The sequence below is a fragment of the Mustela nigripes genome, chromosome 1 (assembly GCF_022355385.1).
Source record: "Mustela nigripes isolate SB6536 chromosome 1, MUSNIG.SB6536, whole genome shotgun sequence".
NCBI lineage: Eukaryota > Metazoa > Chordata > Mammalia > Carnivora > Mustelidae > Mustela > Mustela nigripes.
The window spans coordinates 15,371,396-15,443,484 of NC_081557.1; positions in this window are offsets into that span (position 1 = coordinate 15,371,396).

Sequence of the window (72,089 nt, forward strand, 5' to 3'; positions counted from 1 at the left end):
AGGTTTACACACTTCACAGCACTCACCAAAGCACTTACTCTCCCCAATGTCCATAATCCCACCCCCTTCCCCCAAACCCCCTCCCCCCAGCAATCCTTAGTTTGTTTTGTGAGATTAAGAGTCTCTGATGGTTTGTCTCCCTCCTGATCCCATCTTGTTTCATTTATTCTTTTCCTACCCCCAACCCTCCATGTCGCATCTCCACTTCCTCATATCCTCATATCAGGGAGATCATATGATAGTTGTCTCTCTCCTTGTTTTGTGAGATTAAGAGTCACTTATGGTTTGTCTCCCTCCCAATCCCATCTTCTTTCATTTATTCTTCTCCTACCCACTTAAGCCCCCATGTTGCATTATTCCTTGCCACCTATGGGTACTTGAAATAGTCACCTAAATTTTCTGAGATGCAACTGTAATTCATATTTCAAGGGGTTTTTAAGTTGAGTAGGTAAATATTTGGATGTTCTTAGCATATTATGTGGCAAATAGTAAGTAAGTATTTAATAATATGAGTTTCACTCAGCACTGTTTATATATTTTCAGTAAATTTTACTTCCCATTTTGATTGAACAGTCTTCAAACATCCCATATTCCCTTTCTCTATTTTCATGATTTTATTTCTCATTTAGACACTTCAGAGAATAGATTTTCAAGTGTGTTTTTCCTTTCATCCTTTTCCAGTATGTTACTTCTTTTCTCTTTCCTGTTTTTATTCTTTTAATTATTATCGTATTTCCTTAGTTTTAGCCTTTTTTATTTCTTCTGGGTTAGGACATCCTGAGAGCATATCAGGTTGTTCCTTATAAGATATAATGCATACCATGTAGGAGCCAAAATTTTGTCTTGTTAGAGCTATTTAATAATGACCACAATGTAATTATTTGATCCCATGGTTTTCAAACATCCCGTGCAGATATCACAGATAAAAAACAAAATACAAAAAACAAAACATATGTGTGTGTGTGTGTGTGTGTGTGTGTGTGTGTGTATCTCCTTCTCCATGCTTTCCTTCATGCAGTTTTCCCATTTATTCACTCAGAGATGTGTGTTTATGCTCATATTCTGTCCTGTTCTTAGGTTGCATGTTGTAAAAAAACAAAATGACCAGAGGGACAGATTTTTGGAAGATTCCAAAAACAAAAAGAAATTATGCTTAATATTCCATATCCTTCATCTGGTAATGAGTGGCAAACAAGTCCTTAAATATTTTGGAAATCAGAACTGCCAGGATCAGAAGGAACTTTGAGAAGCAGTTTTGTTTTGTTTTTAAATCGGTGTTCTCTCATTGTCTCTGCTTGTCATTGAAAGCATCAGTTTTGTTTGCTTCCTACAAAATGACAGACAGAAAGGAGAGAAACAATGAAATTAATGGAGAACTACAACATACCTTGGTAGTCAAGTAGATCTGTCACAAAGTCATAATTTTATTGTTCCCTCTGCATTATGAAGTCTCTCCAATAGACAATGAGTTGCAATCATAACCTGGTGTGCAAAGAATAATAATGGAATAACTGCAAAAAAAAAAAAAAACTCTGTTCTCACTGTTAAGTTCAGTGACTTTGTCTGGATGAAAGGGTCAGGGGCTTGGGAAATAAATTTGAGTGCTTGCGGATGAGACATAAGGCTGCTCAAATAATAATCTAATGCACAGCTGGGTCTTTTATTTCCATTGAGATTTCAACTCAAATGTTCCTTCCTCAGCGAGGTTTTCTCTGAGTACCCTAGGTGAAGTAACCCCTCCAGCTTCAGCACTCACTGTGGTATTTCTTCTCATCACAGCACTAAGCACTAAAATAAATATATATATATATTTTTTAATTTTTCCTGTGTCCCCACATAAGAATATAAATGACATGAGCATGCCATTTAGACCCTTGCTCACTGTGTATCCTCAGAACCTGGAACGCTACTCATAGCCATTAGCTGGTAATCAATGCCTATTCATGGAATAAATAGATGAATTAAAATGAGATAAAAATAACACTCAAGGGAATATTTTATGAGTTTAAGTTTAAAAGTGAGGAAACCAAACCATGATGAAGGAAGTACATTTCTCAAGATTACATAGTAAAGACCGTGTGTTTCTTTGTTCCCAAACCACTGTACTTAAGTTTGAAATAAATTTTCCACCGCTGAAATAGACAACACTTTTTATTTCCTTTGCATTGAGCAGGGGGGAAAGTTAGGCTGTGAGACTATATTTGGGGAAGCTAAAATAGTAAAAAAAAAAAAAAAAAAAAATGAGGGTGAGACTGATTAATGGTGAAAATGACTACAAAAACAAAACCTCTCTTTCTTCTTCTTAGTCGATACATACCCTATGTTTTCATTAAAGACAAAAGAACATGGGGCACCTGGGTTGCTCAGTCAGTTAAGTGGCGCACTCTTGGTTTTGGATAAGGTTATGATTGCATGATTGCAAGGCTGTGAGTTAAGCCACAAGTCGGTTCTGTGCTAAGTGGGGAGTCTGCTTGAGATTATCTCCCTCTACCCCTCCCCCCACTCATGCTATCATGCATGTTCTCTCTCTCTCTCAAATAAATAAATCCTAAACACAACACACACACACACACAATACAAAAGAAAAATGGAAAAAAATCAGCTTTTACACTGAGGGCTTCCTGACTTTTGTAAGGGCGCATTGTTATCTACCTCTTTGCAAGCTGGTACGTTGCCTTCCAAGTCTTTGCCATGTGAACTTTATCTTAGAAACTCTTAAAGCGCAAGGCATACTGGCTTTTATTTGTCTGTTTTGCATTTCCTGCTGTAGCTCCTAGTACTATTTTATATACAAAGTACATTTTTTAGTTCTCTTAGGTGAAAAACCTATATTTGTAAAAATTGAGTGTGAGAGTAGCATCATGATTTCTCTGATATTTGCTGTCCACTGTATGGGGAGTTTTCACTATGTTGTTTATTATCTTCTCAGTAATTCACTGATTATTAGAATATGCTATCCCTCGTGATAATAGTGTGTCAATTTCACATTTCCAGTTTTTGCAGCCATGGCTACTAGATAACTTTGGAAAAGAAAGATGAAATTCTATTCAAAAAATAAAGTATAATATTTAAAAATTGTTTAGAAACCCTCCTTTTTATTAAGGCCAGAGAATAAAATGTTAAAGAACGTGCCAACATTAACAACAAAGTTAATTCATCTTTAACTGTAAAAATTCAGTAATAGTTCAGACTCCAGGTTTGACTTTGGTGGAGCATGTCCTTTTAACTGACCTTGAATTTTTAGCATGTACCCCACACTTTCCTAAAATAGGAGAATGATTTCAATGTTTTGATGTTTTTTGTTTTGTTTTGCTTTTTCTTCTTCTTCTTTTTTTTTCCTTTTCCCAATATTTTGATGTTTTAAGCCACGTTTTTATTCTGGGATACAGTGACAAATTGATCATGTGGAAGATGGCATTATGCATGTTATTTAATGTTTTCTTAATTAGTATGAAAGAAGATCTTCTCTTTGGTTTACTGATCCTGATTTCCTGCAACTCTCCTGACAATAGAGATAAAAAAGTACATTTACTTATAAAGCAGCCCAGGATGTCTCTTTCTAGTGAGAACAGTTATTACCTTTTATCTTAACCCAATCCAAGTACCTCAGTTTCATTACCAACTTATAGCAAGCTATTCATAATGCTTTTTTTTTTCTTTTGAAGCCATTAGTACCCACCAATGATTTATGTGGGTATTGTTTTAAATGATATTTATATTCAGTCATCACCATAGCAACAAGCTTAATCCATTACATTATGTAGAAAGCTTTTTTTTTTAAGTTTGTGGTTTAAAAAAATCCATATTTATATCTATATCTACATCTACATCTATCTAAGTTTATGCCAGTAAGAACAATTAAAAATAGCTAAAGGCTATAGCAAGAGCAATAATTATAATAAGGACTTCATAAAAGAAATGAAAAGGAATTTTAATCAATGCATCCCAAAGGAAGAATGCTTTTATAGATAGAATCTATGGTTATTTTGAATTGGAGGTAGTTCCTTACAGTCTCTGGTCTCTGTACTACGTGACTGTCTACCTTTCTAGAACCTCTTACTTCATTTTTTGGCTGATTAGATCCCAATATTCCTTTGGCAGTGGGCTGGGAGGAGTCTCATGAATAAAACTCAGCTAATTGTGTTCTACCACACTAGTCTCGACGGCTGGTTCTGGAATATGAACATGAGCCAAGTTGGGGCCATGAGGGCCATGAGGGCCAGACCTGCCAGTTGCTGAAACTATGTCTTAGAGTATGTATGGGCTGGGCTCTTAGAATGTAGGCATGGATATCTAATGAGCTGACCAGAGAATGGTGCCAACACAAAGCAAAGCAAGAGATAGAAGCCGATTCTGTCAACATATTCTTGGGTAGGCATTTAACTTTAATCAGTGATGTGAGTAAAAAAATAAAAATAAAAATAAACAAAAACCTTTTCAGCTAAAGTGAGTTTGGATTTTTTGGTCATTTGTAACTAAAAATTCCTATTAGTCTTAATTGATTCAAATTTAAAACATATGGTAATTATTAATATTTATTATGTTTATATATAACATTACATATTTGATATATAAATATTTATATTCATAATTATTAATTTAGTTGAATCATTCTGGTTCTTTTCATAGATATGAAGAGAAGTTAAATTTTTTTTTTAATTTTATTTATTTACTTGAGCAAGAGAGTGAGTGAGAGAGAAAGAGAGAGACAGAGTGCACACAGGAGAGGGCACAGGAGGAGGAGGGGCAGAGAGAGGGAGAAGCAAGCTCCTCACTGAACAGGGACCCAGGACTATGGAGTACATGGGGCTCATCCCTGGACCCTGGGATCATGCCCTGAGCCAAAGGTAAATGCTTTTTTTTTTTTTTAATTTTTATTTTTTATTTCTTTTCAGCATAACAGTATTCATTGTTTTTGCACCACACCCAATGCTCCAAGCAATATGTGCCCTCCCTAATACCCACCACCTGGTTCCCCCAACCTCCCACCCCCCAACCCCTTCAAAACCCTCAGGTTGATTTTCAGAGTCCATAGTCTCTCATGGTTCACCTCTCCTTTCAATTTCCCTCAACTCCCTTCTCCTCTCCATCTCCCCACATCCTCCATGTCATTTGTTATGCTCCACAAATAAGTGAAACCATATGATAATTGACTCTCTCTGCTTGACTTATTTCACTCAGTATAATCTCTTCCAGTCCCATCCATGTTGCTACAAAAGTTGGGTATTCATCCTTTCTGATGGAGGCATAATACTCCATCGTGTATATGGACCACATCTTCCTTATCCATTCATCCATTGAAGGGCATCTTGGTTCTTTCCACAGTTTGGCGACCGTGGCCATTGCTGCTATAAACATTGGGGTACAGATGGTCCTTCTTTTCACTACATCTGTATCTTTGGGATAAATACCCAGGAGTACAATTGCAGGGTCATAGGGAAGCTCTATTTTTAATTTCTTGAGGAATCTCTACACCGTTCTCCAAAGTGGCTGCCCCAACTTGCATTCCCACCAACAGTGTAAGAGGGTTCCCCTTTCTCCACATCCCCTTCAATACATGTTATTTCCTGTCTTGCTAATTTTGGCCATTCTAAGTGGTGTAAGGTGGTATCTCAATGTGGTTTTAATTTGAATCTCCCTGATGGCTAGTGATGATGAACATTTTTTCATGTGTCTGATAGCCATTTATATGTCTTCATTGGAGAAGTGTCTGTTCATATCTTCTGCCCCATTTTTTGATATGATTATCTGTTTTGTGTGTATTGAGTTTGAAGAGTTCTTTATAGATCCTGGATATCAGCCTTTTGTCTGTACTGTCATTTGCAAATATCTTCTCCCATTCCATGGGTTGCTTCTTTGTTTTGTTGACTGAAAGCCACCAGGGATGATGTTCAGAATGCTCTCAATGAGTTCCAATCTAATCTAAATTTTCCAAAGACAAATGCTTAACCAACTAAGCCACCCAAGTGCCCCCTAGTTTAAAATTTAAAAACAGCACTCAGTTCATCTGAGGCAGTGAGGAATCTGTAGCTTAAACAAAAACAAACAACAACAACAACAACAAAAACAAACAAAAAAACACATGGGGTGCCTGGGTGGCTCAGTAGATTAAGCTTTTGCCTTCCCCACAGGTCATGATCCCAGGGTCCTGGGATTGAGCCCTGCATTGGGATCTCTGCTCAGAGGGGAGCCTGCTTCTCCAACTTCCTCTGACACTCCAGTCCACATCCCTTGTGCTCTCCTGCGCGCTCTCTCTTTCAAATAAAGAAAATCATAAATAAATAAATAAACAAATATGGCATAGTTGGCCATATTTTTCAAGTTTTTCTTCCTCCAGACTGGTGGTAATGTTATTTCAGTTACACTCACCCAATTTTTTGTGATTGTATTTTCTTCCCTCAAAAAGGATTATTTGGTATTGTCTCCAATATCTGTGTGTTTAAATGTTTCAATAACATGAGGTCAACATTTCAAATAACCTAAATATACTAATGAATTAATTGAGGCAAGGAAACTAATAGCAATTTAATTAAAAGCAATAGTGAATTTGAAAGTTTCTAAAAGAAAGTAGGAAAAGTAAAATGGAAACTAGAACAAAACGAGAAAGAAAAGAAGAGCCATAGCAAGAATCACTGTGGCATGGGATGATAGAAATATCAATGTAGGAAAGATATATACATTTGATTCTGTTCTATAGGCTTGTCTTCAGGGTGCCAAAACATTATTATTTGGGTCAACACAATAATTTATGTTGTGATATATAAGTTTCCAGACCTAGTTAATATATAATGCCTTATATTTAGTACAAGATCAGGAAAACACTTATCTCTCTCACTGAATAAGTCTATAAAATTCCCTAAAACATAGCCACAGAATAGGGAAAGAATGTGAAGCAAGAATCCTAGGGATAGGGGTAGAATTTTGCTGAAGTATGTATTAAAATTTATTTCTGGATTTAAATCAATCTATATATAATTAATATTACTTTTGTGCCAGGCACTGTGCTAGTACATTAATATACATAGTGTGTACTTGAATGGAATTTTAGAATAAATCCATAGTTAGAAGGAACGAGGTTAAAAGGACATTAAGATAATTGGGGGAAAAAAAGATGCTTATGTGCAGTACTCCTCAGAATGGAAATTTTTGTTGTAGCAATAAACAAGTACCCAAATCTCAATGGATTAAGGCAATGAAAGAGTTCATTTTCTTGTTCATGTCATATGTCTAATTCGAGTCAGTGGGAAGGGCTAAGTAAGGAGCATCTGCATATCTTTGTCACGAAGGGAACTAGGCTGTAGAAGCTATATCTGGACACAAGCTCTCTTAATCACTGGAACAATTAGAAGGGTTATGGTAATGTGCGTATTAGGTTTACAGGCTTTAACCCAGAGTGCTGTATATTACTTCCACTCATGTGGCGTTAAACAAAGTCATGAGACCCCACTTACCTGCCAAGAGCACCTGGAAGGAGGAACGTTGGAAACATTTGTTGAACAGCACTGTTGATTACCACAGTTCACTGTTCTAACCATCAAATATTTCATTCACTCTCCTCTCCACAAAATAAACTCTCCCACTCACCAAGGGAGATAAAGCGGAATTTTATCTAATATCAAAATTACTTAGTCCAAGATCACTAGATGGTGCATATAGTCACTATGATAGGGAATGTGGTGTGCAGTATTTGTACTTGTACATGTCAAGTGTGGAAATTGGTGGACTAAAAAAGCAAGTTAATGGAAAATAGAAACCCACATAATCCAAATGTATTATAGAAGAGATAAAACCTACCATTTGTTAAAAAAAAAAAAAAAAGAGTGAAGGATGACATAGCACCCATTGATGTGTCATAACTTTTTAAATCTGGGACAAATGTTTGTTTTCAGGGTAGCTTAGGCTAAGGTAGAGAATAATCCTGCATTTGGCTTATGTTCCTCTTTAGAAGAGGTTCACCCATCCCTCCTTTGTGGCCTTTGGTTCTGAACGCAGAGAATTTTGTCTTTTTCCTGCTTCTGTAAACAGGCTTCGAAGAAGATAAGCTCTTTGAGAAATAGGCATTTTCTTTGGCTCACTCATGGCATGAATGTTTGGTGACCAAGCTATCATTGTAATGATCACACCATCTTTTAATCCAGAATGGCATTACTGTTAACAATATAAATCTCTCAGAGGAATTCTGTTATCTCCATGTACCTACAGACACACCAACAGGTCTTTTACAGGTAGATATTTTAGACTTGCATGCATATGTGTTCAATACAGAAATTTTTTACCTGTACTTCTTTTTTCTTTCAATATAGTTCATTAGATTCTGGTGGAAGAACCACATGTAGTCACTTTTTCTTTCTTGACTTATTTTGTCTATCTGAGGGATTTTAATCTATTCAGAGGTTCTAACATTGGTATAAAGCCCATATCCTAGATTGAACCCTTCTTACCAGGTTGGGTTCTTACCAGCTTTTGTCATGTGGAATTATTTTTTTGAAGATTTTACTTATCTATTTATATGAGTTGGGGGGGACAGGCAGGTGAAGAGGGAGATGCAGGCTCCCTGGGAGCCTGGTGTGGGGCTTAATCCCAGGATCTCTGGGATCATGACCTGAGCTGAATGCAGACGCTTAACCAACTGAGCCACACAGGTACCCCTTCTCATTTGGAATTCTGAAGTTAGTTACATTTTCAGACTCTACAAAGTCTGTCTATTTATGAATCTTCTCCCATTTCTTCTTGTAAAGAGACCCTTTCTTTTTTGAGTTCATCTTATTCATTTAATAGCTTATCAGCTACAAGCAGCAGCAACCACCATATGCTGTTAAGTTCTTTTTCCTATTCTCTTATCCTAGGGCTAATGTTTATAAGTACTTCTTTCAACTTAGTCCAAATCACAGTTTTACTACTTCACCTTTAGATAACATGGATTATCATCCTTTCAGTCTCCAATAACTGTGTTTTTCACTGCTTCCTTTCTGCCCCTTAAGCTAATACCAGCTGTTCTGGGTATCTTTGTTATAGCAGCTCCTCAAATCCACTACCAGTTTCCATACCTGTCAGTATAGGCTAGCTTATGCTGAAATGAAAAGCAATTCAGACTCTTGGGTCAAATATCAACAATTTATTTCTCAAAAAAGTTCTAGAGTTCTAGAAATAATTCAGAAATATTTGAACAGTCCCTCCTGAATTCCACATATGCTAATAAATCTGAAAATCTAGATCAAATTCACATTTTTAACAAAGTATACTTTATACATTTGAATTATGAAGAATTAGAACACTTAGGAAAAAATAACTAATTTTGCAATTATAATGATGGATTTGGAAAGGTCTCTCTAAGCCTGGAGAGCACAAAACACAGAAAAAAAAAAGATATAGAACTTAACAAGAAAATGAGTCAAATACCATAGCCAACGTTGATAGATGCATGAAGAAGATATTCAAACTGATCTCTAGACATAAAAATATACTGTCATATAATTAGTATTAAAATGTGATATTTATTACTTCTCGGAATAATGATTAAAATTTTCAATGATTGAGAATATCCTTCGTTAAAAAAGTTGTAGATACACAGGCATTGTCTTACATACAAAAGATACCAATGTCCTGCAGCGTAATCTGTTTAAATAACTCCGGTTCTACAAATTTACCATATGGAGGCAATTAGACAGGTGTGCAGAGATGTATACAAAGAATTTCACTGTAGCAATAAGATTATTTATAGTGCAAGGTTGGAATTAAAAAAAAATGAGAAGCTAAATAAACCCAAATGGATATCAATAAGTGGTAGTAGATCCATTAAATAGCATGCAGCCATTGAATCTTATTAAATAGAACATATGTTTTGGCTTAGATATACGGACATATGAAGATGTTCATGATGTATTAGTGAAAAAGCAAGTTGGAGAATGGCATATTAACAATTCTTATTCCTTGGTGGTAAAATTAATCATTTTCATCAACATATAAATCTCCACACTTTTTAATTTTTTCCTGATTTTTTTAAAACAGACATGACAAAAGTCAATAGTGTTCCCATTTTGGAGGGGGAAAAAAAGTTTTGTTCATTAATATACTGCTATAGTGCCAAAGAGAAAACATGATATAAAATAAAGGGCTTTAATTTTATTGATAATGGAAGTAAAATGAACAAATTGGAACAAAAATATGAATACTGCTAGAAGTTTTGGCAAATATACCCTTGTCCCCACCACAAAAGCTGTTGTCAAAATATTAAAAGATTCTTTTCTACTTAACTTGTATTTTTAGTTTTTGAGTCAAAAGGCTTTTCTTCTGGAAAATTTGAGTAGCTATGGGAAAAATGAATTTTCTAAATAGCTAAATAAATATGTTTATTGTTAAATCATAGCATATACTGTTTGTGCCTCTGTATATTGGGCCCTCTTTCCATTTAACTAACCCTGTGCAATTTTCATTGAAAACAAATTATTGTTCATGCATTCAAAGGGCAATGAGCAATTAGAACATAATTGATCCAACTGAGCATCTGATTTCAGCTTTGTGCTGAGAAAATGGTCTTGAAATAATGTCTTTTCCATTAGAAATTTCACCTAATTCAGAAGAACATTTTCTTGAATGTGAGAGTGTATTGACCTGAGGAGAGTTAACTACTATCACCAACACTGTAATCGTAAAAGCTTCTCAGATATTTTAAATATGTACACTCCACTTAAACAATGAAATATTGGTTAATTAATGATAAATTATGTTTATATTTTTAGTACATTCCAAATGGTATGCATTTTGTTATTTTTGTATCTCACTATGACTTGCTGTAATTTATAATTGAATATTTTGGTAAGACAAATTTTCTTCATTTCATTAGATATTCACTGAGATATTTACTGAGTTTCTGATAAACTCGGGAAATGCAAAATTGAATAAAGCAAGTATCTTCCATCAATGTAAAAGAGCAAATAAAAGTGTAATAAGAAATTGTAGTAATTAGTTGGAGATTAGTGGAAAAATGGCAGTAGATACCAGAATGGAAGATCAATATGGGTAGGCCTCAAAAGAATGGAACACTTGAGCAATGTAAGGCTACTTAGAAACTACCAGTTGTTAAGTGTCTTCTAGGTGGCACATGCTTTCCATAAATTGCCTTTAATCTTTACAATACTTAGTTGTCATTATCATAATTTTGTTGATAAGGAAACTGAGACTCAAAGAAATGAATAAATTTACTAAAGCTCACAGCAGATGTGTTAAAAAGAGTTTAACTCAGAAATCTGTTTCTTTTTTTTTTTTTTTAAAGATTTTATTTATTCATTTGACAGACAGAGATCACAAGCAGGCAGAGAGGCAGGCAGAGAGAGAGAGGAAGGGAAGCAGGCTCCCCACCAAGCAGAGAGTCCAACGTGGGGTGCGATCCCAGGACCCTGGGATCATGACCTGAGCCAAAGGCAGAGGCTTCAACCCACTGAGTCACCCAGGCTCCCCCATAAATCTGTTTCTAAAGCCATTGTTTCTCAACCCCTATCCCACTCTACCACACTGCCCCATTTATTACATGAAAGAGGGCATTTCAGAAAGGGGCAACAGTGTGTGCAAAGGCATGGAAGTATGGAACCACAAGAAAATTGTCTGGAGCATAATATATGAGCAGGAGAGCTTTTGCAAGGGAAAAACAAACAAACAAAAAACAACAAAAATGAAGAAGCTGGGCTTAGAAAAATCACAAAGGGATGAAAACATGGAGGGGACAGTGGATACAAGGGCATTTGGGATTTTCAAATCGTTAATGAGGAACCGTTGAATGAGTTAAACAGGAATAATTTTGATTGATCTCATTATTAGAAGGCTGATAGTTCAAAGATACAATCTTTGAGGAACTCATCTAATAAGCTACCACAAGGAAGAATAACATGGAATAAAAGGGAAAAATCAGAGGTATTAAAAGGATATGTGAGGAAAAGAGGAAGTTAAAGAAATAATGAAAAAGTGGGGAAACAAAGTCCTTCTGAAATTCCTCTTAGGCTGAGGTTGAGTAACCACTAAAGTGTCATTTAGGTAGCTTTACATTCAGAAAGTCCCTCCATTATTTCCACTTAAACACACATTGTCCAGTTGTATGGCATCAAATCTAATGAAATGAAATGATTAATCTATCCATGATTAAATAATACAGTGTGCTAAGTATTGATAGGAAATTAAAGAGCAAATACTAATGTCATTAGCCCCATGTTTTCTCTAAACCTCTCTATGTTTTACTGTAGTCAAAAATAGTCTTCCCTAGCATATGTCTTGACAGGTTGTATCATATTCAAAACTGTTAAACATTTATTGACTGGGCGACACATGCTAGGAATGGGGATTCATAGTTGCCTAAGAAATATACCGTGCTTTGAAAGATTTCACATTCTCATAGTACAGCAGACTTATATGGGGTAATAATAATATAAAGCAGGGAGCTAAGTAATAAATGTTTGTATAAGAGAAAGTGATAAAAGCATAGGGGCCCACAGACTCTCCCTCTCTACCATTGTAGGGAAGCAAAATCTCTTTTGGTTGGTAATTGGCTGGAATTACCTGTCTTCTTGGTTAGTGCTTACCTAAGCACCAGGTTGGCAAGAGCTAGTCTTCTGCATACATCGGGTATCCATTACAAGACTGTGATGGTTTGCTGCTTCTGTGATATAAATAAGGAGGCTGAATCAAGGTAATGATACCTGGTCAGGTCTACACTGGTTTCAGTAAGTTGGGTAATCACATCAGTGTGTATCAATGTATATTAGTGTGTGATCGTAGAATTAATCAAGATATTTAGTAGGAGTAGGGGCATTATTAAAATTTTGGTGAGGAATAACAGGTTTGAAGGATTGACAAGTAAAGAGGCAAGACTGTGAACTACAGTGGAATGTATGCTAAGAAATACATAGAGCTTTCAGGAGTTGGTGAGAGATTCAGTATGGAATTTGGGGAAGGAAAAGAGGATGGAAGATTCCATTTTGCAACTATGAAGATTCTAATACCTAAAATGTGGTATATAAAAGAATAAAAGTAGAGGAACTGGGAAAGGAGAAAAATAATTTGGTTTTAGAAGAGTGGATTAATGTACTATCAGAATATATAAATTGATATATCTTTTAGACAAAAGTCACAAATTTCTGGTTATTGAGTGAGAGATTAAGGCTAAAAATAAGTACTTTGTAGTTAAGAATATGGTGTAATTAAAACTGTATGTAAGTGTTGGGATAAATACTCAAGAAAGTATAGATTAAGAAGAGAATAAGAGGCCAATAACTGAATAATGGAAAACAGTACTTTCTACCAAGTTAAGGTAACAATACAGTGGAGAAGAAAAACGTGGTCAGAAGGTAGGGGCAATAGAAACCAAAGTAACAGAAGGACAAAGAGCCATCAATAGCAATACATGTCAGATTTTAAAGGTTCAAATAAAAAGGAAAAGGATCAACACCTTTCCAATCAGATGGTCAGTGGAGACCATAGGAAGGGCTGTTGCCGTGTAGATGTAGATTAGACTCCAGAAAGCATGGTCAAATCTGTGAATTAAAGATCTGGAAAAGGATATTTTTTAAAAAGTATATACACACACACACACATTATAAAATCTTGTTTAGGAAAGGATGAAGTGTTGGGAATACAACTTTTGAAAGAACGACTTCATTGGAAATATTTGGTGAGTGAAAAAGCCTTTAACAGTTTTAGAGGCTGAAAGTATAGAGTCCTCTAAGAGAAAGAGACGGAAAATACCGAAGAGAAATAAAGTAACATTTCTGGGGGTGGCCAAGAGCACAGGAAGAAGAAAAGGGCTTTTTTTAAAGGATTTTATTTATTTATTTGAGAGAGAGCATGAGAGAGGAAAGAGTCAGAGGAGCTCCCTGTGGAGCTGGGAGCCAGATGAGGGACTCAATCGCAAGACTCGGGATCATGACCTGAGCCAAAGGCAGCTGCTTAACCAACTGAGCCACCCAGGCACCCTGGAAGAAGAAAAGAATTTAAATAAGGGATTGAAGGACTTCTGGAAATACAGAGCCAAAGGGATAAGGATTTTTGAAGTTGTAGGTACATTTGTAGGTTGAGGGGAGAAGTTAATGATGTTAATGCATCATAGTGTCTTTTTTCATTCTGAGTTTCAAAGACAAGTTATTAGTACTATACTCAGGGCATCAATCTACATAGAATTGCCATTTTATGCATCTCTATTTTGGAAAGGGTGTTGAGGATGGTTGAGTTTAATTTTTCAGAATTTAAATTTCAGAGTTTAAATTTTCAATGTGACCATAGTGGTTGACGTTGGCATTTAGTGACTATAGAGCTGGTAGGAAAGTAATGAAATGACAGAAATTAAAATCAAATCTGGGTAGATGTAGAAGTAAAATCAAAGCAGTGTTGATGAGGACGGGCAAAGGGGAGTCTAGATCGATGAGGAAGAGTTTAAAGAGAAGAGGAGAGAGAGAAAAGTGGAAAGAAGAATGGAGAGGAAGTGAGACAGACATCTGAAAGGATAAATAAGGAGTCAAAAAACCAAAGTATTAGAGTTTCTTTCAACTTAAATGTGAGAAGATCATAAGTTTGTTTTTTGAGAATTAGTAAGTTGAAGTGGCGTTGATAACCGTGGTTGAGAATACAAGGAATACTGTACTTAGAATGACTCTCATTGGACACTAAACCTTAGAAGGTGGTGACAGAATTGGGGATACAAGAAAAATAGTATTAGTGTCAGTATAAGCCAATGACTGTGAGGATACAATGGTAAATAACAGAAAACAATGACATTGGGATGTGGAAGGCAAGTCTGATGTGAACTTAAGGGAGAAGGATTTACATACATAGGAGGAGGAATGATTGTTAGGAGATGGGAATGGGGAGCCATGTTACTACTGAGTTTCCATGACTTTTATTTGCAGAAAGGTATTAAGGAATGAGGAGAGGTATCAGTCATTAGAAAGAAATACAAGGTGTTTTCTGATAAGGTAGGTTGGAGCAAAGCACCCTATGAAAAAATTAAGAATGACTTACACATACATAATGGACTGAGGAGGGCACGTGCTGTGATGAGCACTGGGTGTTATACTTAACTCATGAATCATTGAACACTGCATCAAGGACTAACTATGTACTATAAGTGGGCTAACTGAACTTTATTTATTTTTTAAAGATTTTATTTATTTATTTGAGAGACAGAGATCACAAGTAGGCAGAGAGGCAGACAGAGAGAGGAGGAAGCAGGCTCCCCGCTGAGCAGAGAGGCCGATGCGGGGCTCAATCCCAGGACCCCAGGATCATGACCCGAGCCGAAGGCAGAGGCTTTAACCCACTGAGCCACCCAGGCGCCCCCTAACTGAACTTAAAAAAAAAAAAAAAAAGACATATACAATGGGACCAGGGTCATAGTGGGGCAGAGAAAGAGGGGGAAGCACAGAGAGCATACAGAAGAGGTTATAAAAGAAAGAAAATAGGGGTGCCTGGGTGGCTCATTTGGTTAAGCATCCAACTCTCAGTTTCGTCTCCGGTCGTGGTCTTAGAGTTGTGAGACTGAGCCCTGCATCAGGCTCCGTGCTCTGCATGGTCTGCTTGAGGTTCTCTCTCTTCCTCTGCCCCTCTGCCCAGTCACATTCTGTCTCTCAAATAAATAAATAGATTTTTTTTTTAAGAAAACAGCTGTATATATACCACATCTTCTTGATCCATTAATATTTATTTTATATTTTGCTGTTTTAATGTAGTGGAAGTAAGTAAAGGTCCTGACCGGTATCTTAACTTGAAATATGCATGTAATTTCTAGTTAATATTTAGTAGGCCAAGCTAAATTCAACAGAAAAACTACTATTAATAATGTAAATGTCATCACTAATTTAGTTTCTACTATGAAGCGTGTTTTGCTGATAACAGGAAACATTTAAGAAAGGACTTTTCCTTGGAGAAAGACTGATTTTAGGGCTCAGGTAGGAATGGGATAAGATGAGCTTAAACAGTTATGCTTTATCTGGAAAGAAAAGAAGTATTGCTGAAGTTGTCAGGGGATGTTTCAAGGATCCTGGAAGTAGCATGAAAGGGTTATTTCTGGATAAACCTTGAACTCTTTGAGCACCAAATTAACTAAGGACTATAATGAATTACAAACCATTCACAAAACATAACTTTATATTATTAGTTTGTAGCAATGATAACTAGGTAAGGAAAGACCAAAATGCAGGAGGAGGTAGGGCTCTTGCTTACAGTAGAATGCCAAATTTAGAAATTTGGAGAGAATAGTGTATTCAGATGATTGATTTTCCAACCATCATTTAAAGATTAGTTAAGAATCATCAATGGTTGCTAAATTTATGAGAACACATTTTACATGGTTTTGTGATGTTTTCCTATACACTCTTTATGAGAAGCTAGGAAAAAAATAGTAATAATAGAAAAATAGTAATAATAAATATATATAAAATAGTAATAAAAGTAGTAATAATAGAAAATAATAATAGATAAATAATAAATAATATTTATAATGTTAATAAATAAATAAATTAATAATAGAAAATAATAGAAAAATTGGGGACTTAAGGTGACTAAAGTTAACATAAAAACCAAAAGTCAAATCCCTTGAGTAAAACCCAAATTGAGGGATATTCTACAACAAATCTTCCTTGCACTCCTCAAAACTGTCCAAGTTATGAAAAATAATGAAAGACTGAGAAACTGACACAGCTCAATGCAGATTAAAGTGGAATTTCAACTAAATATAATTTGCTATCCTGGACTTGCTGCTAGAAAAGAAAAGAGTGGAAAACCTGGTGAAACCCAAATGAAGCCTGTAGTTTATTGAATAGCAAAGTAGCAATGTTAATATCTTAGCTCTGGGAAAAGAGCATGTAGGAGTTCTCTGTACTCTTTGAAACCTTTCTGTAGATCTAGAATGATTCCAAAATAAAATTTTATTAAAAGTAGAGAGGAGGAAGGCAGATAGACATTTTTGCCTTCAGATGTGGTACCCTGAGAAAGACCGAATTTCACCTCTAGTATTCCAGTTGGCAATGCATAACCTCAATTTAACCACTCAGAAACATCAGAGAAACTCAAAATGTCAAGCATTCTAGTACAACAATACTACATTTGAAACTGTGTTCTAAAAGATAAAACAATATGCTGAAGGAAATATTCCAGATGAGAGATTAAAAGACATGACAATTAATTGAATATGGGATCTTAGACTGGATGGATTCTATGTTAGAAGAATAAAAGTACTATAAAGGACTTCGGGGGTTAATTTTTTTAAAATTGGAATATGGATGATAGAAAGTTATATTACTAATTAGCATGACAATTGTGTTGTATTTATGTAAGAGAATATGCTATTCCAAGGAAATATATACTGAAGTATTTAGGGGTAAAGAGATATGGTATATACATTTCAATCTCAAAAGCTTCAGAAAGATAAATATAATGTGAACATAGAAAGGAAAAAAAGGAAATTAGGACAACATATTGATAACTGGTGTATCTGAATAAAGAGCACATGGGTATTCATTTTATACTTTGTGCCACTTTTCTGTATATTGGAAACTCTAGCTTTTGCCTTAAGAGAAATTAGTTTCTTCTGATAAAGACACTGTGACTTAATGCCTGAAGTAGAATAATTACAGTAATAGAATTTTAAAACTGGAAGTAGCTTCCTAAGATGTTGACCTTAGGGAACACATTTGTCAGGTTTGTATTGCCAGAGCTTTGAATATGGTGCTTGGTAAATAGAAGATGCTCAGAGATGCGGGAAGGATGAAGGAATGAATGACAGCTCTTAAGGACAGTGTCTAGAACTGGCAATATCAGCTGCTTTAGATAGGAGAACTGTTTTCCTTTTCCCGAATAACTAGTTCCTATAAATACAATTTGATACTACTGTATCTAAATTCACAGAATAAACCATAAATGCAACATTTGAACAGCGGCTGAGTAGCAGGCTCAAACTTTCCAATCCCTGGTCATTGCCGAAGGATCATTGATGTTCGTGACTGATTAAGACACCTAGAAAAGAGAAAAATGGCATTCAGGTCTAAGTAAAATGGAAGGGATAGGGATTTCAGGATGTATATCCTCACCCAGGTTCTTCTGCCACAGTGTTATAGGAATTTGGATAAAAGCATGTAAGCTTTCTCTTTCCCCATCAATGGGCTAACCAGGCCTATCTGCTCACAGGTCATACAAGGGCACAGATAGTGGACATTCTTTTATTTCAAGTTGGTAAAATAGCGTAGTGACTGAAAAACTGGGAATACAAGCAAACATTAGATTGGGATAATTTGTAACAATGTAGGTTTATTTTTTATTTTTTTTTAAGATTTTATTTATTTATTTGACAGACAGATCACAAGCAGGCAGAGAGGCAGGCAGAGAGAGAGGGGGAAGCAGGCTCCCCACTGAGCAGAGAGCCCGATGTGGGGCTCGATCCCAAAACCCTGGGATCATGACTTGAGCTGAAGGCAGAGGCTTTAACCCACTGAGCCACCCAGGTGCCCCACAATGTAGGTTTAAATAGAAAAACTAGCCACATGTCTTTGATGACCCCTTAAAATTTGTCCGCACATGACCTTCTGTTGTGAATACACAGAAAAAGGTACATTTCTTGTCTATCTATAGATAGTTTCCGGAGGTGTCCTTAGTTCAGCTTAATGTCTTCAAATCTACTTAACCACCACATAAATGGGTTTGCATGTGCATAATTTCTTACTAAGATTTACAGTGGGCACTTAATAAAGGATTAAGAAGCAATGAATCCTCAGCTGCAATACTGCTTTTCCCACTGCCTTTCCTAGAGGAGGAGCACGGATAAACATGGATTTCTCTGAGTAATCAAAATGAAAAATACAATTTGATTCTCCTATTTCTGTTAAGAAAATTCCTCTACAAGCAATTGGCGTGTTTTCCATTTCAGTAACTGTTCTGTGTAATGGAATTTTAAAAAGCTGAAACAGAAATTTAGGCCTTTTTTTTATAGCTCCTGTGTTCAAGGTATCTGCTTATCAAAGTGGTTTTCAAAGTGATGAGTTAAATACTAGCAAGGAAGTGACTGGCGGAAACAAAGGTTTTAGTGTTGAGACAGAATGTGAAATTGTGAACATTGCTGTTGCCTATGTATGAGCATAGCATCGGGGTGGATGATACACACACACATACACATACACTGTATATATAAATATAAATATATATTTATATATAACATAATAAATACAGTAAAATTAATATATAAAATTACTATATAAATATGAATAAATTTAAATAAATGTAATAAATATATATTTGTATATATATATGTATGTATATATTTTTTGAGAGCATAAGCAGGAGAGGCAGAGAGAGATAGAGGGAGAGAGAGAATCTCAAGCAGACTTTGCACTGAGCTCAGAGCCTGTCTCAGGGCTCATCTCCAGACCCTGAGATCATGACCTGAGTCAAAATCAATACCAAGGTTCGATTGCTTATCTGACTGAGCCATCCAGGTACCCTAAAGCTATATTTTTAAAAAACCTCGGATAAATTCTTTTATAATTTGATGCATTGATGAATGGATTGGTTAATTGAGATTTCAGGTTGTCAACTAATATTTGTATTACATTCTGGAACTTTGGCAGAAACATCTCTCCAGGAGTAAAACGTCTGTTTCATATGGAAGGAAAAAAGAGAAAGTTAGGGAAATGATTCTTTTTCTATAACACAGGTTATCCTTTCATTGATGGTCAAAATTTAAGTGAATGGCACTGGGAAATAAACAACTAATTGACCATATCACCATTAAAATTATAGTTACCTTGGAAGAGTTTGGAAAACTCAGAGTTGATTTAAAAAGAATTACAAAGTTGGGTAAGGGTAGGGAAAAAAATACAATAAATGAAGTACAAGAATAAAATGAGAAAAATAGAGGAAAAGTTTAATAGAATTCAAATAAATATTGGCTCTAAAATACAGATGATGGGAACTGGTGACAGCTTCCAATAAGGACAGAGAGAAACTGAAACTGTCAGATCTGCATTTGAATGTAACTGGGACTACAATATGAAAGAAAGCAACAACAACAATACAAAGTGGGTGTAAACAAATTGTAGATTTTATTTGTTTGTTAGTTTTTTAATTACTCCCAGGTAAGCCAGCACTTCCATGATGGCTCAGCAGAATTCATTCTCTTTCTGTTCTACAATCTTTTGTGTGCACTTTTCATAGTCAAGGTTATTTAATGGTGCACAACAGCTGTGGACTCTAGCTATCTAGACTGTAGACAGCTAGAGTCCAGGAGTCCAGGCCAAAAAAAAAAAAAAAAAGTATTTCTGGAAGTTCTATTTTATTGTTTTTGCTTCCATTCACCAGACTCCCCTTTTTTCAGGGGAAATATATATGTATGTATATGCATGCATATGTATAGTTCCAGATAGATGACTTTCTTAGAAATATTGACCTTATTTTGATTAAGAAGAAAGAAAAATTGATATTGGGTAGAAGGTCATGGCATGAACAGCACTAAAACCTAAATAGAGTGAGTCAAGTCCTTGAGAAAACTCTCAGATGATTTGAGATAATAAGAAAGAATATAATAACCAAGGTGTAAGGAATGAGAAGAATGGGAAAGAAGAAAAACTGGAGCTCCCTCAATTTTACCTACTTCTGGACATCCTCTAATTTTTCATCATTCTCTGATGGTTTGTGTGATCTTCCTGAAGGACATACAAATGACATCCTCTAAAAGACCCCATTTAGCTCTAAGCAAAGTTACTAGTCTTTTGCTTATTTTTACATAGTAATGTGATTCAAGAGGTATAAGAAGGCTATGATCCAAAGAAATTCTATACTGATCATGACTTACTCTAGCATTTCACCATCAGCTACCATCTAAACCCAGCTATCAGATATTCATTCTTTGAGTTTAAAAAATCTTAAAATATAGATGCAGCTATGACCAGGCACTTGGTGAAAAGGGAGGACTATAAAGATTCATAAAAGGGGTTCCTTGAACTCAAGAAATCTATAGGCCAGTGGTGGATATGAATAAATTTACAGAAAAATAAAATACAAGGTTCTAAGTGTGATGCTTTTCAAAGCTTCAAGTGCTTAGAGGAAGACCGTCAGAGATAGTAGCTCAAAACCTTAGAAAAATTTCTCTGGGAGAAGTAGTACCTTAAGCAGTCATAAACATTTATGATCACGTCGTGGAGCAGATTTTTTTGCATTTCTAGCCAACTGAATGGCAAATGCCAACTTGGAATTTTTGCCATAGTGAAAAGGTAAGGAAGGGCTTGAGTGTAATGTATACAATCTAGGAAGACCAGGTTACATAAAAAATTGGAGGAGCCTTAAGATGTGGGCAAAGGTTATCATTACTTTGCTTTTTTGGTTTGTTTCTGAAATACCCACAGCCAGGGTAAAGTGTGTGTATATATAAATATACATGTAAATGTAAGTGTGTATATATGTATGTATGTGTGTGTATATATATGTATGTGTGTATGAAGCTAAAGTTGAATCTGTAGAGACCCATTGATTCCTACACTAGCCTATGCAAGAAAGTCCAAATTTTGATGGTCTTGGCAGTACACACGGAATGGGGATTTTGCAAAAGTTGAGCACCATCCCCTTTTTATACACTTAGCAACTGTATTTTCCAGAAACAGCATATACTGCTGTGCAAAGCACTGATTCTCACATTCAGCAAGCCATGTAACCCAGATCCCGAAATGTTCAAGTGTGGTAACCTCCCCTTTTCTCTGCCCATACAGCAGGACTTAGGTCTTCAATATTTATTTTACACAGCTTACCACATAAGTAAAGGGAGGAGGGAAAAACAAACAGATAAACACACACACGATTAGAGACATGGGTAATTGAAGGACTGGGTTTTGACAGCTCATCAACTTCCAACTCTTAATCTGATACCAAGAACATCAGAGCGTGCAACTAAGTCAAAAGGCATTCTGCAGTCCATGCATGTGGACTAACTTGGCAAGATTGCCATGTGGAGGGAATATAGAGAGAAGTAGAAAACACATATTTTGGTACTTTTAAAAATAAGTATATAATGAGTATTCATTTTTAATCCTAGCTTTTAAAACTTGTATTCTTTCAAAAGAACTAAAAGTGGCTTGTGTAATTAAACTAATATAAAATTATATATAAAAAAGAGTAAAAATAATCAGAGTAGTGAGCATATGCTATTCTATATACTCAAGTTTTGGTAATGATGTCTTTTTCTTTGTTTTGCCCAAAATGAAAATAGCTTTTATTTTTGTTATTGTTATTAAAGAAATGGTACTCATTAAAATTTTCCACAATATAAGAAAGCTCTAAATAGAAGGAAGTGAGATTTACCAACAGTAATAATACTAAAGATGCTTGGTTATATTTTATGACATGGCCTGCCTTTTCTAAACACACGCACACACACACAGAAATACACACACACACACACACACAACATCCTATTTAGTAGCCTGCTTTTCACTCAGTATTGTATTGTAATTGTGTGTCAATAAATATAAATGTGTATTTTAATTACTAGACTCTGTATCATCATATGGATGTTACAAACACCTATGTTATCCAATGCCCCATCATATTAATTTAAAATTTTTTCAATTAGTAAATATTATAACCAAACTCAGAACATTTTATAGGATAACCATGTAGTCAAATGTTTAACTGTCAGAATAAGAAAGCTCTGGGCTTTTATCAAAATCATTACCATGGCTGGGGTGCCTAGGTGGCTCAGTCAGTTAAGCCTCTGACTCTTGGTTTAAAATTAGGTCATGATCCCAGGGTCCTGAGATCCAGCTACATGTAGGACTCTGCCCTGAGCACAGAGTTTGCTTAAGAATCTCTCCCTCTTCTTCTCCTGATCACGTGCTCTCTGTCTCTGAAATGAAATAAATAAAATGTTCAAAAGCATTAGCATGGCTGGAAGAGTGAGTCCTAGACTGGCCTTAAAGGAATAATTTCCAGAATGATATCATGAAACGGGGCCACCAGGAGAATGACTATCTTTCTCATAATCTGGAAGGCTGGACATCAGGAAGCAGTCCTTTGAATTCATGGAACTTTGATTTATAATCCAAGCATCATGGAACTCTTGACCCAAGGAAAGAACACTTGAGCTCTCATCTCCAGAATCAGGAAGGTGCTGCTGCCCTCTTACCTGTCAGTCCCAGGAAAATACTCCTGAGCTGTGATTCAAGTGTCAGGATGCTCAGGCACAGAGTTATGGAACCAGAGTTTGGCCACACTGTTAAGATTTGAACTAGCAGAGTGAATGTCTTAGGACTTGACTTTCATGAAATTAGTGATTAGATCCCTGGGCTGTTGCAACAAAAAACCAGTGCTCTCACACAGCCAAGAGTAAGAGGAAGGAATCCTGTCTTCCAAATACCATGGGATTGTATCTGCATAAATGACCCTAACACATCTGGAACCCTAGCTTCAGGGGAGTCCACATGACAAGTATTTCAGCTTTCCTGACTGCATAGTAAAGGAAGGTTTAGAAAAGAGTGGAATGGAAGCTGTGGGTCAGTCTATGGTATCCACTAAAATTCCCTGGTTAAAAAGACCTGCTCAGGGGCGCCTGGGTGGCTCAGTGGGTTAAGCCGCTGCCTTCGGCTCAGGTCATGATCTCAGGGTCCTGGGATCGAGTCCCGCATCGGGCTCTCTGCTCAGCAGGGAGCCTGCTTCCTCCTCTCTCTGCCTGCCTCTCTGCCTACTTGTGATCTCTCTCTGTCAAATAAATAAATAAAAAATCTTTAAAAAAAAAAAAAAAAAAAGACCTGCTCAGGAGATAGCCTGATTTCAAGGTCACCACTACTGTGACATGGACCAAATTATTTAAGTTCTGTCATCCTGAGATTCCTCAGTTGTAAAACTGAGATAACAATAGATAAAAATCATTTGTAATATTTTATGATGATTAAGCTAGATAACATATATAACATATAATGAAATGAAAAAAATTGCCTGCCATTATTATAATTTTATGGACATCTTTTGCAAGCTTGTTTGTTTATTTCTTTAGGATTAATTTCTCTAAGTAGAATTTATGACTAAAGGACACACATATTTACATATTACAATAGGATGTCAAATGTAAACAATGGCCAGATTTACACCCCTACCTCAAATTGTGAGGGTGGCTATTCCTCAACAACATCTCCTAGACAGGCTATTGTGTTTTTGTTTAAATTTGCAATATTTAATTAATGAGGATAATCAAATTTTAGTGAATACAGTGACTGGTTCATTTCTCTCTGCTAGAAATTATTTATTCCTTATATTAATTTTCTTTAGAGCTGTTTATATTACTTACTTATACAATAAATTTCTTCTTGATATGTAAGTACTCATTATAAAACAAGTATTTTAACATTTTTGTCATGCACGTTACAAATATTTTCTCTTTCCCCAGCTTTACTGATGTATAATTGACAAATACATGCACTTAAAGTATACACTGTGATTTGATATATATAAACATTGTCAAATAATTATAACAATTAAGTGAATACATTTATCACCTCACTTAGTTACCTTTTATGTGTGTATGTGTGTGTGTGTGTGTGTGTGAATATATGGTTAGAATGCTTAAGATCCATCTACTCTATTAGCAAATTTCAAGTATACCATACAGTTATCACCTGTAGTTATGCTCTATAGTAGTGGAATTGCTGTATCATATGGTATTTCTATTTTTAATTTTTTTAAGGAAACTTTATACTCCTTCCCACAGCAGCTGTACCAATTTACATTCCCATCAATAGTGCGCAAGGTTTCTCTTTTCTTTACACTCTGGACAATACTTATCATTTGTCTTTTTTTAATAACATTCTAACAAGTGAAAGGTGATATTTCCTTGTGCTTTTCCATTTCCTGGATAATCAGTTATGTCCAACACCTTTTTATATAATGGGGCTATTTGTATACTTTTAATAAAAAATCATATAAATTTTTATTGTACTAACTGAACACATTGTGAAATATAATCCAAAATAGAAAATAAAATCTTGAAATTCAATTATATAACTCATATACGGAAATCATATTCTTAATTTTTCCCCTCAAATCATGATAGATCCTGATCACTCCCAGAGGCTGCTCTGTTTTGCTAAAGATTGCTGCTCTAGATGTCTTTTCTATCCCCTGTAAGATTGCCTTAGAGAAGGAGACAGAGTAAATTAAACAAACTTTTATTTTTCTTTCCCTCAAGTTACAAGAGATTTTAGGTTTATAAACTTGGCAACAGCCATGTGTCCAATATCTCTGTTGACAGAGCAAAGAAAGGGGCTAATTCTGATGATAAAAAGATGGTACCTGCCTGTGCACCAAAGAGACTGCCCAAATGACCCAGGCTATTGTGGAAGAAATGTTAAGACAGATTGAGCACATTGGTCATGCAGATTTGAAGCTCAGAATCATCAGTGGAATGATGCTAATTTCGAGTCTTTTTGGTCATGATACCTCTGTATTACACTCAGCACTATTTAAATTTTAAGGTTGGCAAAACTCCATGCTTTGTGTTGCTACATTTCTCTTAGTACATATCCTCTGTAGCCTCACTGATGAATAATCACAGTTAGCACTGAAAGAAGAATCATAAGCAGTGATCCATTCTGCCAAAAAGGTATCTTCCAGACACTTAAAATCTTGGGTTTTTTTAGCTTTATTCATTGTAACACCTCACTTTTGAGACCACCCTTCTATTTAAGTTTCCAAAACTTAAATAATTGGGGACTTTGAAAATGGTCATAAATACATAAAATTTTCAAGTATTCTACCTGTATAACCTAAATTCTCCTGGTAATTTTGATTTAAATTATTTTTTTACTGTAAACATCAAGTTCATTTTTTTTGGTTTGCTTTTTGATTTGTTTCTGGTTTTATTTAAATTACAGCTAGTTAGCATACATACAGTGTAATATTAGTTTCAGAGATACAATATACTGATTCAACAGTTCCATGCAGTACCTGGAACTCATACAATAGGTGCGCTCCTTAATCTCCATCACTTGTTTCACCTACTGCTCCCCCCAACCATCAGTTTGTTATCAAGTTCATTTTTAAATAATGTCCTAAAGTTCCTGAACTACAAACAAGTATAGTTTATTTAATTATAAGAAAGGCTGATTGAATATTTTATGCAGGGGAGACCAAGAACAATGTGTGTTTGCTGCTTCCATCCCTTTTTCACATAATTTTTATCCTAGTTCTTTTTCTCTAGAGATTTCTTCCAGATTCCCTTCTTTTTTGCTTTTCTTATTTTTCCCTTCTTTCCTGATTGATATTTAAATACATACTTTGATATTCAGACAGAGGTGAGTTTAGGGATGGTGGTAAAATTAAAATTAGAGAAAGATAATGTGTCTAAAGGTCTTAGAGAATATCTAGCCTATATATGTAATTATATATATATATATATATAAACTATATATGTAGCTATGTATATATAAATATACATAACTATGTAGATAGTAGAAGTAGTATATATGGCATATTATGCCATATATACTTTAGAATAATCTGTTTTATACTGTATCTTATCTATTATCTATTTATCTATATCTAGTATGCTATATGTTGTATTTTATATTATATTTTACAGCTCTCAATCTTATGGAACCAAAACCGGTTTTACTCAAAACACTCATGAGAGACACTGAATTTGTGAAAATGGTCTTTTTTGACATTGCTGGCGTTTTTACCTAATTACCAGAATATTGATATTAAAGCCCTTGAAAATGCATAGCTCTTTCACATAATAGTATTTACTTCTGACAATAAAAGTGGTCAGTTTGATAATATCGTCCCTATTTTAGAGAAAATAAGAAATGTGAAATGTGGAAAGCAAAGTCCAGGGATGAGATCACAGACTAAACACTGAAAGTGAGACCACCTCTGCCCAGTCCATTCTTCCCACCCTCTCCCATTTTGTCTAGAACATGAACCTGCACTAGAAATTTTTTCTCTCTAAGGCTTCCTAGGTTTTGCTGTCTATCTCAAGATTGAGCATTTGGGCTGCTAATTTGTCAGCTAATAAAGACAGTAATTGTGATTCTTAACTGAATGAAGGGTAAATCTCCTTTTCTAAGTTTTCAACAGCTACAGCCTCAACTGTGAATTATAGGGAAAGTTGCTATGCCACTTGTCTCCAGAGCTATTTCGGAAGAGACCGTCACATAGGAATCAGCTTTATCACTTCATCACTTGGAAGGCAGAAGAGTGTGTCATTGGTGAACCCAGTGCTTGGGTTGTGGACTGCCATTGGTTTTAAGATAAAAAATCTCATTTTTTTCTTCTATTCACGTGTTAGAAGGGAATTAGATGTCAAGGCTAGTCGTTAAATCATGCTGAGCATTACTAATTTAGTAAGGCTGTTATTTGCTGCACACTAAGACAGGTAATTAGGAGTACTTCCATGAGTAATTTTGAAATGTGACAACTCACCAGATAATCATCACCAGTGTATCTTTGGTCTCTGAAAATGGCAAAGAATCCCCTTGAAATGCTCAATGTTACCCACTTCCATAGGCTGAGGACAAGGCTTAATTATCTGTGACTTAAAATTATACCATGCTGAATCAAATTGAGTATTTGATGTATGTCTTGAATTCCAAACTTCTCAGTATTTCTGGTGATGGACCTTAAAACCACTTGACTATACCCAAGCTTTAAATGTGTAAGGCTATTTTGCTTTCCCAATGAGCTTACTACATATGCTCCCTATGCCTTGTGATTTTCTGCCCTTAAAAACCCAAGTGGATAGATCAAGGCTGGAGTTTGGAGAATGCCCCAAAGACTTTCTGTGATTATTTCTAACTGCTTTGCCGATTCCTTCACCACTATTCCCAAATATTCCATGATATTTCAACTCCCCTTTCCCTTTTTTTTTCCTTTTAGAAAATACCAACTTCTTGAGATCATCAAGACTGTTCACAAGTCTTACTTTCTCTGTAAAGCTGTATCTGCTCCTTCTCCACCCAGGACACCTTCCCTTCCTGGCTATTGGCTGGTTCTTACTCTAAGCTCGCAGTGCAGTGACATTTTCCTTAGAGTTACCATGATTCGTCGTGGTTTATTGTGTTTCCATTCCTCTTTCCCCTAGAATATTAGGTCCCTGTGGTTTGGAGATACCCTAATAATCTTTGTTCCCTGTGTCTAGCATGGTGTCAAAATACAGTCAATGTTCAATTAATGTCGACTTGAAGTAACAGAGGCACTTCACCCTTTTGATGACCCTGCTGCTTAAGAAGGAATATTCTTTCATATGATTTCAATCATTTAAAATGTATTTGAACTTGTTTTATGGCCTAATTTGTAGTCTATCCTGTAGAATGTTCTGTGTCGCTTGAGAAATATTTGTATTTTGCTGTTCTTGGTTGGCATATTCTATAGATGTGAGTTAGGACTAATGTGTTTATAATTTTGTTCAGATATTCTGTTTCCTTGGTGATCTTCTGTCTAGTTGTTCCATCCTTTATTGAAAATGAGGTGTTGAAGATCAACAGTTGCTGTACAATGATCTATCTCCCCAATCAGTTCTGTTAGTTTTTTGCTTCGTGTATTATGTCCATTTCCCCAATCAGTTCTGTTAGTTTTTTTGCTTCGTGTATTATGTCCTTTAATACAATGAAATAAAAGTAGAAACCAATAACAGAAAAGACTGTGAAATATACCATTATATGAAAATGAAAAACAAATTCTTAAATAATACATGTCTCAGAAAAAATCACAAGTGACATTAGCAAATAATGTGAGAAGAATTAAAACAGAAACACAGCACACCAAAACTTATGGAATGTGGCAAGAGTAGATGTGTTTTTTTTAATTCCATTATTGATTTGTGGATATCTCTGACATGAAAAAGTGTGTGTATATATGCATATGTGTGTGTAAAATCAAATGACATGATAGTATGCACATGGAGATTCCACTGTATTTCTTTGTTATTGTCATAAAATTTATATACTAGAGGGGGAGACTAGGGAAGCAAAATAAGCAAAAAAAAAATTTGGTTTTGTTTTGTTTTTTAAGACAAGAAATCAAGATTTAGGTACTCTAAGTGAATAGCCCAAGTTCACGTAGCTAGGAAGTAGTTTGCTTTGAATCCATGTGGTCAGCATCTTTCCTAGAAAAGGCAGGCAGGGTAAGGGTACAGCAGAGATCAAAGGAGTGGGGAATTAGTGGCAGTTTTTCTAGGACTCAAAAGATTTTAGAATGAATGTGTGGGGAAAATCTGTTCTTCAGGCAAAGTTAATCTTAGAAGATAATCTATTTCAAGTTATGGCATTTTTGCCATTTTGCAGTGGTATTTTTGTAGAACATAAAAATGTCTATTTCAGTGCCATGCGAGCATAACTTTATATAGAATGTGCAAGTATGGGATGAGGGAAGGATATGCTTGCTGCTTTAGCACCGCAGTGGAGGTATGCTCTGAATATGATGCCTGTCCTCAGAGATGAAAGGTGAAAACAGAAGTCTTTGTGCAGGGAGGAGAAAAGAGAGGGAGTTGTGTCTTCAGCTGCACCTGCCCACACAGGTAGTTGGACCCACCACCTGTCGTAGCGCTGGCATCTGCCACCCACTGCTGGTACTTCCTGTGGACGTCTGGAAAGAGCCTTGATTACTCTATTGTCTGGGCTCATCTCACCCAGAACAGTCAGGAGAGATTTAACCCCGACGAAATGCTGATTACAGGAGAGATAGAAGCAACTGACCCAAAAAAAGATTTCTACTCTCCATCCAGCCTGAGAGTACGGATCATGGCCGTGTGTATGCTTCAGACTTGGCTTTGAAATCTTGGCTGTCTGCCTTCCTTTGTGAGTGTGGGAATATTACAGAAGGCAAATTACAGCCTCAGTGACTTCTGCGGTAGAATGGGAGAGTAATGCTTACCTCTGGAGGATTAAGGGAGTACCTGTAATACACTGGTAACTTTTGACATTCAACAAATCATTTTTGTGTTTAGTATTAAATCTATGATTTGGACCTTCCCTGTTCACTCAGCAGAAAGATCAGCTGTTATACCAAATGGCCAAATATTTAAAATAAGGAATTTTTTTTTTCTTCCTTGTCAGGTTATGTAAGTTGAAATAGCCACGTATTTCCTAGAGTGCCAGACTTCAGGATTATTTACTGAAGAGTAGTAACCACTGGGGTTTCTGTTCTGTTTTGTTTTGTTTTCCTCATTCTTTTTTTTTTTCTTTTTAAGATTTTGTTTCTTTTATTTGACAGAGAGAGCATGAGCAGGGGGAATGGCAGGCAGAGGGAGAGCAGAGAGCCCGATGTGGGGCTGGATCCCAGGACCCTGAGATCATGACCTGAGCCAAAGGCAGATGCTTAACAACTGAGCCACCCAGGCGCCCTTTTTAAAGTTTTCTTCATATATTCTTAACTATATATTAATTAATTATTGAAAACATTATTTTAATAAAATAGCTGCAACAATCATGTTGCCCTTGCACCACTTGGTTAGGAACTGATGATCAAGGACAGCTAAATAATATAATTTGGGGCCCCTTCCCTACCTCAAAACAAAAAGTGCAATTTTTAAGTCTATTTCTCATTTTGAGAAGCCATATAACATTTCATCTGGTAAGAATTGCACTATTTTCAAAAGTCGGAAAGCTGCAACTCGGTTAAAAAATTTTTTTAAACCATTTTTACAGATAGTGGAAAACCACTAAAGAGAAGTGACTTTCAACAGATTTCCCAAAGTTTTAATGGAAAAAGGAGAGACATGTTTTCTCATATCCCTTTCCTTGTCCTTGTCAATGAATAGCCTAAACAGATATTGACTAAATAAATAAATAAAATGAAAAGAAAAGAAATAAGAGAAAAAGAAGAGAAAAAAGACAGAAAGGCAAAAGAAATCACTTGTTGTATTTGTTTCCTGGAGCTATCAAAACAAAGTACCACAGCTGAGTGATTTAAAAACAACAGAAATGTATTGTCTTATCATTCTGGAGGCCAGAAGTCTGAAATCAAGATTTTGGCAGCATCATGTTCTCTCCAAAGCCTCTAGGGGAGGAGGCTTCCTTGCCTCTGTCAGCTTTTGATAGTCCCAGATGTTCGTTGGCTTGGAGATGCCTCACTCCATTCTCTGCCTCCCTCTGCACATGGCACTCTTCCTGTGCCTCTGTCTTCATGTTATCTTCCCTCTTCTTATAAGGACATCAGTCATACTGGATTAAGAACCCATCCTACTCCAGGATGTTCTGTTCTTAGCTTAACTAATTATATCTATGATGACCTTATGTCAAACTAGAGTCATGTTCTGAATTCCCAGGGTTAGGACTCAAACATACCTTGTTGAGGGACACAGTCCAATCCATACCTCTAGTTGTTTCTAAGAAAAAGTTAAGTTAGGGGTGCCTGGGTGGCTCAGTGGGTTAAAAACCTCTGCCTTCTGCTCGGGTCATGGTCTCAGGGTCCTGGGATCGAGCCCCTCATCAGGCTCTCTGCTCAGTGGGGAGCCTGTTTCCTTCTCTCTCTCTGCCTGCCTCTCTGCCTACTTGTGATCTCTCTCTTAAATAAATAAATAAAATCTTTAAAAAAAAAAAAAGAATTGTATATCAAGTAAGATCTCTCTTAATAGAGACAGATATAAAACAAGATTATAAAAAAAATGTTAAGTTAGGTTCTGTGGAGAAAATAAAATAACCTAAAGTTAAGTTAGGTTCTGTGGAGAAAATATGAAGCTTTAAATGGTGAGCACAGTTAGTGTTAGCCACAACATAGGCTTAGGGCTGGTTTTCCTGGAAGACAAAATAGCCCGCAGGAGAATTGAACTGAGTCAAACCCCAAGAATCTCCTCACCCAAAGTCCTTTTACCAGTTGCCTTTGAAGACACCATTAGACATATGCTTTTGAGTACATTTTTGTGTTCGTTACAATTCAAGTATCCCTCCACAGAATAATGCTTTGAACTGTGTTTGATTTTTTTATGTCTTTGGAATAAATGAGTTTGTCAGCTTTTTCCTGGAGACTGACTTTGAGTTTCAGATCTAGAGTATATTACAGTAGTAGATAACTACCAATTTAAATAGAAGTCAAGACCACCCAAACAGAAACTTGCAATCTGTTAAACTGGGGGTAGGGGAAGAGCAACTCTTCACAAGTTGTCTCTAGATCACAAAAGTACAGGGCAAACAGTATGATGAGAACTCAGTAATTCTGCATTTCCTGTTGCATTTTGAAAACATGACAATAAGAGCATCCAAAAGAATATATACTTCCTAACTATGTTCAGCTAAGCTTGGGGAAAGGGGAAAAACAACATGTTCTTCCTTCCTCTACCAAATGCCTCAAATTATTATGCTAAATGACTGCTATTGAATTTCCATTTTCACATTAGTTTCCTCCCTAAATTGTACTGTCAGTCTGGTTTTACTCTTCATTGGTTTAGTGTTTTTGTCCTGGTATCTCCTGAAAGTTACACATCTGAAAGAGCAAAGACAATGAGGGGCACCTGGGTGGTTCAGTCAGTTAAACATATGTCTTCAGTTCAGGTCATGATCTCAGTGTCCTGGGATTGAGCCCCAGGTCTGGCTTCCTGCTCAGTGGGAGGGCCGGCTTCTTTCTCTCTTTCTGCCCCTAACCTCCACTCATGCTCTCTCTCACTCACTTTCTCTCTCTCAAGTAAGTAAATAAATCAGACCCTTTAAAAAAAAGAGAAATAAAAAGAACAAAGAAAAATAAAAATGTACTTTGCAGGTGGATTAAGATTGATTGGCTGAACCATAGATATAAACTCTTAAGCAGTCTAGTTCTTATAAGAATATTTCCCTAAAATTCTAAGTTATTTTAAAGCCTCAAATAAATTTAAAAGAAAATGCTTAAATAATACACAGTGGTATAAAATCTGATTTAAAAAAATCCTACAGATAAGTTTTGTCAGTATGGATAAATTTTTATTTTACAAAATGTAAATGAGTTCATTTATTTATGACCATGGTATAGAATGTCCACTTCTCAATCATCTTATTCTTTTCCTTGAAACACATAAAAATAAATCAGACCAGCACTAGAAACTAGTTTTCTGCAGTTCTTATAAAAGGCAATAAATACACAGGGCCCTCTGACTATTGGCCCAATAAGATATTTTAAATCTAGATTTTTAAGTTTTTGATAAGGTAAAACTAAGAAGACAATTGTTGTCAGGTATGCCCTGTGTGCCCTAGTCATATGTACAGTTTTGTTTGTTTTTTAATTAAATTTAATTTTTTTTCAGTGTTCCAAAATTCATTGTTTATGCACCACACCTAGTGCTCCATGCAATACGTGCCCTCCACTAGGCTCACCCAACCCCCAACTCCCCTCCCTTCTGAAACCCTCAGTTTATTTCTCAGAGTCCACAGTCTCTCATGGTTTGTCTCCCTCTCCAATTTCCCCCAGCTCACTTCTCCTCTCCAACTCCCAGTGTCCTCCATGTTATTCCTTATGCTCCACAAGTAAGTGAAACCATATGATAACTGACTTTCTCTGCTTGATTTATTTCACTTAGCATAATCTCCAGTTCCATCCATGTTGATACAAAATTTGGGTATTCATCCCTTCTGATGGAGGCATAATACTCCATTGTATATATGGACCATATCTTCTTTATCCATTCGTCAATTGAAGGGCATCTTGGTTCTTTCCACAGTTTGGCAACTGTGGCCATTGCTGCTATGAACCTTGGGGTACAGGTGGCCCTTCTTTCTACTACATCTGTATCTTTGGAGTATGCAATTGTAGGGTCAAAGGGTGGCTCTATTTTTTTAATTTCTTAAGGAATCTCCACACTGTTTTCCAAAGTGGCTGCACCAACTTGCATTCCCACCGAGAGTATAAGAGGGTTCCCCTTTCTCCACATCCTTTCCAACACCTTTGTTTACTGTCTTGTCGATTTTGGCCATTTTAACTGATGTAAGGTGTTATATCAATGTGGTTTTGAACTGAATCTCCCTGATGGCTAATGATGATGAACATTTTTTCATGTGTCTGTTAGCCATCTGTATGTCTTCTTTGGAGAAGTGTCTGTTCAGGTCTTCTGTCCATTTTTTGATGTGACTATTTGTTTTGTGTGTGTTGAGTTTGAGTTCTTTATAGATCTTGGATATCAGCCCTTTGTCTGTAGTATCATTTGCGAATATCATCTCTCATTCATGGGTTGCCTCTTTGTTTTGCTGACTGTTTCTTTTGCTGTGCAGAAGCTTTTGATCTTGATGCAAGTCCCAAAAGTTCATTTTCAGTTCTGGGTTTTGACAATGGAATAGTAGACACCAATCTTCTAAGGGAACACACAATTGATCAGATAAGAGTACTCTGCAACAACTAGTGAGCAGATTCTCCAGGAGCTAAGGGCCTGGAAACCATGTGTGTCATAGTGGAATTAGTTGAGTTGATGCCAAAACGTGATACCCTCATCTGGGGTCAGAAAGAACTCTGTAACATGTTCATGGCCATGTCCCTCTCTCCCTGTTAACCTCCTTTCTCATATACATCAGGCAGTGGGTCTGTTTGGAGTACATTCTTTTTGAAGTCAGGATCCTGAGCTTTTGAGTCAGTTGGTAATGGCAATTAATTCTTCATTTCCATGAGGATTATATTCACTACCCAATAAGAATGATGTAGAAAGTGGAGTTTTACTTTCACATTTGTCCCTGAAAAAAAGTCACGACAGGACATAAAAGGATGTGGAATTTGTAATATTGGCAGCTCAGGCAGCACTGTCTGTTGCATGAGGTTTTTATCACCACTGGGAGTGAAAGAGTACAAAGTCTTCCTTGTTGCACAAAATGAATGCTTCTCTGTGGTTTAAAGAAACCATGAAACCCCTTCTCATAACAGGAAATATTTAAAAAGAAAAAAAAAAAAAAGGTCCTCGTTGGATGAAACCAACGGTGACAAATGAAGAAACAACAGTAGAAACAAGACGAGGCAGTGGGGGAACTCAGTAAGTTACCTTTTCTTTTAGAATTAGGTAAGGCTGTTTACCCCCATAAACATGCCTCTGTGAGCTTCAAAAACTCCAGCAATGTAATAAACTTCAGTGTAGCCCCATTCACTGGCCATTGCAATTCATGACTATGTTGTTTCCCATTGGTTCTGCACTAATCCTTTATGTTTATGCTTTGGAGGCAGGGATAGTTAAGAGGGTAATAGACGTGTTGTAAATGTTTCAGATTTTTCATTGTTCTCTGAACTTCTTTGTTCCTAGCATTTTGTTTTCCCCAAACATCATGGTTTCAGAAGATCCCAGGGCACTGTACATGCTCTTCTTCCTGTGCAGAATGCCCTACTATTTAGCACACACATATCAATCAACATGGCACACTTGAACCATCCTCAAAACTAGTTTCTCTTCCAATTCTTCCTCGTCTGACCAGTTTAGTTGTTCCATCTTGTGGACCATGGCAGGAAGTCCTCCTGAGATCTAGTATAGTCTTAACCACATTACATTACAGTTTTTAAATTCTTTAAAAATGCAAACATGATTTCATTTATCTTTGTACCGCTGGTACATAGCACAGTAACCAGCAAAGAGTAGACGGGGACCAGCAAAGATTGTTTGCTCAAGGAATGACTTCACAGTTGAACTGAGTCAGTGAAGTAAGAGTGGGTGAGGAAATAAGGAAATGGACCCATCTACACATGTTACAAGACTGTATTCAAATTCCTGAAGGATAGTGCAGACTTGTTTTCTGTCCCATGCGATCATTTGTTCATTTATTTGTGTTTCACTTATGTATTTACTTAGCAAATATATATATCTTTAGGACTTTATATATTTATTTGACAGAGACACAGCGAGAGAGAGAACACAAGCAGGGGGAGTGGGAGAGCGAGAAGCAGGATTCCTGCAGAACAAGGATTCGGATGCGACGACCCTGGGACCCTGGGATCCCAGGACCCTGGGATCAGGACCTGAGCTGGAGGCAGATGCTTAAGGACTAAGCCACCAAGGTGCCCCTACTTAGCAAACATTTCTTGAGGATCAACTCTGTCCAGAGATTAGGAGAGAGACCAGGAATATATCAATGTATGAGACAGTTTTTGCTCTCAAATTACTGAAAGATAACCCTGCTCATGGTTTATCTTTGTTTGGAGACTTTTCCCTCTTTAATCAGAGAAAATGCAAGTAGACCACAAAAGATAGTACTCAGCATTACAGCCAGTATTACTGTCTATAAATATCTCTAGCTGAAAGCGTGACTAAGACTCCACTGCTGATATTACCCAGCTGAGCTAAAAAGTGAGCTTCATAGCCTCAAAGCCACCTTTGTTATTTACTAATTGCTTTTAACCTTCCGGGCTACGCATTCCTGCTGTATTACTGTCTTTGATTTATAGTGTTCATCCATGTTCCTTTGTTATAGGTGACGGTTTGCTGGAAAGGTTGTTGTGCGCACTTTGTCTCTTCACTCCCATATGAGAACGAGATGTTGCATTTTCAGAAGCTCTTTGTCCAAGGACAATTTTTAGATAACCACCATAGTAATAAACACCATGCAAGTACCCATAATCGCAGACACGGATATAGATCTTGAAAACAACTAATGGTGATTTATTATATTTTTGTAAAGAATTTAATAGTTTTGCATTCTAAAATGATATAGGCCTGAAGAACATACCTAAGGTTAACACTATTGAAGGGGAAAAAAATCCATTTGTGAAAATCAGAATTTTCATATTCCTGCAGTCATGGATGTAATCTTATCACAGTGTTTGATAAGGGAAAGAAGATTTAAGATAGATTGCAATTACTTGCACACCCATTTTCCTGGCTAATTAATGAATTATATTGGCTGAAAAGGTACATTTCATTTCTTGTGGGTGGTGGAACACATTTTCATCCTCTTTCAAATTAATCATGGTATTTTCTAAGTTAAATATACTCTTGCACTAAATAAAAAGAAAAAAGCAAACTTTTCTTCCTTAGAGAGTCAAAATAGGAACATTGTCAATAGTTCAATTTTTTATGGCAAGAGTATTTCCAATTAGAAGCATAAATTTAAATTGTCAGTTCTACTTGTGAATTGCCCCTTTAATTTTTTTTTTTTCATCAGTCACTGCTTACCTTCTCCCCCTCCTGTTACTGGTACAAGTTTCTTATAGATACACTCTACAACTGAGATAAATCAGGTTCAGGGAAATGTCCATTTGGCATCCCCTGTCAAGACTGGTGTGCTGGAACAGGAATATGAGAACAGCATGTAAATGATTTATTCTACTTTTGCAGCATCCTGCAATATGATGTTTCCAAGGAAGGTGATTGTAACTGGTACTTTCATGAGTTAAAAGTAAATATTAAAAACACTTACAGAATACTAGGTGGAAGTAGATTCTTAGAATGTCCACAGAGCAAGCAAGTACAAGTAACATGCAGTAGAGATATATGCACACTTCTTTTTTTTTTTTAATTTGAAGATATAGCCATATAGAAGTCTTTTAAATTAACAAACATGTAAAACATTTTTTTAAATTAATAATAAGGTAAATTCTACTTTGTTTCTAGCTAGAGTCCTATTACCCAATAGAAGTAAAGGGGCTTTAGGATATTTTTCTTTGGATATTGTCCTCTGGTGAATTGTGACCCTTAACATTCTATGTGTAATGACTGCATAATTAGAAAATCAATTAGCAAACATTCATTTTACCTTAGGAGTGTGGGAGAATGCTTTTCTTTTGCCTCAAGGGTGTGTTTCCCTGTCCCTGAATTCTCACCACAATGTCCCCTCTTCCAGGAAGCCTTACTGGACATCTCTGTTTATGTTGGATGTTTTACGTCTATATTCCTGTATGATGGAAAGGAGCAGTCACTAAAACAATCTAAACTGAGAAAGAGAACTTCGGCCTAGATATTTAGGAAATTTGTCCCAGAGAAGGTATAGTTTATGTTGAAACCTGAGGGACTGCTAAAACTGGCTTTGTAGAAGGAGATGGAAGGACCGTCTAATGATTTTCAGTGAAATTTAAAAGAAAAGTAAAAAGGAGTAAGTGTGCACATTTCGACTTAATTAAAGGATAAAAAATTATTTATAATGTTAGGACAATTGGATAATCACATGTGAAAATAAATTTCCTTACCTCACACTAACTATAAAATTAATTCTAGGTGAACTGGAGATGAAATTATAAACCAAAGCAAAACTTCTTTTAAAAGAAATTATTAGATAAAAATATCAGAAGATAGGCTTATCACCTTAGTTAAACAAGACAGCTTTTTAAAATCATAAAAATAAAAAATATTAAAGACAAGGTTAATTTAACATCAAAATTTATGACAAATAAAATTAGTATAAGCGGAGTTAAATCAGACAATAGCCTGTGAGGAATTGATTACAACTCCTAGAACCGGTAACACAAATATACCCAGAATCTATAAATACCTGCCATGAAATATGAAACAAAAAAAAAGAAAAGAAAAGACCATTTGGAAAAATGGGCAAGGGGTGCCTGAGTGGCTTAGTTGGTTAAGCATTTACCTTCCACTCAGGTCCTGATCCCGGGTTCTTGGGCTCCAGGCCCGCATTGGGCTCCCTGCTCAGCATAGACCATGCTTTTCCATCTCCCTCTGGCCCTTTCTCTGCTCATTTTCTCTCTGAAATAAGTAAATAAAATATTTAAATAAAAAGAAAAAAGGTGCAAAAACTATAGGCAGAAAGATTCAAAGAAAATAGTAGCCTTGTAAGTATATAAAGTGATGTCCAATGTTTTTTAACCAAAATTAGAAAAATAACTTTTTTCATCAGTATTAACAAAAGTCAAAATGTTTTGTACTATCAAAGTTTGGTGAAGTCCTGGGGAAAATGGCACTATCATTTCCTGTTGGGTGTTATGAGTTGGTTTAGCAATTTTTGCAGGTCATTTGGTAGTAGAGGGAATATCTTTTATATTCATGGCTACCAATGAAGTCTGAATCGCTTTTCCCCATTTAGAGATATTTCAAATTATGCATCCTACTCTCTTAACATAAAACTACTGCATCCTCAGAGCTCAAACTTCCAGCCTCCCTTTTTATGTGGAGCCCAGGCTTGTGATCCCAGTGCCATCAGTAGGAACCACTATCACCAAATTCCTCTTGAGAAGTAAACAATGCAAACAAAAGTGCTGGGGCTGGGGCTTCTGTTTTCTGATTTTTTTCTCTCTTTCCCTTAGTCTCTGTATAGCTTTGACTCTCTCACTTTCTCTCTGCATGCCCAGAAGGCAACAGAGGCTCCTCCTTTGAGGGCAGCCTTGGGAAGATCTCCGGTGGCTACATGGACAAGTCTGACTGGCAGCCTTGGCCTCAGTAGGGTTCCCTCTAATGCTCACTGGGGTTCACGGGGGCTGCAGCAGTGCTTGTGGGTCTCCTGTAAAGCCAGCTCTGCAGTCTTTTTTGGGACATTGTTTCTGGAAGCACAGACTAGATTCAGGAAGAAGATTCTCCAGACCTTCCAGCAACCTTGTGAAGCGCCCAATATTCTTCTAAAAAGAAAAAGAAAAATCTTTTCTGCTCCACCAGCCAGTCAGCTTCTGTTGTGTTTAGTCAAAAACCCTCACTGTAGAAATTTTGTGGAAAAGAGTAGAAAGGGAGGAAGGGAGGAAGGGGGAAAAAATGTGCTACCTTATACTCTAGCAATTACAAAATAGACCACAGGACATAGCTTAAGACATTCTGGCCGTAAGTACACTGTGTAATTTAAAAAAAAAAAAAAAAAAGGTGGAAGGGGGGTTGAATATATATTCCTCTGACCTGGGAAATGGATCATAAGATACAATATGGGACACCTGGGTGGCTTAGTGTGTTAAAGCCTCTGCCTTCGGTTCAGGTCGTGATCTCAGGATCCTGGGATCGAGCCCCACATCAGGCTCTCTGCTCAGCAGAGAGCCTGCTTCCCCTTCTCTCTCTCTGCCTGCCTCTCTGCCTACTTGTGATCTCTCTCTGTCAAATAAAATCTTAAAAAAAAAAAATAAGATACAGTATAGTCATATAGCAAATATATATTCATTAAAAACACAGAATTATATAAAACATACCTTACAAAAACACAAGTCTATATACCTTTTATTTTTATATAAATATCTACATATCCACTTTATTTTAAATCAGAAGGAAGGCAGGGAAGTAAAGGAGAGAATGGAAATAGGAAATGAGAAATTGAAACTCCAGCTCCAGTTGTATCACTCAAAGGAAAATGGATTCCTATCTTTCTAATAAGTTAAAAATTTATATACCAATATCTATGAAATCTTTCTAAGAACTATGAATAGAGAAAAATAGAATTGACTACAAATAAATACATGTAAATCAATAAATACAGTTTCCAGCATTAGTGTTTGAATGGGAATACTATAATGAGATATAAATACATGAAAAATGCATCTTATTTTATTCAAGAAATGTCTTCCATCTCCAAAAGTCACGGTACCTGACAGGAACTTTTGAAAGACTTTTGAAGGGAACTAGTTGATAGGATCTCAAAATGCTGAGTGGTACATAGTCCTGATTATTTCACAATTTATAAAGTGTGCCAACAAATGAGATTAGAAATTTGAAGATCTTTTGTAACCAAAATAGCTTCTCCTTTGCAGATATGTTTCTCTCAGGATCAAGATTAAGATATATTACTATGTGAAGATGTTTTTTTTTTTTTTCTTGTTCCCAGAAGATGTCAGTTGCTACAATAATCAAGTGAGGAGTTAAATTTACTTTTTAAAATGGGGTTTTCAAATTATAAAGCAGATTATAACCATACCCCAGAGCCATCTTCTTTCTATTGCATTATTCTTACATAGAAGCCTTCGTGATTCTGATGGCAGAGATTAGCTTGAGTAGGTGGTACTGAGTTAATTCATATCCTGGTTGCCCTGGGAGACCTAAATTTAAGCTGCCTATTCTTTCCCGGGGCGAGAAATAAAAATGAGTCGAGTGCCATTTTCTTGGGGCTGTGCATTTCAAAACCTAGGCTTTGTCTCATTTCTTCTCTTCGAGTTACCATTTATTTACATTTTCTCTACAAGGCAAGTTTTACACTGCCAACTTTGGTTGAACATCAGGGAAACTGAAAAGAGTTTGTTGAACAGAGAACTTTGGAGTTTAGGTACTAAGTGAAATGAATGGATTCGTGAATAAGTTGAATGGTGATTTCTAGTTCATTCATTCACTTGTAAGTCATTCAGAGACAGCACATTTAAAAAATCATTAGTTGGGATGAAATCGTACTGAGACAATTCTTACCTGGATAGTAAAGGCCCTGGAAGTAGGAACTGTATCTGTCTCTCAGTGTCTTCCAGTTGGGAAACATTTGCTTAGTGGTTTTCTTGCTCCAGACATTGTGCCAAGCATTTACAAAGATGAATACATCAGTGGCATCCCTCCCACTGAGGACTTGCAGTCTGGCTTAGTCGGATGTAGAAATTGAGATTTTTCAAAAAAAAAATTCAGAGCAAGGTAGGGAAATTAATTCTTTTTATCCTCCTTAATTCCAGTAATGGAGCTCTGCCTATATGTTTTTTAAAATGGTTTGATATTACTTCAGTGAATTGATGTTTATAAAATTCATTATAAATACAAACCCATTTCTTATCTGATGGCCTTCTTTCCTAATGTCTTTGATATAAAAGCAGATCCATGGTTTTTATCCTGCCATTCACTTGTTGTCATCGGGTTGAGGGGTTAAAGCTAGAAGCTACCCATATTGGAATTGTTTAAAATCAACACATTTGTGCCTAAATTATTGTCTGTGGCTACCTAAAGGGAAACCTTTCCTGCTCTTCCACAGCCTCTGATTAAGAAAACGGAAAAGACAAGAAACATAGTCAAAAGCCGTCTGACCTTTTGTACAGAGCTGTTGTCAAAACTGGTACCATTTTGCACTTGTATGATCAGAAATTACAACAGTGTTGCATAAAATAGAGTCAAATGACGGCTCTGCATGTAAAACAGGGCTCTGGGTGTCTTCCTGCACCCTCCTCTGAAAGCCTTCTCCCAGAGCTTGCTGTCTCCACGGTAACAGCCTCTCTGGGATTCTGTTGAAGTGTATTTTGAAAGCTGCCTTCACCTGAGAAGTTAGCATATGACAGAGCTGTCCATATCTCTAGTCCTCTCAGATTATTTTTCTAATGAAAAAAATATGTGTAGAACAGCATTTGCTGAGTAATGATCAGAACTCTGTATTATTTTTTTTTCTTTTTTAAAATTTGTGTGAGGTATTCAAAATAATTATAATGCCCAAAATGTCGTCATGGTATTTAAAAGTGTCATGTGCACAGTTCCTTTGTTTTTTGTTTTTTGGTCACAGCTTTAACAAATGAATAAACAGACTTCAGTTCAGTCGAAGCATTTGGACCATGCTTCCAAATCGCAGAAAATATTCATGTCAGGGACCCTGGATCAAGAACCAGGGGGCAGGGGCACCTGGGTGGCTCAGTGGGTTAAAGCCTCTGCCTTCAGCTCAGGTCATGATCCCAGGGTCCTGGGATCGAGCCCCGCATCGGGCTCTCTGCTCAGCAGAGAGTCTGCTTCCTCCTCTCTCTCTGCCTGCATCTCCACGTACCTGTGATCTCTGCCTGTCAAATAAATAAATAAAATCTCTAAAGTTGGAAAAGAGAAGGAGGATTCTTCTAAAAAAAAAAAAAGAAAAAAAAAAAGAACCAGGGGGCATATGTTTCTGTCCAAGTTTTGCTATAGACTAGAGTTGGGATCTTGGTCAAGTCGTATCTACCAGGATTCAGTTTTCTCGCATAACAAGTTAAGCTAAATGAGGTGATGTTGAAAGGGTCTCCTTAACATCCTCTCATCTCTCTGTTGATTACGACTGGTTTTACTTAATGAATGCTGGATTCTGCAGTCCTATTTTCTGCTGATGATTATCCAATGTCCTAAATTTTTGTCTATGTTCCTGTACTCTCTTTTAATCAGCGCTCCATCTCTAATATTCTGTCCAAGTCTTAAAAGAACACTGAGACCAGCAGTAGCCTTATTGTGGGTTTGCTTCTTTACATAAGTTTATGGAAAAGTCAACAAAGTGTAGATCTGTGCTGTGCAATTCTATAGCCACTGGCCACATGTGACTATTTAAATTTAATTGAAGTTAATTGAAATTAAGTTGAAAATTTATGTTCTCAATTGCACTAGCTCCATATGGCTAAAGCTACCTCACTGAACAACACAAGCAGAATATTTCCATCTATTGGACAGGTATGGCTTAGATCAGTTCTCATTGCTACCACTGAAATATTCTTCCTCAGTCTTAAGCAAAAAGGAACAGTCTTGTGCCTGGGGACCCTGTTCTAGCTATGAACAACATGACTTTGGGGAGCAAACTGATATTTGCAAAGTGAAGCCCTGATACTCAGAATACCTAACCTGTCTGACACCTACAAACAGCTCTCAAAGTATTGACTGAATGAATAACTAAATGAGTGAATGAATTAATTCAAAGCCAAGTTTGGCCGTTTTTATCATATGTGAGGCAACAAGATTAAAAATAATTAACTCTTTTTGTTGCAACTGGTAAGAGGACTTCCCCAGTAGAACAAAAATGATGTCTAATGTGGCTTTAATGATTGGGTCAGAAACCAAGTGCCTACATAACACAGAAGTTCTACAATGAATTTAAGGGACTAGATGTAAGAAACTTTAAGGAGTTGCAGCCCTATGTCAAACTGACGGAAACATTCTACCCACTTTCATGAAAAAGAAGCCAGAAATCTAGTTATTTATGTCAAATTTCTTAAGTTTCAATGTTGGCAAATGATTTCCTATTTATCATGTACCTAGTAATGCTGACTTGGCGTACACAGTAATATTTTGGGTAAACAGTAGATCAGGTACTATTTTAAAGTTTTCTAAATCATAACATTATCGTTTTGAGAAGTTAAGTCTCGATTTTTGTAAATAAAAAATAGTAGTGCCAGGAAGAAAACTCCAATATTATGGTGTTGATTTCTCTTTGCTTTTTCTTTTTCTTTTCTTTAATAAACTTCCATTAATGACAATGGAAAACAAATATTTAAAGTCACTCAAGAGGTGCTATCTTTATTTTTTCACAGTAAATTATCCCAAACTTACTACACTAAATTTTTGGAAAATACAACCTGCCAAAGTCTTTTTTTTTTTAATAATTCATTTATTTTTTCTTTGCTTATTCATCAAAGCATGATACAAATATCCTGTTAGCTTCATAGAAGAATGGGACACTACTTAGCTGCTTATATAGTAAAGTGATAGCAATAGTTATGCAAAGCTCTATTGTAGAGAAAAGTGTTCTATGCAAAAATATCAGCATTAGGTCAGCCTCTCTCATTTCTTACTAGGTGGTGGTTAAGCTCAACTGGGTGGTTCCCTCTCAGGATCTCTTATGCAGTTTGTGATAAAATGGGCGGTACTAGGGTTCTCTTGAGGGCTTTCTTATTGAAATGATTGGCAGTTAAAAGCAGTTGTTCTCTAGGACCTTAATTCTCTTGGACTTCAGAATGTTTGAACATTTTATATGTGATCTCTCCCTTTGGTGGCTGGACTCCCAGGCATGGTGGCTGGACTCCCAGGATGAGTGTTCCCAGGGAAAAAGCCAGGTAGATTCTATCACTCCTTTTTGAGACTTAACACTAGACTTAACATGATATTTACCATAATCTCTCAGAACAATCACAAAGACTTACTTTTGTCTAACATGATATTTACCATAATCTCTCAGAACAATCACAAAGACTTACTTTTGTCTGAGGGAAGGTACCCAGACTCTGCTTCATATAACACGAGGGAACACGTCATGCATTTTACAGAAATGCATGTGAGACTAGAAATTTTCTTCCAGCTGTTTCTTTGGAAAATCCAATCTGCCACAGAGCTTATTTTTTTATCTTTCTATAACAAAGCATTCACTTTGTTCACTCACTTATTCACTCATGATTTTTTCAACAAGACTGATTGTATTTCTACGATGAGGGAAAGATTTAATATCTGAAATTCTCACTTTTTCTGACTGAGAAAAATTTGGCTAATAATACAATTCCAGGGAAAATAATGTAAGAATATATTAATGTTGATACATGGTACTTGGGGGCCTAGGAAGAAAGACTTATTTGGGCTGAGTAACTTTATTGAGCCCAGCTGCCTACTGCTACTGCATAGGGGACTGGAAAAGTCCTCCTGTCAAGTTAAGTCTCAGAGACAAGCTGCCTCAAGACGTGTGACAAGGACTGTGCACACATATGACATATGACACAATATAGAACAAAGGAATGAGAGAGGAATGTAGAATTGTTCATTGGCCTGTAAACTCACCTCATACAGAAGTGTTACGAGTATTTGTTTCCTTCTATATTTTTAAGGTGGAGTTGAGAATTTTTATGGTACTTCAAAACGGATGTACCCACAACAAAGAGAACTAGCTGGGCTTAAGGACAGTTTCTCTACATCAGGGAAAATTGAGATTGTTTAGCAAGGTGACTAAAATCAATGTGTTTTTTTTTTTTTTTTAATCCCAACTCTGTCATTTTCCCATTCAATGCTCTATGCCGATTAAGTTCTCTTGCCTCAGTTTCCTAATTTATAAAATGATGATCAAAATAGTGTTGACCTCACAAGTAATTCTGCAAGGACTATATGAGTAAGGTGCTTAGAACAGAGCCTTATATATTAGAAGTACATGATAAATGTGGACTATTTTTATTATTGCAAATACTGAAGGCTTACTCCATAGTCTGTGATGACACTAAGACTTAGAATATGAACAGGTTGTAATCAGCCTCCAAGTTCACCCTGGACTCCTTGGTGTGCAAAGGTTTGGGAATAGCTAGAATTATTCTTTAGTGCAATCTCAAATAAAAGGTAACATCTCTCCTCACTCTGCCCAGACTGGTGTCTTCTTATTTCATGACCTATAAGCCATATATTTGCTGGGTCCTATCAAGCAAAATGTTCACTGGAGATACACATGGCAATAAATACTTTAATACAGAAAGAGATAAATACTACTACTGTTTTTCCCAGTAGGTGCTATCATATTAATCTAGTTTCTACAACATTTCTGCCTTTCCAGAGCTACCTTCACTGTTAACTGTGTGTGTTGGTCTTTTGCAAAACTTTCTTCTCCCTTTATTTCATTCCTCAATATAGTTTTCTATCTCCAGTAGCTGAAACACACAATATCTCCAGTAAATGTGGATTGAACTGAATTAAATTAGAAGTCTATATTTCATAAGACTCTGTGTATGTATGTGTGTGTGTGTGTGTGTGTGTGTTTGTGTAAATTTATATTCTTCCATTTGAAAACAACTAAGGTAATTTTCAGTTAATGATCATCAAATAGGGACTTTTTACTCCACTGATTTCTTTTAAATGCTACCATAAGTAATAAAGAAAACTTCAAGAGATACAGAGGAATTGACAAAGAGAAATGCCATAACCTGAGGTCAGTAACCCTGAAGTACATCTGCTAAATGAGGTAATGTTTGTGACGAGGAAGCAGTCCAAGAGCTTACACATGGTGCCTAGGATGGCAGGCAGCATACAGATGTCCTGTAAAGTCAATGGCCTCATCCTAAAATGCATATTCAATGATGCTTTGATTTAAGGAGATGGTCTAAGGCTGTGGAGAAGCCACCATGAAGCTGGGCTATGTCCCTGTACAGTTCAGTATGATAGAATGTCAGATGAGAGGTGAGATGACAGGCAAAACATGTAAAAAAGTTATTTTTATTATCTATGACAGAATGTTCTAGCTGATGGGACATCAGGAGTAATGTGGGATGGAGAAGGAAGAGGCTATGAGTACCACCTTCAGATCCATAGATTCTGGGTGCCTGGATGGTGGCTCAGTGGGTTAAAGCCTCTGCCTTCACCTAAGGTCATGATCCGAGGGTCCTAGGATTGATCCCCACATTGGACTCTCTGCTCAGTGGGGAGCCTACTTCCCCCTCTCTCTGCCTGCCTCTCTGCTTACTTGTGATCTCTTATGTCAAATAAATAAATAAAATCTTTAAAAAATATATCAAATCCATAGATTCTGAACCAGCTTTGCTGTAATGACACTGAACTCTTAAACAGGAAAACCGAAGGGAAATATGCTATCCTTCCCAGGGTGATAACAATTAAACATACGGGGTAGGGGTGTCTGAGATAACAAACCCAAGTAACGATTTCTCACTGTTGTGCCCCCTCCTTGAATTATTCCTTAGCAGGCAGGTGGGCCTTTTCAGAAATATTAACAAATATAAAGAGACACACAGGAGTCCCATAAAATGAAATATGCATAAATAAAATCTACAAAAAAATAGACATATTTAAGTGAGAAAGAACATAAGCAAAAAAATCAAGTGAGGAGCACCTATCACATAATATTATCCATATTCTCAGATACTATAGACAATGTAAGTTATTTTCAAAAAGAGCTAAAAAATATAAAGGTTCAAGAAGAGAAGACAAAGGAGATGTAAAGCTAACTAGCAAACCTTAAGGAATAACTGATTATATAAAATGTGGTCTAAGGGCAATACAGTAAATGAAATTGAAAAGAACGGTGACTTACAAGTGATAAGGAGGCAACTACATGGGGGCAAAGGAAAGTCTATCCACATCGACATTGTTACTAAGAAAAATAGAAAAAAAACCATTAACATAAAATAAAGCTTTTCTAACATAAAGACCTATATATTCAGTTGAAAGCCACAATTACGTTCTGGGAGAAATTGGTAGACATAATCACAGCAGGATATATCTTGGCAAAGTTAATAAAATTTGAAGGAAAACATCACTTAAATATACAAGTAGAAAAATACCCCCAAATTTGTAAACTGCTTTGGATAGCATGGATTTGCGTGGTCTTATAATTCTCTGAAGGAAGAATATAAAGGAACATAACATTCTGAAGGTAAAAGTGTGATCCATGGTTCTTAAAGATTTATTTGAGAGAGAAAGGGAGAGAGAGAAAATGAGCAGGGGGATGGGCAGCAGGAGAGGGAGAGAATCTCAAGCAGACCCCCTGCTGAGTGAGGAGCCTGACCCAAGGGCTTGATCTCAAGACCCTGAGATCATGACCCAACCTGAACTCAAGAGTTGGACACAACCGACTAAGACACCCAGGCGCCTTGGTCCACTGGTTTTATATATAGTCAATTTGGCCTTAGATGATAAAGGCAGCAGAAAAATGCTCTCATATTTGAATGTCTACAGGACTACAGCACCCACATGTTTGTCTTCGCAAAACCACCTGATGAAATAAATATACCCAGTGATTACATGAAAAAGAGAAAGATTAGAATGTGGGAATTGTGATAAAGAGAAAGACACTGAAGTGATTCAATGCCAAGTTAAATGAATTTTCAAGCAGTGTTTTCATTATAAACTATAATAATGATATAGTTAATACAATAACAAAATAATAGATCAATAGAAGGAAGATGGTCATCATCTCTTAATAGTAAAGTATCAATAGGCACTAAAATATTATACTAAGAGGTATCTAATCTCATAAAGAAGTGAATATATTTTCCCTTATCTTTGGAGAAATTTTCTAAAGAACAACTTGTCTTCTTGGGAGGAAAAAAATTTTTTTTGGAGTTCAGTCATGCATGTATCTTTGGTTCCATTCAGTTTCTTCTCACTTAGTTACATTTAAGTAAAACTAAACCCCCACTGCTACTTTAAAAGTATATATCTCCTTCTACCTCCTACATGTGTATATAGGCATAGACAAGTTGTTATGGCATTGTTAACCAAATGTCAGTAATGGTTATTCATGATGGGATTTGGTAAATTTTTATTTTTACATGTTATGCATGAATTTTTATCAAATATAAAATTTTTATACATCATTTCTTAACAGTAACAAAATCTAGTACTCCTTTAAAATTATAAAGATATTTATTGTAAACAAAATTAACTTTTAATGATGTCCTCTCAAGAAAGAGAAGACATCCTAAATGTAAATTTTTTAGTTTATTATTTTAAGCTCCTAGTGTGGGGGCACCGGTGGAGCCAAGCAGGCACCCCAATTTGTAAATGTAAATTGACCATAACTCTTCAGAAACCATCCTGTGTATGGGGGGGGCTGTATTTGAGTTGGTTGGAGGATTATATAGGCTTCTGATGGACAAATTAAATCGGTATCAGGATACCATTCACAGACTCTAGATAAAACCAACAGATTCCTCAAGCCTATCAGTATGAGAAAATGAACAAAGAGTGTTAACCAAAGACGGCTGCCCCTTGAAGCTCCAGGTAGAAGGAATGTGGCAGTCAAAGCAGGCACCATAGAATCAAGAACAAAGGAGAACCTGAAGCTAGCGCATTTGAGTTTTCATAATAAATTCAGTCTCAGGGGACACAGATGGAGACGAGAGGCCCCACACTATTTGATATCTTTGTATTCCAAGGCTCATTTGTGATGCAGTCACTCTTGCTGTCAAGGCTTTCATAACTTTTCAGCAGGCCACAAAAGGCCAACCCACTAGACTATGAATCAGATCTAGTCAAGGCCCTATGGAATAAGAAAGAGACATCGGACCTCCCTATTTGGATCCTAATAGCTTTTTCCACCTAAGTAACCTCTCACTGTAAACAAAAAGCTAGGATTTTTTTTTTTTTCCTTTCCCTTGAGGGTCCTGGGTAACTGTCAAAGATTTAATGGTAAAGTGCAAATCTATGAGCCAACATTTTTTTGATTTTTCTCTTTTCCCCATCAGGAGGCCTATGGGTTTAAAAAGTGACATTGTCCCTTGTTTAGACTTGGAAGGATCTGATCACTATGCAGAAAGTAAATGTAAAAGAGAAAGCAAAGAGAGATTTGAATCCCAGTTTCATGCTTCAACATATGGTAGAGGAAATACCACTTTTGGTAATGGGAACAGTTAATGATTTTTTTCGGTCAAATGAGGGTAGTAAAAGTGTGTTATGCCTTTTCACCCTTAATTTGCTAAATTGATTTAACTTGTCGTCAAATACTGTTTAAATACATAAGGAAAGCTTTCCATCCTTTTATTGATAGAGTTTGTAGAAATATTCTCATGACGGGCTTGTAACAATCTTGTGTGTAGTGCCAAAATTTATATTTTGCCACAATTTTTGGCTCCCTTCATGGATAATTTTAACCAGGGTATCCAAAGAAACTGTATCATATTTGATGATTTTAGTTCCTATCTTTTTCTTTAACATAGAAAATACAAAGGATACTGTTCTACCCTGTTACAGATTTTAGAAAGCATAGTAAGCTTTATACTAGAAAGCCTTAGAGATACTCATGAGATCCTAAAACCCCTTTATTCTCTCTGATATTATGCCAAGAGTCTTGACACATTCTAGTTATGTGGTCGGTCCCTGAAAGTATTTGGGCATGTTACCCTTGGTTTTATTCTCTTGGTAGGTCTGCCCTGTGCATTGCAAACCACTTTGGAGATTGGACTCAAATAAGTAAGGCACGAAACTGGATACTAAATTACATGATGTGAGTAACTATCTGTATATATAGCTTATCCTTATACCTGAGCACCTAGCATAGTCACTGATATTTAGAAGTGATTAATACTTGGTTTAATTTTTTTAAAAGAAGAGTTAAAAAACAATACAAACAAAAAAAAAAACAAAGAAGAAAGTGAGGAAGCAAATTATCCTATGATGTTTTGTGGGAGTTTTTTGTTATATCCACTTGCCTAAGGTGGAAACAAGGCTTCTCAAATCACTTCTGAATAGTTCCAGGTAAAGTTGTCCCAATGAGAAATTGTTGGTGTTATTTGTGCAAAATGGGAGAGAAGCAAAACCCTCAGGTGTTTCAGATGTGTTTCCTGTGACAGGAGACAGATGAAGAGGTGCTGGCTGATTCCTTCTTGTGCTTCTTCCCCCCATTTCCTTCTGCAGAGGGCTCTGTAGAGAGCCAGAAACACCAGGCTCAGTAGCAGACAGAGAGGCAACAGCCCTTCATGGGCAGCTGAAACCAGCTTTCCTTTGAAACCCATTATGGCAGCTGGTTACCTGTAGTTGCACATATGTTTTTGTCCTCTTACATCAGTGATCAAGGAAGGCTGCCTAAGAACCTCTCCTTGGGGGGCCTGGGTGGCTCAGATGGTTAAGTACCTGCCTTTAGTCAAGGTCCTGATCTCAGGGTCCTGGGATTGAGTTCTGAAATGGGCTCCCTGCTGGGTGGGGAGTCTGCTACTCCCTCTTCCTCTGCCCCTCCCCACTGCTCCTGCTCACAAACACTCTCTCTCAAATAAAATCTTTTAAAAAATTTTAAAAAGAACCTCTCTCTGACCCTCATTTCTTCAGTTTCTTTAATAATTATGTAACCTTTTAGTCCTACAATAAATCCCTTATCCCATAATAATTGTGAGTTCTCTTTCTTTGAACTCTGACTTATAGAGGCTTATTTTTTATAACATGAAATTCTGGAATGCATAAAAATTTAAACATCCAGAATTAAAAAAAGATTTTTTTCTACAGTATATAATTCTCCCTGTCCTAGCCCCTTTCATTTTGAATTTACCTGGGTCAGGCTTTTCCACCAATATTTACCACAACCTATTTCTTTGCAGAGTCTTGATAAATTGATAATTTAATTTGCACAGGAAAAAAAAAAAAACAAACCTCTTTCTTATCTATATAATTTATAATCTGTTACCAGCCAGGCACTGTTTACATACATATTATTGGTCAAAATAGCAATCAAGTAAAAAAGTATGAATAGTTTACTTCTGTGTGAGTATTATGGGCTCTAGGTCTGTTACAAAGTTCTCTTTCCTTCTGTGTTCTTTCTCTGACAGAAAAACTGACACATGGGAAAATACATACCTAGTAGTATTAAGGCTTGCAATGTAAGCAAACATGTTAATGTCCTGTAAAGGTGCATTGCATGGTTGTAATCTGAATTTTGCTCTTATGTTGCTGAACCTATGTACATTTTCAACCTCTGGGCTTGTTTTAGAATAAAGGATTTTTTAAGTGTTTTATTAAAACTGTTCAGAAAAGATTGTGTTGGGCTTAAACATCTCATGTGCTGCTCTAGTTTAATTACAAGATTAGGTACAATATTATTTTCATCCTTGATATGACTTTCAAAATGTATGAATATCACATATCTACCATTACCATTCTAAGGATAGGACTTCCTTTTTTTTTTATATCGTTTTTTTGGTCTTTCTCTGTCTTCACTCCTTTTACTACTTTCCTGCTTTCTTCCTTTCTTCTGTTATTCTCTTATTTGAGGTTTTGTTGTTCTTTCTTGGTGTTTTCTCTAGTTGGAAGTCACACCGTATCTTTTCTATCCTCTTCATCATTATTTCTTGTTGTAAATCCATGTATATACCATCATGATTTTGTGAATTGCAATGCTAAGAATACTTACAGCATTCTTCATGTGACTACATTATGGGAATAAATGAAGGAAGAACATATTTTACTTTTTAAAGTCCTGATTAATGATATCTCATCTTTTCTGGGTACTTTTGGCTAGTGAAATTCCATTAAGAGAAAGAAAAAAAGAAATCAATAATGGAAATTATTGTATCTACATTATTTTTTTAATCTGCATATTTGACTTAGGGACCATACTCAGATATTCATATAAATCTATGTGTTTTGACAAAGGGAATTATGAATTTTAAATATTCTTATAAAATATACCTGATATATTTAAATATTCTTATAAAATATACCTGATATATTCAAATATATCAAATATATATTAATTTATTAGCACTATATTGACCTCTTATATGAGGATAGACTGTTTTATCAGATAAAGCATAGTAAGTCATTTAAAAATATGTATCTGTATTTATCAGTAAGAAATGATGCTCAAGAAGTTTGTTTTGGACTTATGTATATAATGTATTGTCCTCTTTTCTATGATGCCCATGAAAGTTATTCTAATGCTGCTAATTCTTTTGATGCTTTTTTTTTTTTAATCCTTTTGATTCTGCTTTCTGTAGATGGGACAGTAAATATCTCTTTTGTGAAAGATTTATTTTCTGCACCAACATAATTGAGTCAGTCAATAAAACATAATGTTTCCCCAGGTATTCTGCTATGCACAACACATTTTATCAACAAGTGAACATTAAGAAAACACCTAAATCCCCCTCTGACAGACATGTCACCTGAGATTTAAAATAATAACAATAATATTAGCCATATACCACCTATAGTCTGGAATTTAAATAGCTAAGTCCTTTTTTTTTTTTTTTTTTTTTCCTTATACAAAGTTATTTGGATATTTCTGATCTGGAGTCCAAATATAAGTTTCCCAAAACTAAAACGGTAGATTCTATGAAGAATTTTTGGTAAAATATCAGCAAGATGGTGGGATAGAAGTTTCCAGTGCTCTTCCTCTCACAGAAACATCAATTTGAACAATTATCCATGCATGAAAATCCCTTCATGTGGTCTAAGGACCCAGGTGAGATATTACAGCTTTTAAGGGGAGTGCAGAAACAAGAAAAGATACATTTGAGAGAATAGGGACAGCAGTCTTGCATTATCCCAATCACCCCCTGCCCCCAAATCTGGGCAGGCAGCATAGAAGGTTTCCCCATAGATCGAGGGGAAAGGAATGAGCACCTGATTTCCTCCCAGACACCAGTACTAGACCCTCATAGTCCAGACTCTTGATCTGCCCCAGCACTAGGAGGGCCTCAGACATCTAACCTCTAGGCAGAGTCCCATTGCCCAGGTTCCTGGCCCACCCAGTGCCAGTCAGGCCCCTGAAGACACAGCCTCTAGTTCAGCTTAGAGGGGCCCAGACTTCCAACCCCCCAGAGCCAGGCCTGCTCTCTTAACTGAGATGGAAGACTTAAATGTAAGTCCTAAAACCTAAAGACTATTGGAAGAAACTATAGGGGAAAAGCTTCTTAATATTGGTATAGGCAATTGTTTTTTGGACAGGACCCCAAAAACACATGCCTAAAAGCAAAATTAGACAAATGGCACTTTATTTAATGACAAGGCTTCTGCACAGCAAACAAACAATCAGCATAGTGAAGGGACAACCTACAGAGTAAGAGAACATATTTGCAAACCATCTATCTGGTAAGAGGTTGATATCCAAACTATATGTAAAATGAAAGTGAAAGAATGGTAGGTAGCGTGCTCAGTCATGATCCTCCAACTGACTTTCCCTTGTTTGGTCTGCCACATTTCTAGAAGTGGCAGTGGTAACAAATTACCACAATGTTGGCACCTTCACATAACATTCATCTAACAGCTTACAGTTTCCACAGGTAAGAAGTTCAGATGAGCCGAACTTGGTTCTCTGCACAGACTCGCACAGGTCAAAATCTAGATATTGAACAAGTCCGGGTACTTGTCTGAAGCTGCTGGGAGATCATCTGTTTCTAGGCTCATTCAGGATTCTAGCACAATTCATTTCTTTCTCATCTGGTCCATGTGGCCCCCTCTACCTTTAAGTGAACTGTAGCAGATAAAGGCTTTCTTGAGAATGTGGGAGCATAAAGTAGCATGCATGGCTGAGCCCCTTTTTGGTTCTTCCTTTCAGAGCTATTTCGCTGTATAAGGAGTGCATTTCCCACCACCCTTCACCATGCAGAAAGAGAATCTGGGCCTGTAGGAAGCCCAGTGATTGCTCAGTTATCCCAGCAACAGCATGGAGCAATCTGTCAACTTCAGGACAAAGGGACAGCAGGACAAAGGGACAGCAAGCCAACTTAACTGCAGATTGAAAGCTACATGTTTGAAAAGGCTTTACAGGTAATTAAATGGCATTGTGTACTCTCCCCTCTTCTGTTTGACTCTCACTTGCTGAGCTCACAACAAGCCCAGTACTTTCAAACTTCACAAGCCCCCAAAACTCAGTTTTGGTCCATCCAGAGTTGATTAAACTCTGTGCTATCAACTCAGGCATCCAAGAACAAACAATAGTGGTTAAATAAACAAATTCCAGTTCTGGAATTTAAAATGCAGGGTGCTTTTTTCATGGACAGTAATGCATGTCTACTATCTAGGGCACCATGTTCTCTGGGATAAGGCTCCATGAGCATATGAAAAATTAGGTAGGAGGTTGATTGATAGGTCTGATTTTAAACAAAGTAAACTAGATGATCTTGAGGGATATTCTATCTAGGTCATGGAAAACTCTGATGAGATGTTTTATTTTTGTTTTATTCTTTTATTTTAGAATCAGAGAATTTCTGTTTGAGACCTGATCTTGCCATTTGCTGTATAAACTATGGTAAGTTTAACTTTTCTAAATTTCAATGAATTCATCTCTAAAACATGAATAAAACAATCTGCTTCATAAGGTTTTTAAGAGAATTAGATGATACATATCATAGTATTTAATCCAGTGCCTGCCAAATGATAATTGTATCTATATGTATGTATATATATAAATATGTATATATATATATAATTAATTATATATTCTACCTCCTTTCATAGGCATAAACAAAGTTCTTCATCTATGGTATCTTTTATGATCTATAACAAATGTTCTCTTTTTGTATTAGTGCATCTTTAATTTCTTTTTCAGATCTATTATTATAGCATTCTCTTCTATCTCTTTTCAGCAATCGTGTTTTAGTCACACGTTCATAATTTGGTTATGTTTGGACTTGGATGATTTTCTTCCCTCTTTTAAAAACTCCATTTTCTCTCAGGTGATTTCATAGCACCCTGTGCTTTTCTTTATGTACTTTATCAAGTTTGTATGTTTTATCTCTGCTTAAAGAACAATACCCACTTTGTTTACTACAGTTTCTAATAACCAACACAGCGCCAGGTATGTAGCTGGTTGTCAATAAATATTGAAAGAATAAATAAGAGAGTGAATGAATGAATGAATGAATGAAAAACATTCCCAGTTGAATTATGTCTTGTTGCATTCTCAGAATATATGACTTCAAGTTTTGGAGCACGTTACTATTTCCTTCCTGATGCCTCTGTGAATGACTAATTAGTATTAACCTGGGATCATAAACTCTGATGCTTACAAAGTCTGAGAAGTAATACACGGGAAGTAAAAGGGACCGTTAGTAAAATGACAAATGGCGGTTGGCATTCTCTCTCAGTGTTAGAGAGGACGTAAATTGTGTTAGGAATTGTGGTAACTGGGGGAACCTAGGTGACTCACTTGGTTATGCAACTGCCTTGGCTCAGGTCCTGATCCTGGAGTCCCCGGATCGATTCCTGCATCAGGCTCCTTGCTTGGCAGGAATCTGCTTCTCCCTCTGACCCTCCCCCATCTCATGCCCTCTCTCTCTCTCTCATTCTCTCTCTCTCTCAAACCAATAAATAAGATCTTAAGAAAAATGAGGAATTGTGGTAATTGGAAAGGTGTGCCCTTTCTAAAGGTGAGAGACCCTTCTCAACAGCAATATATACATATTTTTTTAATTGTGTTATGTTAGTCATCATACAATACATCATTAGTTTCTGATGTAGTGTTGCAAGACTAATGTTTACATATAAGACCCAGGGCTCCATGTAACATGTGCCTTCCTTAATACCCACCACCAGGCTCACCCATTCCTCTCCCCTCTAAAACCCTCAGCTTGTTTCTTGGAGTCCACAGTCTTTCTTGGTTCATCTCCCCCTCCAATTTCTCCCATTTCACTTTTCCCTTCCTTCTCCTAATGTTCTCCATGTTATTTCTTATGCTCCACAAGTAAGTGAAACCATATGATAATTGACTTTCTCTGCTTGACTTATTTCACTCAGCACAATCTCCTCCAGTCCCATCTATGTTGATGCAAAAGTTGGGTATTCATTTTTTTCTGATGGCTGAGTAATATTCCATTGTATATATATGGACCATATCTTCTTTATCCATTCATCTGTTGAAGGTATCTTGGCTCTTTCCACACTTTGACTATTGTTGCTGCGGGGTCTTTTTCCTATCGTTTTATTTTGTGTAGCTTTAATAACTGATGGCCCAATTACGTTTTAGAAGATAAGACCTTTCATTAAATGGATAGTCATGTAATGGCTTGTAGGACTAGAGACTAAGAGAAGGCTCCCCTCACTCTAGAGGCACAGACAAGGGAGACATTTTGTCAAAGACTATAAGACTTACTAATGCCTATATCCAAAGTCATCACCAGGGTTTCTCTGCTATGCAACTGCAAGTATTAATTTGTACATCTTCACCATAAAAGGAAAATATGATGTTAAGAGCAATGGGTCCCAAGACAAGAAACTTTTACAAGAAAACACATTATAAGGTGCTTTAATCAGAATGTTAAATGAAAATTAGGCACAAAAAGGAAATTAGAAAACATCAGGAAAAACTTTGAAAAATGTCACTTTTGTTCAGTAACCTTTGATTCATTTTGCTATTTGATACCCACAAAAATCAGACACCATGATGGATTTAGTTAGTTATAGGATGCATTTAATATGTAATTTAATTGCATTTCCAATGTTGTAGGACATCTATTATTCTGAGAGAGAAAAGTCCTAATTCACTGGAGTTGATATACGCATCAGGATATTCTTAAAAGAATAATTCAGCATTCTCTTTTCAAGTCTGACTTCAAAGCACCACTGATAGATAAAGCAAGGCAGAGTGTAATTAAAACCAATTAAATTCAAACAAAAGCAAAATTGTTTTAAGTATATTCATCATCCAGTTTGAATCTTATTATTATATTCATTTCTCCTTCATTTCAGGGAACATCATTTTGTTAGTGTAGGGATACATCTTAGATTGGGAGGTGAGGGAGGAGTATATATACTATTGTGGAACTCCATTACTTCTGAGGACTTGAAATGACAATGAAAAGAAAGCTATGATTAAAATCACAGATGCCTTTTTGTTTATTCATTTGTCTGCAATGTTATAGTTCATAAGTAATATGTATGTGTAGTATTTTATACCTGTGTATAAGACATATGCATATTGGCCAACAGTCATTGTGTTTTATTATTTTTTTTTAGTTTTTTATTCCTTTTTTGTCATTGTGCTTTAATAGGCAGGTTATGAGGATTAGATTGGAGGGAATTTCTAAAAAAAGATCAATTGGTGGTAAGGAGTGGCAAGCAACAGGTTGTATGAATTCTCATTTCAAATTTGAATACTTGGGGCACCCAGGTAGCTAAGTTGGTTAAGAGTCTGCCTTCAGCTCAGGTCATGATCCCAGGGTTCTGAGATCTAGGTAGGCACTGTCAGGGCTTCCTGCTCAGCAGGGAGTCTGCTTCTCCCCCGCCAACTCCCCTGCTCATGTTCTTTCTCTGTCAAATAAATAAGATCTTTTTAAAAAAATGAATACTTTGTGAAGCCACCTTTAATTTATTAGTCACCAAGTCAAAAATACAGTTCTTATTTATGGTAAAGCCCAGTTACCACATGGTAGTATAGCATGAATGAACAGGTAAGTGTTTATACCAAAGACCTACTAACAAGAGACATTTTATAGTTCACCTGGATTTTAGAATTGCCATATACAAAATGTGTCTGCCTCAAAATTCTTATGTTGAAACTTAATCCTCAATGTGATTTTATGAGGAGGTAAAGCCCTTGGGTCATGAGGCTGGAGCCCTCATGTATGGCAATAGCACCCTTATAAAAGAGAGGGTGCTGAGCTCCATCACCCTTTCCTCTGTGTGGAGAGATGGCCATCGAGGGAGCTGGTTCTCACCAGATATGAAATTTGATCGTGCCTTGATTTGAGACTTCCCATTCCCTAGAACTGTGAGGTTGAATTTTGTTACTTAAGTCACAGGGTCTCTGGTATTTTTGTCTGAATGGGCTAAGATAAGAATAAAATTGCTTCTCTCCTTTTTGAAGTATAACATTTTTTTTTCAGTCAAAGGGGAAAAAAATGTTTTCTTTCCAATTTGAAGGTAGAAGAAATAATTTACTTCACAAAAAAAGAAAACCAGTGAATATTCAACTCCAAGAACTGTCCTTGTGGAAAAAAAGTGTTAGGAATAAAGTGTTAGGAATAAGATGTTAGGAAGACTGATGGCCACTGGAATGACAAAACCACAATCACAATACAAACAAACACACAAATTAAAAGAGCAACAACTTGTAGTTCTACCCTTGTTAGCAAACTCACATGTAGAAGACACTTACATGAAAAGTGATGCAACTTTTTGTCTATTTCCAGACATGTGTCCTAAGCAATTCCTGCTACTGATATATTATAAACATTTTTTGGCTATGAGAAAGAAGGAAATACTGGCATCCGTAACAACATGGCTGGACCTTGAGGGCATTATGCTAAGGGAAATAAGCCATACAGAGAAACAGAGAAAGACAAATAGTGCATGTTATTACCTATATGGGGAATCTTTTTTTAAAAAAAGCAAATTCATACAAACAGAGAGTAGAAAAGTGTTTGCCAGGGACTTGGGGGGTGGGGGAGGAGGGATAAGAAAAGTTTGGTAAAAGGGTACGAACTTTTAGTTGTAAGATGAATAAGAATGGAGTTCTAATGTATAACACTGTGACTACAGTTGATAACACTGTATTGTATCATTGAAACTTAAGAGAATAGAACTCAAATGTTCTCATTTTTTAGAAAGATGCGTATGACAGGTGGTGGACATGGATGTATCAACTCAGTGGGAGAATTCTTTCATGATGTATACAGGTACCAAATCACCACAGGGTCCACTTTAAGTGTCTTAAATTTTACGTGTCAACGATACTTCGATTAGGCTGAAATTATAAAAAAAAATATTTGTAACATATTGTGAAGTATGATGCATCTTGGAGTTTGTAATATTTCAGATATGAGTTGGACATGTGATTGATGAGACATCCAGAAAGGACTAGATACTCAAAGGAAGGTCATGTAGGGGTGGGAGATGAGAGGAAGACAATCACCGTTCTCAATTCTTTCTAGAGCTAATATTCCATTACGGAGTATTTATATCTTGATTGCTGCCATTGCTATTCTTTATCATGTCACAATGTGACGTGTCCCTTCTTAGATCATATTAATTCTGTAAAGCAGAAAACTTAAAGCCCTTTTTGCTATTTATTAGCCATAAATTCATAAGCCCAGAATGTTAAAGGGGTTTCTAACGTGGGGGGAGAGGGATTTTATTCACTTGACAGGTAAGGAAAATGAGGTCCAAAAAAGATAATCAGAGGGTCACATGGGTAGCTCCATCAGTTAAGCATCTGCTTTCAGCTCAAGTCATAATCCCAGGTTCCTGGAATCAAGCCCTACATCAGGGTCTCTGTTGAGCTTAGAGCCTGCTTCTCCCTCTCCTTCTGCCTGCTGCTCCCCCTGCTTATGCTATAAATAAATAAATAAATAAATAAATAAATAAATTCTTTAAATAAAATAAAATGGCCTTCAAAAAAGATGATCAATTTGCACCATGTCACCCAGTGTGGTGGACAGAATACTGGGTCTCCAAAGTTGTCCACATCCTAATTCCTGAAAAAATCTTGCTGAAATCAGAAGGGTCTTTGCAGATATGGTTAGATAGAGGACTTGAGATGGTCACATTATTCTGAGTTACTCAGAGAAGGGCAGGAGGGCAGAGTGAGAGTTAGGATTTCAGAAGCAGAATTTAGAAGCCAGAAAATTCAGAATGGATTCCTCCTCCAATTTCCAAAAAGGAATGCAGCTCCTCTGATCTATTGAAGCCATCTGACCTTGAGACAATGAATGTGTATTGTTTTAATGCACTAAATTTGTGATGACCTGTTATAGCAGCAATAAGAAGCTAATATCCCCAACAGTGAAGTTGTATAAGCAAGTCTAAAAACAGCGGGTCCTAAACTCAAGTTCTGTGGCTATTCTATGTCACATTGCACTTGCTGGTCTGTACCTATCAGTACACATGGATAATGTTCTAACCAGATCATTTACATTTATGGAGCCCTTGCTATGTGAAATTTTCAGGACCAGGTGCTAGATGAGAACAGATATGAAAAAGGAATATATCTACACATATGAATAATCATACCTATAACAATGCCATTTAATGTAATAGCATAAAATCCTTTCTCCTTTAGAGCCTGCACAAGCTAGTATCTTTACTAGGCTGTTAGCACTTCATTGAGAATCTTAGTTATATGACCCTTTATTTTATTATTATTACTTTTTTAATTTAAGATGTTTATTGTTTCAAGGCTCAAACCAAAAACACTTTAGCCATTTTTTAACGATATGATGGCTTTTTCACAAATTTGCAACCCTTTAAGAATATATTTGGTCTACCCTACCCTAGCCATTTACAAATGACTATAGATCACCCTTCTAATTTTTACATAAAGCAACATAGGCATAAATTAAATACTATATATTAATCTGAATCATGTGGTGAAATAGCCAATATCTGATACCTTCTGAAATGTGGAAATGACAATTTTATATAGTTCAATTCTATAAATGTCTGTGGCCGACACTGTAATGTACTATCAATTGCCCTCTCAGTGAGAGATTTGTTGCCCTGTTTTTGTTTTAAGATTATTTATTTATTTATTTGACAGACAGAGATCCCAAGTAGGCAGAGAGGCACACAAAGAGGCAGGCAGAGAGAGAGAGAGAAGAAAGCAGGCTCCCTGCTGAGCAGAGAGCTAGACGTAGGGCTCTATGCCAGGAACCTGGGATCATGACCTGAGCCGAAGGCAGAGGCTTTAAACCACTGAGCCACCCAGGCACCCGTTTTTGTTGTTGTTTTTAATATTTGCTGTTTTTATTAGAGAGAGGACAAGAGTGCATGAGCAGGGGAGGGGCAGAGTGAGAGGGACAAGCAGAACCCCACTGAGTGGGGAGACTTCCAGGGTGCTGGATTCCAGGACCCCAAGATCATGACCTGAAGCAAAGTCAGGCACTTAACCAACTGAGCCACCCAGGTGTGGCTTGCTGCCCTGTTTGGAAGGTGCTGTAAGCCCTTGAATATCAACCCCTTGCCTGAAGTCATACAGTGCCTAGATCCAATGACCAACGCAGGAGTGTAGAGTTTAGGCCATCTCGTCCCAAGTGGGGACACCTCTGAAAGGTCATCTTAGTTCTAGGACTTCCTATGAATTGAGCTGTTATGAGACCTGCATCACAACTTTACAGTTATTTCTCCCTGGTCCTGCTTCCTTTCCCTTTCTTCTACAGAGGCATCCTAAGGGCACTCCTGAATAAACATCCTGCATTCTTAGCTCCCAGAGAATCCAGCTTGCAATAATGCCACTTAATATAATAACATATAAAATTCCATGATATATAAAAGTTCAGTGTTGTGTCTGTGCTACTACGATGATGTCACGGTTTGGCTGGGAAACTGACATCAGGAGTCAACCTTCATTTGTCAGTGTTGTTCCAGTAGGTCTATGACGTGTTTATTATCGAACTGTCCATTTCTCATGCACTGATGATATACATTGCATCAACACTGGCTGTGTTTTATGGAGTAATAACAAAAATATTGGTCAGGGCTGTCCAATCTTGCCACCCTTGTCTTTGTGCCTCGGTTTCCAATTCTACAAAATATAGATAATTTTGGGTGCCACTTGATCTGCTGATTGTAATGATGTAAAGGTTACATGAGTTAATACATGTAAAATCTTCAAATCATACCTGACATTAGTAACCACTCAACAAAGGTTGGGTGTTAGTTATTATTTCCAGGTACAAATTCCCAAGAGTTTCTTTTGTATTATCAATCTCTCTTCATTGACTCTTGAACTTCCAGTACAGATATTCTCAGCCTCCTACATGAACAAACATGTAAGCAAACAACTAACGTCCTTTGTCTTTTCTTTCCCTCTCTTAGTTACCCTATTATTTTCCTTTTTATTGCTTTATAACAGGTTGACCTCTAGTTATCACTTTCTCATGATCCATCCAGCCCTAAAAGAATCTTCCCCCTACTCCCCCTATTAAGTTTCATCCATTTCATTAACAGGAAGAAAAGCTACAGAATCCAGTTACCATCTCCAATCCTGTTTAAAGTTTTGTCTGATTTTATCACTTAAATACTCCATTCAGGAAGCCTTTAGGTTTTGTGATACCAGTGTTCAGCCTCCCTCAGAGCCAGCTGTTGCCTTCTCTAGTATAGGGTATCCCCATGAAGGGAATTTTTCTCAATAACTGAAGAGTCAGAATCCTTGGCATAATGCCTTCTTACTCCTGTCATCTCTGGGACTTCATTCCATGTCCACCTGTGTGTTGTTTGTCCCGTTGGCATTTGTGGCTGAAATAAACTGTCCTTAGATCTCCCTCCCCTATTACCTGACCAATGAGTGTCTATAGACTTCCAGATCCAACCATTATCTCTCTAGCCTGCAGGTCCGATGTTTAGCCTTCACCTATCAAGGCTAATCACCTCTATCTTCAAACCCTTATCATTAAACTTCTATCACTATGTATTGCCTGAACAGGCTTAACTAGCTGGTATACTTATCCATATTCACCAAATACGTGCTTGGAGAGCAGAAATCAGTAGTTCAATTTTGACATCTTGGCCTACCTGTTCTTTTTATTTTCTCCCAACTGCCCTAGGCCTAAAAAAGGGGAATCTTCTGTTGTCTCCTCTCCTCATCCCCATCTTGTATCATGTTCTTTTCTCCAGCTAAGATATACAAGTTATCTTCTCATGACTAGGGAGACCTCTATCACTTAAGCCTTTTAATATCAGTTTCTTGATATGCTAATGAATGTGATCTTAGCTGAAGAATGAGATAAGGTCTTCCAGGATAATATTAGATACTAAAGGGTCACATATTTCTCTAGGTCAACTAGCTTGAAGGCTTTGGGGTTACTATTTTGTGTGTACCACAGCTGGGGGGTGGGTGACGGACTGATAAATTGAGCCTAATTTCAACTGATAATTAAAACTGGTTTGGTTTAATGTTATATTGCTCCTGTCATGTTAAAATATGCCTAGTTACTCTAATACCCAGTTAGTGTGCATATTCAGCTATTTTGGACAAGAATGCCCCTATTTCTATTCTTCACTATAAAACTTTAACTTACCCTTTAAGATAGAAATCAGATCCTACATTTTCTGTGAAGTTTCCTTGAATTTCTCCCTGGATTTTCTTAACATTTCTTAACAACTGACTAACAAAACCTATTAGTTTCAGGTGTATATCATCATAGTGATTTGATACTTTTATACTTTGTAAAATGATCCTCACGATAAGCCTAGTTACCATCTGTCACTATACAGTGTTATTACAATATTATTGACTATTTTCTCTATGCTGAAATTATTTCCCTGGGACTCATTTATAAGTGGAAGTTTGTACCTCTTAAGTCCCTTCAACTATTTCAACTTATTTAATACAACAGTATAAGAGAGATCATAAGGCAGTACATGATTTATAGTGAAGTGAGCAATATAGAGAGTAAGTTCTTGACAAATTTAGATGAGAGAGATTGTGGTAGTCTAAGACAATTATAAAATAACAAATGGGAAAGTGAGGTAGTGATTAGTACAGATTAATCTGGAAACTACTGATTAAATCATATATTAAATGTATGTGTCTTATTTAAATATACACCTATTACTAAAAATTTCTGTTGTAACACAAAGGTGTTTCAATATTACAGCAATTTGGTGGGTCATCTATATTTATCATGATTATATGTTTATGAGGGTTGAGAGTTTTAGTTATTTAATAATTAACTATTAAATTCATGTATTGATTCATTTAATCAAAATATTTATTCCATATCTGGCATGTTTAATGTACTCTGCTAAGGCAGAGGGGAAACTAAGATGTCTTAAGAGTCTCTCTCAAGAGCTTATGGTCTCATAGAGGGAGATAAATATGTAAAGAGATAATACAATAAAGTATTATAAGTGCTATTAGTAGAAATACACAGAGGGAATTATTGAGCATAATGAATTTATTCAATTCACAAAACAGAGAATTTATTTAGTCTGAGTCTTATAAGGTGGATACATGTATACGAGGTGGAAAAATACAGGAGAAAGAACATTGTGAAAAAAAAAAAGCAAAGGCGAGAGCTTTGGTTCCCCATGAAATACTTCCTTCACTAGATTTCCAAAACAATGCACACCCAGGACTTTCCCTTAATGACCTCCTTGTCACTAACTTGGCTGGTTGGTCATCATCTCTCTCTTTCACAGCCTCCACACTACTCCCTTGGTTCCAGTCACTATCTTCTCTCAAATGAACTCTGTTTCGTTTGTTTAATTAACAGCCAGAATGAATCCTCTAAAACATGTTCAGGTGACATATTTCTGTTTGAAACACTCCATTGTCTTTTCGTCTCAGAGAAAACTTGAATAGATGGCCTATGAGGTTCTATAAGCTCTGTCTTCCCCCAAATTATTTCTCTGGCTCATTCTCCTGGTACTCAGGGAGTTCTGTGTTTCTCCTTGTTCTTCAGTTTTTTTTTTTTTTTTTAATTTGCTATTCCTTCTACTTGGGAAAACTATCTGCTCAAATACCTGCAAGCATTGTTCCACCACATTCTTTCAGGTCATCGTCAGGATTTTATTCATAAATTTGCATCAATCCTTTCCCCATTCTGGCTTTCACCATCCATGTTCTCTCTTCTAGTATATTTCCATCCATAAATAGCTACCTAACGTCCTATATATTGTTATTTATTTACTTGTTTATTTTGTTTCTGTTGAAAATGGAAGCTCTAGGAGCTTACCTTTACCACATTCACTTACTTATTCACTTACATATCCCTAATATCTTGAACATGAAATAAATGAATAAATATGCAGAAGTATATCAGAAATCAGTTTAAACGTTTTCTAGGAAACAAGGAAAAGGAAAGGAAAAAGGAAAAGAAAGAATGAAAAGTGTGTTTCCAGCTTTTTTGTTCACTTTTTAATGTCAAATGTCTGCCAACTATAAAAATATAAATTCATAAAAACCCTTCTAGATCAAGATGCAAACTTAAAAAAATTGCTGTTTGTTGCCATCTTGCTCTGTCTATGCTTATTGTTAGTTGGTAAACCTTAGGCATTCTAGATTTGGTCAGAAATCAACATTTTTTAATAGATTGAGAATGTTTATTAGTTGTTTTATAACTTATTAGCAGCATAATTATCTCTGCAACTGAATTTTCTCATTTATGAATTGGAAATGATAATTGAAATACCTACTTCTTAGTATTATTGTGAAGATTAAATAGATTATAAACAACTCTGACATACCCCCCCAACACACATACCACACACACTTATGTTTTGTAAATAATGAAATGTGAGTGTGCTATGTTGGTAAGAGCTTTGGAACATATAAAAAAAAAATTAGTTTTAATCTCAAGGCTGTTACCTACTAACCGGATGATACTTTGAGTGACTTTTATCTCTCTGTGCCCCATTTATTCTCCTTATCTGTATAATGGGTATCAAAATTAATACCTCAAAGGCTAATAGTGGAGAAAAGCTCAACACTATGAAAGACACATATTAGATATCCAATAAATATTGCTTTTTTCCTCTCTTCTTCAAAATTAGTCTCACCTCTTTCTCACCCCAAATACCATATCCAGGGCTTGTCTTTGAGATTATACAAGATAATAGGAAAAAGTTTCAATTAATAAAAATTTTTAAAATCTTAAAATTTTTATTTCTGTGTAATTTTTTGTTTATTATTAATAACAATATTGTTTTTCTTTAATAATAAATCTTTTTGAGAAGATTTGGGTAGACTGCCCAATTGACCAAGAACTATAGGCTTTCACACAAATTGGACAACTCTTCAGCACTTGTCACTGAATCAGCAACATGTCAGCACTGACTCAGACATGTTGGGACCTGTCTAAAAGATTGTTACACAGTGGTTTTCTTAAAGAGGCACAGGAGATTTTGGAGTAAATGTTCAAATCATAAAATACAATATGTGAAACGAAGCAACATGAAAGAAAATACGAGATTTGCAAGTGTGTAAAGTCTCTAATCAAAAAGCCAGGATTTGAGTCCTTACCGTGAGTCAGACCCTTCGCTACTTTGCCTCAGTGTCTCAGCCTATGAAAATGCAGTTATGATGTGTTTCGGAATTACTACAGAGATCAAATAAATTAATCAATCAGAATGTGATAGGTAGATTCTAAACAGTTAAATAAATGGTTGCCAGATAACATTATGAATGAAGGTTAGCTATGTGTGTGTGTGTTTTAGCTATACGTGTTTGTGCATGTATCTGCCACACAGATATATCTGACCCAATCATTAGTAATTCAGGATTATTTGAGGGTCATCTATTGATGACTGATAACATAGAATAAAATAATTGAGAAATAAATTTGAAAGGGAATGAAGATAGTCTCCTCTCATCTGTTTATTCTTTCAAAAAGTCATGACTGATGACATTCTAAGCACCAATCTATGAGAGTACATCCCTGGCCTCATTTTAATTTAACTCATTTGACATAGTCACTGAATCATTCCTCTTTGTAGAGCAGTATTTTTAGATGACCTTTCCAACAGTCTCCATTTGACTTAAGAAATACCACCTTGCATTTTGAAAAGTAATGGATAATCATCCATTGTCTTTTATTATTTTGTATAAGTAATGCTTGCTTTTCAACACTAGGATTTGTATCCCCATGAGTATAATTCATTAGGCTTGGATAATATGTCTTCTACTGTTTTAAACTTTACATATTGTGGGGAGATATTTCTGAAAACACATAGATCAGGGATTCAACATATATTATTGAAATGAAGGTGGGATAAGTGGCATAATTATAGTAATTTGTTCATGTAACAAACTGTTGAGTATATACTGTATATTTGACACTGAGTCATTGTTGAGCTTTTAGTTACACTTCATAATTTATGTAGGAATTTCTAATGATTAATCTCGCCTTTGACACTGCTAGTTTTCCTGCTTATTATCTATTAAATTATATATATATATATATATGCATGTGTGTGTATATATATGTATGTATATATACAATCATATATATAAATCATATGGCCTTGGATTTGGTTATGATACGAAGTTCATTTACTCCAATTACCCCAAGTAATACATGAATTTCTTCTTCCATTTGATATGATTTTCACATTTGTGAGTAAACATCTCCCTGGTGGGATAAGGTGATATTCAAATGGTTGATATAAAATAGAAACATATGAAAACTTGGAAAAAAAGAGCTAAGGGGTTTTTAAATTTATTTTTAGCTTTTGGTAAATCTGGTATAGTCTAGATATTTTTTAATGTTAGTAAAATTCACATGTTCTTAAAATATATTTTAAAAAAATCACACAGTGATTTCAAGCTATCACCATAGCAACTATTTGCATCAGAATAACTATTTTTTCCCAGAGCTATTTCTGTATCATTAAATCCTTGATAATACTTTATTATTTGGTATCTGTTAAGTCCATATGCATTTTAGCGTCTAATTTACTTAACAAATTATGTCTGACAAAAGAGGAAACTTAAAGAACAATAAACAACACTATTAATTACCTCATGAAGCAAGAAACCACTATATTTGTCTGTAGCATTGTGTCTTCAAAATAATGCCACCAACTAATTAAGTATGAACATATTCCATTATTGGGATATATATCCTTTTTCAAATTTATTCATTATAATGAAGCAAAACTAGAAACTGGGACTAGTGAAATTGCAAAATTGCATTTATTAGAAAGGCTTTTATCCTATTAAAAACAAAGCAAAGGAAATGGAAAAAGGAAGAAAAATTGTCTATATGTAAGAAAAAAAATGTTGCTGGGGCAACTGTTTGCCATTTTTTATATTTTCTTCATTAGACTCTTGAAGGTAATTACATGATGAAAGGAAAAAAGTCATTTCAACATAAAACAATAATTTCATAAGGATACATATTTCTGTTTTCTCCCTTGACTATTTATTGAAGTGCTATTTTTATTTGAGAAATATCTGTTTTCTTTTATTTATGAAGATTTAAAGGGGGCATAAGGATTCATGAGACCATGATAGTTTACTTTCATTTTTAAAATTTTTCCCTGTCTGGAAGAAAAGGAAGGTGTAAATAAAGAAAACCTTGCAAGAGAGAGCAATAAAAATGCAGTTTCCTTCTATGGCCTCTAGGGCCTCATAAGTTTAACAGTCCATATCTTAGGTGAGTCATGTTATCTGTATGTTTGTATTTTTTTTTTTTCTTCCTTGAGCACTGACATACTGCATAGCTGCAGTGGCATATAGGGTGCATTGTACAATTTGATAGCTTAGGTGTTGGTTTCAAAATGCTGAACATGATAGAATTTTACCTAAATGTTCCAATCACATATCCTATTTGCTTCATATACTTACTGGGCTCCTGGGCGGTCAAAGGTCAACATCATAAAAACAGAAAATTTCCCCTTCTCACTATGTCTCAGGGGCCACCAGCCACTTCTCCCTGTTACTCTTACAGTTTCTGTATCCTAACAGCTTCATTAAGTGATGATATGGCTTGATGAAGTAGAAAAGGGTATCAACTTTGATAAACCTATAATTCTAATTTACCCTGGATATTTGTTTGAATTTCAAAAGAACTAGTATGATTTAATATGGGGTACCTGGGAATTGCCTGATTTCTATATCCCAGAATAAAGTGTTGAACTCTCTATTGTTCAGTTGCTTCCACTAATATTTGAACAAATTTGCCTTTGCAAATCACCCCTTCACTAGGGTGCTTGCATTAGTGTTTCACAGGTGAAACTTATTTATTTAAAATAAATAATGTTTGGGACGCCTGGGTGGCTCAGTTGGTTAAGCCACTGCCTTCTGCTCAGGTCATGATCCCAGCGTCCTGGAATTGAGTACCACATCAGGCTCCTTGCTCATCAGGGAGCCTGCATCTCTCTCTGCTTCTGCCTGCCACTCTGCCTGCTTGTGCTCTCTCTCTCTCTCTCTGTCTCCCTGACAAGTATATAAATAAATAAAATCTTTAAAAAAAATAAACAAAGTTAACAATGTTAATTTCACAATGTAAACCTATGTTCTTTACATAGTCAGTATATTGTTATGTAAATCGCAATAGCTGGAGAAACATGTATCTCTGTGGGGTTTCACATTTTGAAGCAAATTAAATTGTTTAAATATTTTCAGGGTTACAAATTGCTCTAAAACTACTGGAAAAAGAAAAGGGTCTTAACCTTTGAGGCTATAGAGAATTTTCCAATAATATGTAAATACTCAGTCTTCTTGGATGAGCATGATTTTCTCCCTAAAGCAAAACTATGTTTCTTTCTGATGCTGTCTATAGCAGCATGTCATTTAGAATGTGGTGACTTTCCATGGGAGTTGCTAAGATATGCTCAGTTTACATTGAGCTGCTGAAGTCATCTTTGTCTCAGTCCAGTGGCTAATAAAATTACAGTGTTAAGCAGTATTGAAGAAAATAACTCTGAAAATACAACTTTAAATGGAGCTTTACCACTGCCTCTAGCTTCATGCCTGTCTGGAGATCATTAAAGCTCATCTTGTGTTTCTTGAGTTTTCCTTTTTCTCCTTGTTCTACCCTCAAGGGCTTTCTAATTCCTCAGTCCTAAATACACATGTCCACCCTAGAGGTCCAATTGTTGGTTCCTGCTTATTTCATATTATTTTGGTCTTCCAGCGCTGGCCAAAATTTCTTTGCTTCCAGAATGGATTTCATGCAAGGCTCTGAATGTCATGACAGAAGTTATTCCATTAGCCTTTCATTTCCCTTTTCCCCTGAACCTCTTGAATCTGTAGAGCAATGTATTTTCACACTAAGTACTAAGAACCCACAGGAGTCTAGTAAATAATTGCTTGCGAGTTTATGTGCATTCGTGGATTCAAGAAGGGGTTATAATGCATTAATTTTCAACTGGTAGTGAGAAGGAACAAAAGCGAGCTATAAACATTACTGCTCTTCTCTCCCTGCTTTTCATCCTATCTTCACATGTTACCTTAAATCAAAATAACATATAAATTGAACAAATCTATTGAGAGAGAAAAATAAGAGAGAGATGGATAGGTGAATGTGAAGATATAGATGCGAAGGTATTGATATCAACCAACATTGAAGAAGGGGTTAGTTCTTTGTCTGAGATGACAGTGTGTACTGTTCTTGAAAATCAGTGGCTTTAATTATTTAGTCAACAATCCCAAATGAATCACAATAATGGAATGTTTGTTAAGTCACTCGTACAGGAACCAAACATTGCAACAGTAGAAATAATAAGTTTATTTTTTTAAGAGAGAGAGAGAAGCAAGCTATTGACGGGATTGAACCAAAGTGGTTGAGTGAGCTCTAATGCCAAACAAAGCTGATTCCTATTTAACTCCTAATACTTTTTAGCCGTAAGACTGTAAGCATGTTATTTATCTTCCCTGAGGCTCCATTTTCTCATTGTTAATATGGAGAAAATACAAATAATACTGTCATTAAGACTTTTGGGAGTAGAAAATGAGTAAGTGCAGATTGGACACTGAGCATGACAGACATCGATGCTAAAAATGTCCAGTTTCAGCGTATCCTTCCCATATCATCGTCATCATCACATGACCAATACTGTTTGCACTTGTATTATGATCATAGCTTTGACCAGAAGAAATACATTTAACTATTGGTGTAGACTAGTGGTTAAGAGTGATGACTTGGAAATTCGACTGTAGGCTTTAAAATCACTTCTTACCACAAACAAGATCAGACATACTTCTTTTAATCTCCTAGACCTTGGTTCTTTTAAAATCTAGCTTAATCATAGAGTGATTTTATAGAAATATAGTGAGAATCTGCTGATATAAATTCTGTGTTTTCTGGCACAGAGTAGGAACCTGTGTTAGTTTTTATCACCACTATTATTGCTGTTATTAATATCCTCTAGGATATTATTTTGAATTTTCCCCCCTTCCTGCATCCTCTTATTCAATTAATACACTCCACCAGTAAGATGGTGTTTAGGGTATTCTCTGCTAATTGACTGAGAGAAAATACCAAAGAAATAGAGACTTAGTAAATTTTGAGTTTTTATTGTTTTTTAAAATAAACTTTATTGAGGTATAATTTAAATGAGATAGACTGTCCTTTTTTTTTTTTTTTTTTTTTTTTAATTTGACAGAAAGAGACAGAGTGAGAGAGGGAACATAAGCAGGGGGAGTGGGAGAGGGAGAAGCAGGCTCCCTGCTCAGCAAGGAGCCCAATGTGGGGCTTGATCCTAGGACCCTGGGATCATGACCTGAGCTGAAGGCAGACGCTTAACAACTGAGTCAACCAGATTCCCTGAATGTCCTCTTTTTAAGTGCATAGTCCAATGGGTTTAGACAAATGTATACACTCATAGA